Genomic DNA, 64,147 nt, shown 5'->3' on the forward strand with positions numbered 1-64,147 from the left:
CCGATAACCTTATCAACCTTATCAAGAGAAAACAAAAGGGTCTACATGAAATAATTTCTCAGAAATAATTAAGTAAGTACATAATTATAATAGAGGTACCTATTTCTTGCTAAGTTGGCGATTTTCGTGCCGTAGAGATAATGAAGTCTCACTATTGTGTTACCAGCCGACCTCCAGAACCCTTAGGAAACCGGGTTATGTAGAAGATGTTATCTCTCGACTGCTCGTTCTAATAAACGTTAACTTTTTGGCTACTGCTTAAACTTGTGTTTGTTAGAACGTTGTACATGTAAAATTACGAGTAAATGTTATGAAATTAATAAAGAAAATCATGGAGTTAATGTACTTGGTTTAGTGTAGTGAAAGTTTTATAAAAATTAAAGAGACGTAATTTGGTTTTATTTATTCGCACTTTTTTATTAGTAAAACTCATTATTAGAAAGTATCTATTGCAGACTAATATGATAATATTATAATTCTACATTGATGAAAATTATTCCTGGTTTTAGGAATAACATCCTAATTGTATTAGTTAGTTGAAATCCGTAAAAATACAAATAACAGAATGCTTGTCTTTTTATATACCCGGATCTTCTGTGTTAAAACTGCAACCAGATTCCGAAAGTATGTGTTGTGATGTGATATTTTCAAAATTTTCGTTGACCTTAACTGTGACTTAAAGCTATCTTCCAAACGTAGAGATTATGTCAGCAATCTGCCCCTAAGGGCAAGGTCTTTGTTCAGGCGAGGACGCCTTCGGGTTCATGTTTTTTTTTTGTAATAAAAATATTTATGAATAGAAAATTAGACGTAATTCACGGCGTAACACATAAAGATAATTAGGCATTATTGAATTTATTAGTATACATTTCAGTTTCCTTTTAAAAAGACCCGAAAATATCTCTCTTTGTTTGCGCCCTTAGATACAAAATGAGATTTCTGTGATGTTTGAAGGTACTGTTTAATTAATTTAATAAACGTCGTACCTAACGGCCCTGTTGAACATTCAATTAAGTTTTAAACTTAAATACTTAAATTGAATTAATACAATCGAATTACTCGTTGTTAAGGCACATATTCATCAAATACTTGTGTTACGCAGTATTTTGTGTTTTTAGATCAAATACATTTTTGATTAAGGATTTTTAAGTTTTTTCTTTTTTAGTGTATTTGGCGAAAGAGGAAAATATTTTAAGAGTAGTCATTCAGAAGAAATACTAGGAATTCTAAACCATAATCATAATTACCTTATCCGTCTAAGGGATTAAAGTCTATTTACGCGGTGGTTCTTCTCCGAAATTAAAATTTACCGCACGAACAGAAATATTCTGATGTATTCCCAAACAACATTAACTTCAATAAATCAGTAATAAACGTTGATTTACAATTCGTGGTACAAATGTGAATGCCAGATAAAAATACAACCATTACTCTTGTTTCATTTGGATGTTATTCCTCGAGTTATTAATAAAATATTATTAACTCCCGTATACATACAGTTGTATAACTAACAACGTAAACCACAATTTTTGTTCTATGAATTTTCTAAATTCACCTTGTTAGATCAAAAAATTGATTAAAAATTAAATTGTATCGTACATTGCGCTATATTTTGTTGTTGATGTTTTTTTTTTAAATTAAAACCTGATGAATTTTGAATAGCCAGAGAACAAAAGCTCATGGTAACACAGTATTGCGAGTTAGTAATGTTTAACCAATAACCCTGTATAAAATTATAACTAAACATTGTTCCACGAATAGCAAATAAAGCCTGAGGACTAAACAATAAAACAACAAATATTATTGTGCGTTTGAAATGCAATATCGAATTTATTCCGTTTGCTATCTAATTTAGAAACTATTATTGGTCGTTTGTGTTAAATATCAGATGTTATTGTCATCAACGTTATGTTGTTTCGCTGATTGGGTTATTGTCGGTTTTATGTACTTTAATCAACGTCATGAATAAGGTAGTAAGTACATTTTCTATAGTTAAAGCACTGCAAAATTATCAAATAAATATTTTTAAAATGTTTCATTACTGTCAAGAGACTTATGAAATTAATTAATTGATACTGCTTATTAACTATTTGTTCGTTGAGGTTCTTCGACAAGTATTAAAAGCACACTTTATTTTGAGAAGGGAAAATCATCCAATGACTTCTCCCGCCTTGGGTGAGGTGAGATGAAGAATCAGACTCTTAGTGACTATAAACCACCCCGTTCCAACTTCTTCGAGCCGGAGTCGCGGTAGCTCGCTAGGTAGTTCACAGCTCCTAGTCGGGCATTATCCTTACTGAACCCCATCTATGGCGGTCTGATGGCTAGGCACACTAGGGGTCTGTTCGAGGCCAGAGTAGATCATTATTTCTCATATTTTATCATGGTAATTTACATGTATAGAATGAAACTGATCTAGGTCAAACATAACACTATTACCATCTATTAAAGCATCGTCCTCGCTCAACCGCGTCATCGAGAAGTGGGGGCAACAGTGACGTAGTAGCGCAACGGCTCGACCGTAGGCGCCGAGTCCAGAGGTCAATTCGCTCCTACGCACCGATCGCGCTAACATCGTATCTTGCCTTTTTTATATTTTTAATTTAATAGTAATCAGTATTTCCTAAGTTCATTATACTGATCTAGGTCAAACATAACACTATTACCATCTATTAAGTAGTGTAACCATACCTTAAGCGGTACAAACACTCGATTACGGCGCGAACCTATTTTCGTAGGGTAAAACAGTTAGTGGATAATCCCGTTTTCTAGGCGCTCCGTCTAATTCGTTTGTAGAAGTTTACGTAGCACCGCCCGAGGCTTCGTAGGGATCAGGTGCTTCTTAAGGCCCAGTCTTGATCCTCTCGAGGCGGCCTCTGTCACGATTACTAGTCTCCTTATTGCTTCGCATATAAAATGGACTGCAGACAACTTAATGTAGCTAATTTTATGATTTTGCGGGAGATTTTTGTTGTGCGTATTTTTGGGTTGGTGTAATTGATGATCGGATCTTACTTTTTACTTCTTATCTCTTACATAATAAATGCGAAAGTTTGTGGGTATATTTGTTACTCAATCAGCCGAGAATTTTGGAACAGGGTAGATGATGGATTGGAATAAGTCGTGGGCAGAAGATAGTGTTATATGTATATAAAACAAAAATGTTAAGGCAGAGAACGACGGTTGAGCTAGGTGGCTTGATTATTGATTTTTTAGACTCCAAATAATAATTCTCAGTAATACCTAAGATGATTTCTAAGATTGTGATCACTGCACTGTGAGACAATTTACTCGTATTCTATAGAAGACTTCTTCAAATAACGCCCAATATTCTATTGTTGAGTTTTAATAAGATCTCTTTATTATTTTACCGAGAAAACTTAAATCGAAAGATTGAATCGTTAAAATAGTCTATAAAATAGTAGGTACAGTAAACAACTTAATATAATATCTGTTGCTCAGTTTTATGACAAGATATGTTAAGAAATTGAAAAGTAAACAAGTCAATAAAGTATGATTCGCTATCAAAGTATTTTATTGAATCATGAATATTCAATGTCGTTCTCGATAGTTTGATTGGTATCAATTTGAAGTGATCTTCTCTCAGATATATTTTACTTGAATTCATAAATTTTATATACACACACTACACAACAAAATGAAATACTTCTTTAGTTGGAAAAGGTTGTATTAGATTCTAAGTTGATGTTACCATGAATTTCCTCGTTCGTCTTTATCCGTAATAAGTAGAAACATGTATCAACTTCATACGAAACTGCTACATTTTAAAATAGTTATACAACTTCACGTTCAAAAAACTATTTTATTTCTCTTACACTGCTCCTGGAAACTTCAGTGGCGCTGTATACGAGCATTTTCTCAATTTCAGTTTGCAACAAAATCAGTTTATTTTCCAACTGACAAATTGCATTGAAGTAACAAAGTACAATTTTCCTTTGAGAATAACCTGACAAAGTTTGGGAGTACACAATAAATATGATCTGTGTGTGTAACTGAGGGTCGGTGATGTCCTTGGGGGTGCAGTTGGAAATTATTCGCGTAATAAGTATTTAAGTAAATTTCCGTTGCAGTTAATAGTTTTCCGTGCAGTAATTTAGCCGGGCTCGCCGGGTCGCGGTGTTTCAATTGCGGAGGCGGCTCGCCGGACGTCATTATTTCCTGCACATGCCGAACCCTATGCCAGCCACCACTGGCAAACATGCAGCTATTTCCTAATGGCTGCTCAGATTTTGGGCGCATAGTCATTGGCTCCTAACACCGTAGGTATTTCAGCAATCTCTCCGTTAAATTTCCCGTTATTTCTTGTTAGAAAATATCAAATTTCACTTAATACAAATGAGTAATAGGTAAACTTGTTTAATGTTTAAAATATTTCAAAAGTCGGATTACCTACTTAAAATATCCTGAAGTACTCGGCATTATCTTTTTCTAAGAAACTTTTCGTGAGTTTTAAATGTTTACGTGTTTTTCTTGAAAATAGTTTAAGCATAAAATTGGTGAAAATGAAGTTTTCCAAGTCACGTTTAAAATACGAAACCGTAAAAGCATTGGAAATAGGTAGCTACTTATTTATTCTTTTCATTCGTTCAAAATGTTTTAACATTTACAAACTTTTTGATACTTGGAGCAAGTGTTTGAAAAAGGAGTAAGTATTCCCTTTGTTTCGTAACAGTAATAATGTACCTACTAAAAATGAATCTACATTTCGCCCTGAAAACAACTAAAATACTTCAAACAATTAAAGTGGGTACTTTGGGGCGGAAAAATTAAAAATAAAACGACCGGCAAAGGCAGTGACGAGTCACTAGGTAAAATGCGCCGGCCCGTTCCAATTACAGAGCGGCAGTCATTATTTCCGGTGCCATGCGATGCCTCCTCCGGCGGCCCTCGGCGCTGCTTCGCTGACCTGCCGAAATTCACTGCCAAAATAACCATCATAACTAGAGCCCTCCGAGATAGCTACCCTCAAAAAGAACCTAGTGGCCCTCTCTAGCCACTAGAGCTCCTCACGATTTTGCATCTCTCGCTATATTCATACTATTGAATGTTATGTAATTTGTTGGATTTGAAGGAAATAGCTTTTATTATCAATTTTGCTTTAGTGTGAACGTGTATTTAAATTGACGGACTATTCACTTTTATTTTGGAAATATTTCGATGATGTGACAATAAATTGTGTTAGGTATTAAAAAAATAGTAAAGCAACACTAAAATGGTGCTCGCTTGTTAAGGTTATGTCGGCAAGCGAAGTATAAAGTTTTGCAATAAAAAATATACAAATGGTAAATGATTGATATTTTCTTCAGATACATTAATTTGTTTGTTTACTTGCCTATATCGAAAATTGTCCTAGGATTTAAAGTACCCAATGAATAGTACCAGAAATAATTTTTGTAACATTATCGAACAACTAACCAACCATCGGATATTAAAAAAAAAAATACACATATACAGGGTGTCCCTGAAGTCGACGTCCAACAGGCACCAGATGATCGGCAAGGTTCCAAATGTTATCAGAAAAATATAAAAAAAAATCTAAGTCCTACAGTTTTTAAATTACAGTGACTTATGTGTTATCCAAGAAAAAGTACACCCTGTGCCAGTCTTTTGACTCTCGTTGCTACAAGTCTTTATTTTTTCGTCTGCAGTCTTCCTTGCATTATCCTGAATAGTGCTCCAGTAACATGGATTCATAAATTCTTAGCCAACTGCTTTAGATTGGAAAACATTGTTAGTTTTAGAGGAACCAAATACTCTGAATAAAATTTTTACCTTACTTTAAGTGAGTGTACTGAATAAATTATGTATGGCACTAGTAGTGGCAAATTTCACCAAAGTTGGCGCATTTAATAAGGATTATAAAATGGTATAGCACTTTGCACATTATTTCTTAAATTCGACACAAAAAAAGATTTTTCAACGAAACTCCGTTTCGATGAATTTATTTGAACTTACTAAAAATTCTTCTAGTGTACTCAAATCATACGTTATAACCTCGTATGCACTAGACAGCACTTTGCACGCTATTTGTTATCATCATGTTGAAAATCAGCGAGGATCTCTTGTCAAACAACATTGTCTGTTTACCCGTGATTTCGCTTGCAGCATTCGTCGGCAATATTATCGCTAGACGAACTGGTGTTGTGCATCTCGAGCCATCGTACCCGGGCTTCGGCATTTTAGCTGAGCACTGGCTTTTTTGCGCCGTGTATTTTTTAATCTTTTTTTGCTTTACCTGCAATTCCTTGTAACGGTGCAAATAACTCTTTCTCGACAAACAAAAAAATATTTGATGCTTCATCTCGCATTTGATCACAAGGCATGAACACGTAACTTAATCGGAGGATCCACCCATTTTTTTTTTGTTGATGTGGATATGACGAGTAATTTTGCGTAAAGGCTCATGTACACCACACCACTACCGCGTCGATATGCTGTGTACATGAATCTGCCGCGTCCATTACTTTTGATTTTACTACACATTTGATAATGTGTTTGATGCACTATGAACATCATATTGCAATCATTCAATATTATTTAGTGAAACATGATACACAACATCAGTTCCTCTAGTAAGTCTAGTAATATTGCCGACGAAAGCTGCAAGCGAAATCATGAGTAGATAGACAATGTTGTTTGACAAGAGATCCTCGCTGATTTTCAACATGATGATAACAAATCGCGTGCAAAGTTTTGTCTAGTGCATACGAGGTTGTAACGTATGATTTGAGTACACTAGAAGAAATATTAGTAAGTTCAAATAAATTCATCGAAACGGAGTTTCGTTGAAAAATCTTTTTTTGTGTCGAATTTAAGAAATAATGTGCAAAGTGCTATACCATTTTATAATCCTTATTAAATGCGCCAATTTATAATGACGTCGCTTGGTTTAAAACAAAAGAATTTCATTGTACGAGCTCACACACGCCATTGTTTCTGCTTTTATTGAATTCAATGCTCATTAAAACTTTAATTTCGAATATTATGATTTTAACGGTTGCAGTGGCTGTCTCTTCCATTCAATGGCTGCAATGAATATAAGGCAATGCACTCCTACGTGAATGTTGCATCAATAATCAGCTACATGTCGTTATGGAAAATGAGTATAAAATTATGTCGACGACCACTAATTGTCGTAAAGTATGGACGTTAAATAATAATGGAATATTAAAAAATAAATTGAGTATTGGTAAGTTCGAATTTCAAAATGTAACTGTGTATTAAAATTCTTTGTTTAAGAAACAAAAGATAATTTTAAACTAGATTAACAAGATATAATTGCTGTGAATTACTGATGTGTTACTTTTAATCTTAACGTACGCTTGTATACAATGTAATATAAAAAAATAAATTAACAATAAACTAGGATTAAACAATGCAACTGTCACTGGCCAATTGTTAATTAAGATTAAAAAAGTATTTACAACGCATTCGAAAAAAGAAAAGCAGCGATCGCGTTTTGTTTCTTTTGTGACAAGATAAGCTCTACAAAGACGAATGTCGTTGTTTAAACGAGAGTCTGTTGTTTTAATCGAGATAATATTTTTATTATTGATTGTTTAAAATTAATTATTTAGCTATCCGACGACGAGATTATGATAATTCAATGGCCTTAAATAATAAATTCGTATGTGTCTACCAGATGACGTTTCAATAATGAGAAATCATTTAGATTTGTTTTTGATGATGAAAATTTATGGCAGTCAACTTGGCTTAGACTGCAGGATGTAGTTAACAATTCTGTTGTATTCCACACATTATATATTATCTAAACAGGTAAGTACAGGCCGTCACATACATTTAGTGGAGGTACGCGTGAGGTGGGCTCGTTATGCGGTCGTGAGCCACCATGAGCGGTGCACATCGACACTCGTTCCGCCCTCCGGCTGCTCCCCACGGCTCATTAAACAGACCGCAGCCCCAGATCCAAGAACATTTGACGTTGGTACAATAATGTCAACAAGTTACCCGTGAAATTGTGACCTTTGTACTTTATAAAAATAAATACCTAGGCCGAATTGTGAAATCCACCGTATGATTGCGCCAAATAGAAACCACGCCACCATATTTTATTCGATTCGCTTGTCATTGGAAACTAATTTGAGATACATTTGGTCCGTTGTTTTAGTTTAATACGATTTGTTTAGAATGAAATGTTATTGTTATGAACTCAAAATATCTATTTTGTATCCAGTTCATAATATATTAGCATTAATTAGTTACAATTTTGTATTTCCATAATCAAAACAAACAGTTATGTTAACACGTGTCTTCTGAAGTTCGGTAACAAAAATAGAACAACGTGAAAGTTTTGTAAAGCGGGGGCGTGGAGTCTTGCATCGCGGAGATTCCAGACGGGGATTATTAGGCGTTGCTCGTCGCCTCACAATATCAACCCCTGATGCGTCGCGCACTTCTCAAATACTTTGACGTGTTACGCCTACGTAATTAGAGCTCACTTCTTTTCAAACGTTCCGCTTTAAAAGTGCGCAAACGACGGCGTGTTGGGAAACTTTAGCTACTACCGTGTCAACGCGGCCGTAAAAGTCTATTCGATTTTATTTCTCTACGACACGATGCCTTGGTAACACTCTACACTTCACCTCAAATGGATTTACGGTAGTTTATAGTTTTTTATGTTAAACTCTGAACGTTTTCAAACAATTTATCTAAGAAGTTTTATTGTAAAAATGGTGTTAGTATTTCTTACGCATTTGAAAGTTAAGTTCAACTTAAGCCCGTCCGCTGATTTTATTTCTGTCTGGAAATTTTTGTTCGGAATTAAGATTCCTTTGGTGTGTTTTCGTATCGAGTCTTAAAGTCAGACTTCGTGAATTGATGGAAGATTGGGTTTTTTGTATATTGTAGCAGAATCTTTGTATAATTTCTCATTTTTCTGTTAAATTGCGAACTTAAAAACACATCAAATTAATTAAAGGTTGCAGCGTGCGTGTGTTTATTATTTCTCTTCTATTCGGAAAAGGACTGGCCTGACAGTATTTTTACCACCTAAACAAACAAGCAGTTTAAAACATACGACACATATATGGCAAACGTATGTTTAAGGAAAAGCTTTTCCACGTAGCCTGGGGGTGAAAAGGGCCGCTATGAGGGACAGACTAGATATAACATATATACAATTTTATTTGGTTTACTGCTCCGCCGTCAACAATAAAACAATGCATCATGAGAGCTAAATACGAGACACGATGCATCAATCTTTCAAAGGAATGAAATTTTAATAGGAAAACAGCATTTATGTTTGCTGCCGCAATGTGGTCCATTTCTGTTGCTAGCTCTTGTATAGTTAACAAAGTCAGAAACGCATAAAGGGGCGTTGAATTTAATGACGGCTTTGGGGAACGGTAGACATGTGCAGCTAAACACAGGGCAGGCTTTGTTCTTTGCGCTGCGCTCGTTAAATATTTTAGCTTTAAAACGTTACGCGGATGCGAGAGCTCTCTCCACTAACCACGGGAGGCACCGCTAGTTGATAGTTCATGTATTTTATAAATACACTGAAAATAATGGCCTTTCTCCGCCTTTTAGACAGCAACTTAACCAGCTGAGATGTTTATAACTTTGTTAATGTTCGTACTTGTATTCTCTTTTCGTCAATTACTGATTGTTGGAGCTGAAAGCACTCTCATTCCCTGTCTAATCTCTGCTCTTATCTCGTAATCAATAAAGGTACAATTTGTTATAATAGTACGGAGGTATAACAAAGTTTAGCCTGGACTCACCATATCTCTTCGTCGATCTTGTGAGGGGTGATTGTATCAGTATGGGACGCAGCTAGTCTGTGTTTCCTGAAAAATATTTGCAGCAAACATTGAATGTAGCCGACGTTAAACCTATTTGCAAAAGTGAAATATGCATTTATTAATACGTGGGTTCAAGGAAATATAAAAACGCAAATGAATCGAGTTTATATTCTCGTATTGACTTAAATACGTAAATATCGCTGAACTGTAAATTAAGTTAATTGAAATCGTATTTATTTTATAAACAGAAGCTGTGGTTACTTCAGATTGTTGTTTTAAGTTGTTTTACAAATAATAAAATGTTCAAGTTTGTTCGATAAAAATGTATTTTAAAATAGAATAGGTTGCATTGAACACGATATTTTGCGTTTTATTTGTAATATGGTCGTTTGTGTTTTAACCGCTTTAGAGTTTACATAAAATAATGTGGTTTAGATAGCAGCGCGCGGTTATATATCGAGCTCCCTACAGGCGGCATGCGGGCAGCGCGCTGGTGACGCCGGCACTGTCCTACTCAGCCCGCGACCGACAGATTATCTTTTTCATCTCTGTGGCATTTCGTTACCCTTAATGAAATCCAGCCAAAGGAAAGAAAGAATTTAATTTAAGACGAATCAGAAAATATTCAGCTGCCGCTCGCTAGTTATAAATCATTTGAATGCTAATAAATTCGACTAGCCCCCGAGCCCCAGGTGGGAACAGACTTTCTTCCTGCTCCATCTTTGTTTTCAGGAAAAATTGAATAATATTCTACTCCTTATTATTAAATTCTTTCATAAAGCCACCGACGGCTTTGGGGATTGTCTTTAATATCGTAATGGAATTTCATTTGTCTTGCGGTTGAAGCTCACGACAACGAACATAGTCATATTTCCATTTGTTCAAAGTTATTACCTTCATATCCCTCCATAATTGCATATCACCCTTATGTAAACGTATGACAGCCGTTCAAATTCCACAGGGAATCGATTCGGCATTTATCGAAAAAGCAAATCTGTTGACTTAAATAGTGAATGCACGAATCGTAAAATTGTTGCAACGACAGACGGAAATCGGATTTGTTAACATTCAGTAATCTGATTGCGCACCGATTGTTTATATCTTTATTCGTCATCTGTACATACAAAGGTCATAATTTTATTTTTATTGGAATTGAATTTCGAGTCCAATGATATCAACATATCAAATAAATTTGAATAATAGTAAGTAGTAATATTTATTGCGAATTCGAGTTAAATTGTAATGAAACATTTATTGGTGGAATAAATATTGTGTTCGAATACCCATTTTTACGATCAAATGAAATAAAACAAAGTGTCGCATCCATGATGGTGTTAGTAAGAATCAAAAAGGATATTAATCGCAGCGGGCTTGCATCCGGGCGCCTGACCGAGCGGTGCGGTGCAGCGGCCGCGCTCAGTTGTTCTCGGGACCTCGATACGCTCGCCCGTCTACGCGCTACGCGGGCTACGCCGTAGCGAGTACGCGGCTACGAGCCACACTAGTGTTTATTGAACTTACTACTAAACAAATAAGTGCTTCGACTGTTGCGTGAGTAATAAAAGTCTAAGTGCAAATAAAGTACTGAACAAGATTGTGCTTACGTACTATGTTTTTCTTTTATTGGATTATTTAAAAGTAAGGGTAAGTTTAATTTAAATTAATTCCTAATTACTTTTAAACTTGAACTACAATTATATTCCACGCTATTTTTAACTATAATAATTATCTGTATCCATTTCATTTTATTAAAAGTACCCGTATTGTTTAAACGAGCGGTCTTTCTACGAGCCCCAAATGGTATTATCATTTAAGGGGAAACGTAATCTAAACGTATTCGAGTAAAGTAAGCATAAGTTATTTTTATAAGCAGCCCTTTATTGTGTATTTAAATTTAAGAGGTGTCTATTACGCGGCCAAATTAAGCGGTATTGTTTAACAAAGATTGAAGGTCCACGCCGCAATATTTCTTTATTACTGTGCTGAAGAAAGTTGTGTGCTCGTTCATAATACAAATGGGGCTTGTTATGCTCTAAGTAATGTGGCCAAATGAATATGAAGTGCGGTATTTTGGTTGCTTATATACGCGAAAATAAGAAAAAGGAAGGTAATAATTTAAAATTCTTGACTACTCATAGCAAAATGGATTCAACATTTATTTAAAACAAATTATATTTATTTACATTTAATAAGTAAACATAAAATTAATTTAAATCAGGTTTTATTAATAAATAATAACCACACCACATTGTTCAACAAATAACGTGTGTAAATATTAGATAAAATTAATTGATATGTAGCACACACCGGTGGACGTTGCGGACATATTTCACATACTTTAACTAGCTACTACTAGTGTTGGGATGCCTAGTTCCATTAATTGGTACACACAACGGATAATCAAGTTAATGGTGGGGCCAAGTCAAGTTGAACCTTTCCTTTATTAAAAAAATACCAATAACGGGAATTAGGTTCTATTTTTGTGCCAGCGACTTCACTAGCGTTCCTGCGATAATCAGATTAGTATTCGCATACAAGCCGAGGAAATAATATTTCACATACTTTAGCTAGTGTTGGGATGCCTAGTTCCGTTAATTGGTACACACAATGGGTAATCAAGTTAATGGTGGGTGTAAGTCAAGTTCGTTCTTTCTTTTATTAAAAAAATACCAATAACGAGAATTAGGCTCTATTTTTCTGCCAGCGACTTCACTAGCGTTCCCGCGATAAAAAAGCACACCATGTAGTATTAGAGATTACAACCTATTTCTGTACCAAACATTATTCAAATCTATTCAGTAGATTTCTAGTGAAAGACCACATACATTTTCACAAAATTTATAATAATTAGAAGGATAATTATCAGATTTGTATCCGCATACAAGCCGAGGAAATATTTCACATACTTTAGCTAGTGTTGGGATGCATAGTTTCGTTAATTGGTACGCACAACAGGTAATCAAGTTAATGGTGGGTGTACGTCAAGTTGGACCTTTCCTTTCCTCCCCGGGACGTTCGCGGACTCGCCCACTATAACGCCCATTACTGGAGATAAAATTAGACCATTATTGTTCTTATTTGTTTGTAACTAATATAATGGAACTATAACTACTCTTGTATGTGTTTGTTATTTTCCGTTTCGATTCTTTATCGTAAGTAGGAAAATATAAGACTTTTACATCTTATATGTAAGTTAAGGAAACAAGCATACTATTATTTACATGTAATCTAATATTACTATTGTATAAAGTTAAAGTATTTGATTGTTTGTTTGAATGCGCTAATCTCTGGATTTAATTGTTCCACCTTAATTTTTTTTGTTGTATTGGATCGTCCATTAATCAAGAAAGGATAGCCTATGTATACATATGCTATAAAACATTACGCCATGAATAACAGGAGCCGAGCAGAGTGGGAAAATCCGCGCGAGAGTAGCTAGTTTATTTATAAAACTAAACACAACATTGCTGTGACTATGGAATTGAATCCAAGGCCCTTGTTAGATAGCTGCTAGCAACCAATCAACAAACATGGTAGGAAATACGTAGAAATGTATGTTACAGTAAACACATTTAGTAGAAATGTTATAATTATGTACATAATTATATTAATATTCATAATTATAATTATAATACGTATCAGTATTATCTAAGTACACTGTACGTACTACAGTGTACGAGTAACACGTAATGGTACGAGTAATAGTAGTAATGCGTAAGAGTAGTACGTAGTAAAATGTTACCAGTTGTATGGGAAGGCTTATTTTAACACGCTGACCACGATCTTCGAATCTCGAAAATGTGGTCAGTGTATTTAAAAGCTCAATACAATTGGTGAAAATTCTCTATATGTAGTAATCCAGCCAATACAGGTACATCTCTACTTAAGCCTTCCAAAAACAATAAGCATACTAATAATAACCTTTGCATTTACTCAAATAAAAGAAAACGTAACTTCTGTATTTATATTTGGGTTGAACATATTACTTTTAGCTCGTATTGACTGATTGATTGAATTAATCAAGGCTGAAAGAAAAGAGTATATAAGCTACCACATCAGCATTTTTTGAGGCAGAACGTAAAGATGTATTAAGTTGGGCGTTCCAGTTTCGTTCCAAACCAACCATTGTTTTATGGAATTCTTGTACTGAAAGATGGGGTGTCTTTGTTTCTATACAATGTGATAGGGGCGGGACTTCTAACCCGTTAAGGCTGAGTACTACATCTAATTTTATCGACAAAAAAAATAATATGGGGGTTTGAACCCCTAATTGAAAATATTGAAAAATAGTGATTTTTTCGGTAAAAATAATTCACAAATGTTTTTTTTCTCACCAAAACATTATCAAACATATTAAGAAAAAAGTAATGAATTAGTTAGCCAAGGTTATTAGCTACCGTTTGTCGTTTTTTTTTGTTTCTACGACGCATACAACTTTTGCTATCAAAAAAGTAAAAAAAATATTAAAATAGCCATAACTTTTAGGGGGAGGGGATTCGACCCCTTCGACCCCCGACTTTTGTCGATAAAATTAGATGTAGTACTCAGCCTTAACGGGTTAGAAGTCTCACCCCTATCACATTGTATATATATAACCGTATATATACGAGTATACAACTAATAATACAGATACGCTTGGAATACAGGTCAGAATTAGTTATGAAAAGAGGTTTCATTGTTTGTTTAAGAAAGACATTATTACTACTATCGACAAATAATATATTATAAATTAATAAATTAAAAATAAAAATATCGTTCGTTCGTCGTAACTTAATAATGTTTCAATACCGTAACGATTTGCGTTTAAATAAAAATAACAAAACAATAAAAAGCTACAATTTTTGTCTATCCAAACTCCTCAGACAAGCCGTGTCTTTGTTTATCCATCTTATCCTATCTTATGATCTTTTTATAGCCTGCGCTTTGAACAAACCAAACATTCTTTAATTAATTTGACTTAATGAAAACATTTGACACCGAGCGTCTGCCGTCAGTCCTTCATAAGCAAGCTAAACTTTCCTCACTTAATTATTATTTAAAATGCAATTTAAATTCTATGACACAGAGGTAGGGTCTTTTTTTGAATGGACATACGTAAACAGAGGTATGTTATTGTTCCTTCACATTTCAGCTTCCAATCCTATGCGATAGAGAACAGTTTCGTAGGAATGTATCGTATTCAATTCCGAACTACTGCCTGTTCCCGAAATGTTAAAAGGAAGGAAATGGCCCTCTTTGATTCCTTATCTGGTTTAGCCCTCAGAACTTTGTGCACTATCAGTTCTACGTAGTGTTGGTACTGTAATCCAACTATCTGGGTTTAGTTGATTTATTCTTAATGTTGGATGAAAGACGTTTTTCTCTCTTTTAGGATATATTAACGCATGTCAAAAACAAAACAATAGACTATAAAGATGTTAAGGTACTTTTCTATCAGAGAAGTGCTATGCTACGTTATTGTGGATGCGTTTGGTTTCCACCAATCATATTCATTGGTACACATAGCTTAGCGCTGATGGAAACGGACTCAAAATATGTTTTTTATGCGATTTGATGCAACTTATAAAGATGCGTGCTATGGATGTGTGCCATGCATGGCTTCCCTACTATAGATACTTCGCATACTTGACCTGCGCATCTTCCTCGCACAGCTACTTAGCGTACCGATTGAAACGGTCACATAGCTTCACAGCTTAACTATTACATCTTCGTAGCTTAGCTACATAGCACATATCTGGTGAAAAATCGCCCTTATGGTTAGGTAAATGGCATTCTGATGGGAGCAAAACGTCGTTTTAATGGTAATTTTATATTTTAAAACATCAAAATATTGTGGAATTATCTGCACACAACCTTATTCTTCCGTAATTACATAATTATTATTTGTATTTATTATTAATCTATGGAATGCAAGAGTTTCTGATATACCTTAATTTTATTGATACTAACTGGTCAGTACAATCGATCGATTTATTTTATTCTATTTGTTTATTTTATAAATGTAAATATTATGCTTAAATAAACGAAGCGGTATCGAAGCAATACCATTAAATATAAAAGTCAGGGACAAAGGATTAAACATAAGGTCAGGGTGGCATATTCCGTCTATGGGGCGTAACCGTCTACTTGAAATAACGCTCCTTACAGTCGAGTTACAGCGTTTGTAATACGGTCGGTAAAACAACATTACTTTTAACTATAAATAAAATTCATCAGATTGGCGTTAGGCGCTATAAAAACGGGTAAAACAGTCTACAAAGTTTCCTTACGTTTTTAAAGTGAAATGCAAGTGCCCTACGCTCCTGTATTTTTGAAGATAAGTTTAAAATTATGTTATTTACAGTGTCGAATGAATTCAATATATATAGTGTAAGGTCGTTTTTTATCTTCAGTGTATTTCTTTGCAAGATAACGCTACCAATGATCAGATTATTTAACGTAACAAATTTGAAACCTCGAAATGATTAAGTGCATAATTCCGTCTATTTTGAATGGGGCAAAATCATCATACGACGAATTTGCCCCATTACAGAGATCGTAAATCTTTTTTGTGTGTAACATTTACAGAATAATTGCCACCACAATATTGTTTTAAAATACCATTTGATTTTGATAGGTTTTAAGTTTTTGATTGAATTAAAACGTTTTGTGAATTAAAACGACCTTAACAAGACAATTACATATTTTTCTGTGTACGTTTATCTTAAGTTTAGTTTACTTCATCTGCGCCGTCTTCATCATTAATATGTTTATTTTACAAGAATATGTTACTTTGGGATGTTTTTAAATGTATATGTGTATATAAGTGTATACTCAAAAATCGAATCACCCAATGTTTTGTACTGTTGTATAAGGAGTAAAATCATAATTTTCGTAAATAGCGGTACTTATTTAACAAGTACCTATTTAACAAATGAGATGATAACGCTCCACTAAAATATGTTGACCACCCCTGTTGGCTTAAACATGCCGAAATAGCCCCTAAAAATGATTTTTACGTATTTAACCAGAACGAGACGTTATTTTAAAGATTGTGAAACACAGAATTCATTGTCACTTACAGAAGTATATTACAAATACGTATTTTATTAAAACAATTAAAGATTTCAATGAATTCTTCGATTATGACGGATTTTTCCGATTTTAGAAGGGAAAATCCGTCTACTGCTCAAATTTTAAAAACAGTTAATATCCTGGCACTGGCGACAATTTAATTAAAAAAGGTCCCGGCATTTCAAAGCTTAATAGATTCTCATTTCGATGAGACCATATCATTGATCATACATCAACACGTTCATCCGATACGGAGACTCAAATGTGAGTAAAAAAAAACTATGCCGGCATTAGCCCCCTGACCTTAAGTAAAAAAAAGAAAAAACATTTCATTGTATTATGTCAAAAGGAAATTATTTATGGAAAATATTTCACGGCGGGATTTCACCACGTAATCCTTTTGTATATTGAAACAAAAAAAAAAAAAAACATATTTTACAATTTCAACGTTCAAGACATAAATTGCAGCCATAAAGAAATTCACGAAAAATTATTATATAAGCTGTGACACACTGCGTTGGTTAACACGACTGCAGCTGCTTTCGCCAAAATAAAATATTTTTCTCAGTTACGAATGTTATTCGAACATACTTAAGAAATTATTTTTAATGAAATTATTTTTGCCAATTTATTACAAACCACCTTTAGGGTATTTTTTATTGCATAAGCCGGTAAACAAGCAGATGGATCAACTGATGGTAAGCAATCGCCGCCGCCCATGGACACCCGAAACACCAGAGACGTTATAAGTGCATTGCCTTTTGGGAGTTAGGAATTTAAGGGTTGTTGGGGAATCGCGTTTTGGGAAGATTGTGGGGAAGAGACTCACCGGAGGCTCAATTACCATTGAGAAAGCCGACGTGAAACAAGGCAAGCGTTGCAACCCACGTAGCAACCCACGTGAGGCAGTGGTATCATTCCGGTCGAGACGGCTCATTTGTGGTAAAGCATGGCTCTCTCCCACACTTAGCTTTTGGTTTGATTGCAATCACAAAGTCTAGTTTTACATTCGAAATTCATAGAAAAGTGAAAAAGTATTGAATTCGGCAAGTTACGCCTAAAAAAATCTGACGCGCTGCTATGGATCGTAGCAATTAATTTCTTCGGATTTTATTTTAACAATCCTGCACCTATATTTCTAATAAATAAAGCAACATATATCACCATGCCGATTTTTCACCAATTCTCGCAAACCCAACATTGTATATTATATATAAAATGGTTTATTCACATTGCAGGCAGGTAGACTAAAATTCCACCAAATATATTGAATATCCATCAATAACAGGGAATTAAAAATAAACACTTCGGAAACCGCGACAACAGTGGAGTCAAATGGCTTTTGTGTCAATAGTTGCATTCTGTTTACGGAGTAAGCTAATTGACAATCAAAATAAGCAATTTATTGCATTCAATTACATGATACGTTGTACATGGGGAAATAATTTACGCACGTATGTTAATAATTGTTATTATATAGTAATGTGATGCTGAAAATTATGCATATACAATTATATTTTATGTATGTATGTATATGTGTTTGTATATATTACACTCGACGCTGGCCAGTCAGTTTCTTTGCTTGAACTTTGCTTGACATGCTGCTGCGTGTCTAGATAATATGTCTTTTTATGAGTTACACGGTCAAGAAATTACATTTAAACTTCTATTCCATCAAACCAACAATTCATTAACTAAGTCAAACTTCGTGTGTCTTTGAACGAGTCAAAAGAAAGTGCTTAGAATATTTTTCTTGCCAACAAAACATTTTACATTTTAAGATTCACCTTCAAGATTATTTTGTACACAAATCTCTGCATAACTTCTTTATTGCCTATTCGCTGGAAATTCTTTTAAAAACGGGTAAAAGTAAGTAAGTATGTAATCACGTACGAAATAAATCAACGGCAGGCCGCTTGAAAGCAAATGGAGTAACAGCAATTTGATTACTGCACTCATATGGTTTCCCGTACGCACAACCAATGAGTTTTAATGTGCATGCATTTTACTCAAAGCCTTCGTAGTACGTACCTTAATAAAATCGGTTCACTGCCTCCCGCGATTAGCAACCGTGCCACAAAGACAGTGAGTAACGTTTATTTCTTTATATTCTTTACGTCTTTTGATCTCATCTCCCCATTTTGGTTACTTTTTATTTAGCCTGAACTTTGTGAAACATTAAATTGTCTGCGAGCCGATTTGGCGGTTTGACAGCTTTTGTACCTAAAAAAAATATGATAAACCGACATATTTATTTGCGAGATAAAAATTTCGTGTATTTGTAAAATGTCTCCATCGTTTTATTGTAACTTATTGTCTTATCTATACACGTAAATTGTAAGTGTATTTCTAACAGTTATTAAAATACTTTTGTGATTGTTCGAGGCAAGAAATAATTAGTGTGCGAATTCGTGTACGGTACCTAGAATTTCATATTATGAAATTCATAATGATTCATATGAAATTCATAATATGAAATTCTAGGTATTGGAATAGTGATGAACATAATATGTTCATCACTATTCTAATACCTAGAATTTCATAATTTCTGTACAAGTTTTATAACGATTTTAATATTTTATACTATGTGTTAGGCGTTATTCTACAATGTTAATGTTTCATCGTTTAAATTGATAACTTTAGCACAAAAGGCCTGTTGGAATTCGTGGAGAGAAGTTAAATTGATACGTGACTATTTTAGCAAACAAGCGCTTTAATCAGTAGATGGGAAATTCCAAGGTTTTCTATAAATAGCAATAGATTTTAATTTTGCTGGGTCAATATTCTGACGTTATCCGATAGTCTATCAATAAAGTTTGTGTTACCAGAATATTGAAGAGGTCATTGACATCTCTGTATACAATTGCGTTAGAAAACTGACTAGTCTACCCTATATATTCTGTATTCCGTCCTATATATAAACAAATACGTGAACGTTAGAGGTTGTTATTGTAGGCATAACTAGTGAGCATGAGGACCAGAATTAGTTTCCAAGGAAGTGTCGAGTAGTGTATTCTGGGATTTGACCTCGATATATGACAATCCAATCGCTTGAAATACATGGAACTCGTACCTTTCGAAAACTGACATCTGTATACCGATACAGACTTGTATGTATATAATACAAGCGTTCAAATAAAGAGATGATTAAATGGAATATCGATGTGATTTCTTCATTGGTCAAGTTGTCACAAGTGTGGCGGTTAAACTAAGTATGACTAGGATGTTATGGAATAAATTTTGAGAGTCTCGGATTATGACCGGTACCTATGTATATGGCAATAAGGTCATTCCTTGTTTGCCTTTTTTAATAAAGCGTTGCTCCTCTTTAGGATTTGCTCCTATGTCGTGGGTGCGTTTACAAACATACACACAAAAGTTCACATACTCATGACACCCAGATCGACAACAATTTGTGGATCACACAGAGTTGTTCCGAGCGAGAATCGAACCCACTACACGTTACGGTTGCCCAGTCACTGCGCCAACTGTGCAGTCAATTTCATGTTTCATGGTACTCATAACATAACTGGTGGAAACATGGTGTATAGGACGAAAAGAGGGTATTACATTGTATAAGTGAGCCATGGAAGGTATGTCAAGTTAATGTAACTCATTTTATCTTTAAAACCAGGCTATCAACATTCTTCTACCCTGCACAATCGTGGATTAAGTACGCTGTCTCTAACCATCTTCAATAGCTCTTAAATAATAGGGGATTGCAAGCTGTTCGCTTTTGTGATCTATTTTACTTAACTGATCCCTAAGTTTGTGGTATGATAAGCAGGTAATACGATCTATCTTTGCCCTGCACTTTCGGTTCAATAACTTGTTCTAAGGGAACAAGTTTATGTTGAAGTGAATCAGTAGTTCAACAGTAACGTGAACTCTTCGGTGTAATATGAATCGATGGTGCTTGAATGTTCAACAACATGCATAACGGTTTTAATATTTTAAATACATTTATATATGTAGATACCCTAGGTACCCTACACTGATTGACGGGTATTTATTTGAATAAAATTTATCCTGTAAAATTGGTTCTATTTTAATAATAAGTTTTGTTTGTAAAAAACACTAAGAAATAGTATTTAGAAACTTTCTAAATACTATTTCTTAGTGTTTTTTTCTAATAGAAAGGCATGAAAGAGACATCTTTAAATCTCGAGTTAATATGATGCTTATACCAATAGTGCCCAGCAATATTGCACAAACAATGGAAGAGTATTCAACAAGCACTAATGAATTCGTCATATTTCAGTGTGCAATAGTCCGAAAAAATTAAAAAGATATATAAAAAAGGATATTAAAACCGTCATTTCAAATTTCAGTTCTAATGGTTGAACACAATTTTCAATTGCGTGTGATCGCTTCCACAACCCATTTCGTTCCACGCGATATCCTTGATTTGGCCTCTGAATGCCCGTAACGAGTGTCATAGATGTTCGTTATCCTATGGACATGTAGCAATGCATATTGTGCAGTCTGTTAAACGGACACCTTCCGAAAATTGCACTCACTGTTATTGTCATTTCTTTACGAATTTTGTTGCTGTTGCTGTTTCATAGTCATCGTGTTTGGTTTTGTAAACTTTTTGTTCGAGGTTTAGACAGTATTTTGCTTCGGCCGACTCTACGGAGTCTCATGCTATTTGTTATAAGCAATCGAAAAGATTTATCACAGATTTAAAATAAAATTACTCTTACCTAAGAAAATGTAACTCCTTTTTATTTACTTTGATGCGTTTGCTCACGCTATTTTTTATTAGATTTAATTTAAAACTTAGTTATGTAATACTCATGTCGTATAATACTCCGTATATACTGCACACTTGCGATGCGCTTTACTCCTGTATTGCTCCTTCGACATTTGGGGTCACTACATGCCCCAGATACCCTTAATGGAGTTCGGATTTATCTACCTGATTAACTTAAACGCTTCACTGCTGTGCAAGCGATAAACTAGGATAAGGCATTATCGACCTAATAGACCACCAAATCCTGCAATATTTCTCAATGATCAAATGCCATTATTCCATGAACTATCTCTGTTATTATAGTTGCGATTTCATATCTGATATTGAGCGAAGTAAAAAAGATCATAGGCAGCTAGTTTTTTACGTGTGATTTTGTTTTTATTGTTTACTACACGTTTTTATCAGAATAACGACTGTGATTGAGAACCCATAAGTAAACAGCTGTTACAAAAACTATATTATCGTCTAAGCTGTGTAAATAAACAACATTAAATTTAACTCCTAGTACATTCCTAGTCTCAATTGTAACACAGTTCCAAAACACAATGCTAAACAAATAAATGCACATACAACAGTAGCGCAGTACCTAATAATCTAAACTGTAATGTAATAACGAGGTCTCAAGCTTATTTCGGGAGTCTGAAACTTGAGTTACGCGCCAGTATAAACTATCGTACACCAGAGACTAAGTGGACTTAGGAGCACCGTGCGAATACATTCCACTACTCTCGTGGATTTGCACAACTTTGAATACTGCATCAGTTTATTTGTTATGTCTTTGAATTCGTGTTTATTACTAAACGTGTTAACCATGTCAGAATAAGCAAGCTCTATTTTTTTCTATTAAATTATTAAAGCCATGTTATTTTTTTTTCGATATTTAATATTATTCTCCGCTAAGGGTCGAGGATTACATTTCCAGGAAGTACTTTTTAATTTCAAAATTCTCTGTAGAATGTCGGATTTATACAGTGTGTTTATTTCTTAATGAGAATTTGTGATGGGATATTAATTTTGCGAGCTTGACGAGTAGCTTGGAAAATGTTTTTCGAAAACGAATAACAAAAGTAAAGGAGAGAACGGAACAAGTGCTCATTTGTCACTGAACTGAGTATGTAGTCAGCTGACCGAAATGAGAACACTGACGTTGCAATCTTTAAACACCAATAACCAACGACCAATATGGATTACGTAAGTTGAACTACAAAGTATTTCCAGTGACAACGGTGTTATACTTCATACTAAAACATATGTAAAAATATAAAATTAATTTCGTCGTGAAGTTTGACACGTGCCTGTTTTATATTAAGCCACTTCATTAGTACAAGCTTTTAACATAATAAAGGCAGTTTCAAATATTTAACACCAAATATTTAGTTACAAAACACACACTTTACATAACCTACCTAGAAGCCTATAAATAAAATAAAATCCATTGAAAATACTGGTAAGTAGGTACGTAAACTATCAAAAGAGACCCTTACGGCTCCAGTATCGTTCTGTACGGGACGTATATATTTCAGACTTAATACTTAGAACTATTTAATAGGATTTATAGCTGTGACCGAGTACCTAGACTCCGTGTTGAGAACTCTTCAAGACACATTATAGGCATCTCTAACAACAACGATAGTTTTAGTTCAAGGAGTCTGCGGTGCTAGTTCTACGTTCAAGACTTAATGTTGGTAGTGATGAGCTATATTACTTTAGCTATAAAATAATATCGGTTTATAGTTTGGAAAATCGAAGGCTGCACGGTTGGTGCGGTGGCTGGGATACTGACTGCTGTGCAACGTGTAGCGGGTTCGATTCCCGCTCGGAATAACTCTGTATGATCCAAAAACTGTTGTTTCGGGTCTGGGTGTCATGTGTATGTGAACTTATATATTTGTAAACGCACCCACGACACAGGAGAAAATATTAGTAGGGAGCAACGTTTTTTTAAAGAAAATAAAATAATAAAAGAAAAAAATGAAAGGTAGCTAATATAACGCTTTATTTACTTATATAAACAGAGAAATGAAGCTCATATTTCTTTGTTCTGTGGTCGTCCAAATAGTAAATAAAACGGCCACTTCTATTAATAGTCTCGTTATGGTAATATGGATGAGGCCTAATTGCCTAGTCTAGCAGCTAGTACGATCCCAATTACTATTGAAATAATATCATAAATACAAGCAAGTTGATGTATTACATATTCATAGCCGACAGTCTTTTCCGAGAATGGAGTCGAGAGATTTTGTCTTATATCTATTTCTTGATTAATACGAAAGAACTTTATCGTATCTCGTTTCCAGAACGATGATCCATTTAATCTGTTAACAAATTATGTCAGCTGTCCAAATACTAATAACAAATCACGGTAGCGATGGAATTTGACAGCTACTTAGTCCATTTTTGGGTAGATCAGCGTTCGACGAACTGCGGGTTAGATGTATAGACAAGCTGTCACTCAGCGCGATGAGTGAGACCCGACGTGATGGCGCAGGATATACCGTGGAGTTTCATTTGTACTTTAAATTTTAATAAAATTGTCTAACTGGCTGTAGATATGGTATCTATTATTTTCACACTGCTTAAGATCTGTTTCCAGCTCATTCATTTGTTTGGTTGATTAAAGTTATATGTTTGTGGTCTATATGCGTTATTTAAACTCATCTAGTAAGTAAATAAAACCCATAACCTTGTACCCTGTAGGCCGTCTTACGGCCTCAAGATTAACTGATCGATCAATTAATAAAGATAATAAAGTATTTATGTTGGATACATTCTAAAACTCAATAGACGTGACAATATTTCATAATAAGACAGGTCTTCAGAGGTTACTGTCCCAATATTAGATTAAGTGTCTACCCGAATCTATTTGGACAAAAAATAAAGTATCAATTTGAAGTAAAAATATAGGCAATATAAAAGACGCTCTATTGAAACTGAAAATTGGTATGGCTCAAAAATTGCGATAGGTTTTTGCTCTATCACAGTGGGGCGTAACACTGTTACTGGTGTGCGGAAGGAACACAATACATATGTATGTGTATATAGTAGATAGTAGCAACGCGTATACATATACCAGTTTAGGTACTCGCGCGACTAAATTCACTGACCTTTTTAGTTTCGGAGCAGATGAAAGACTTTGCTCATGATTACAAAAAACAAAGGACGTGTTGTTGAAATTTTTTAGTAAGTTGCCTGTGCTTTGTAGTTTTAGACTCTTGTATGATGCATGTTATTCAATTCGATGGAGTATTAAGTAATTTACATTATCAGTAAGTAGATAGGAGGTAGGTATATTACTTTGAAAGACAAAAATATTCTGAAAATCTATATTGGTATTATATTTACATATGGAAATTTAATTAATAAACAAGTAATTAATTACTGATTACGAATTTTCTTGTGAATGATTTTTCACATTTTTTATTTTCTATTCACAATTCTAAGTCAGTTAATCGACGTTCATATAGGAAAGCCCAAGATTTTAGGCGGAGTTTTTTATCCGGAAACATTTTCATTTTGTATTGACAGCCGCGTTGAATCAACTTGTGGAAACATGTCCAACATGTTCAGAAGTTTCGAGAAACGTGGCAAGAAAGTCAAGATACGGCCAAGTTGTGTGAACTCGTAATAAAATAAAGTTAACCGCTGACGTCGATGCCGCGGCGTAGCAGTTTAGCGCCTTGACGCTCCACTACGGAATCTTATGAGCCACTGATGACTTGCTTTTTACCTGTAAATAACCTAGTTTGACAAGAGTACCCACTCTTACAACGGCGTAATCCTTTCAAAAGTTTTCCCTAACTAACACTAACTTCACAATTTATTTTATCTTTGTTTCCTCGGTCGCTCGGAGATCGAATAAGGCCTGCTTAAAACTTTCCGAATTCATCTCTTATCCGAACTCCGGTAGTCAGCGTGGAGATTAGGCTAGTTGGTATTGATTTTCGCAATTAAAGGGGTTGTCTTTTGACAAACATTGATGAATATTGGATTTAACAAAAGCGTATTTTATGAATTGTTAACAGTTATTTGCATTGATATAAATCATTCAGGTCAGCAAATTCATTGTTAAAATTATTTAGCATTTCAATAATGTTGATCACAATCGTTAAATACTTATACACAATGAAATAGAAACAGCAGTACTTATATTAATATCTAAAACTTAACATTAACTTCAAAGGAACTTTCATAGGAACGTTCGTTGAAATATCGAGGAGCTCTCACATTTTTCAAGACAATCATCTATTCAGTGAGCCATGAATGGACCAATAAAATGAAGTGTCAAAGAAAGGCGCAGTGTCTTGCTGACGTATCGGCGTCGAGTGAGGGGTCGCACTCCTAAGCTATTTCTCTAACACCGACAATCGAACTATTGCGACATACTACGGAAAAGGAGACCATTAATATTAGCCACTCATACCGCCGACGAACATTTTGTGATTTACTGCCTCCGAACTGAGCGGGCTAACACGGCTCACTGCTACAAGCACCGCTCGTTATTTTACATATTTATTCATGTTACTAAGTTAACAACACAACTTCCGTATACACTTGGTGTGTAAATCCCACAAAATATCCTGCAGGTAATCATTTTACACGAGGCATTATTAATTTATTTCCATTTATATAAAAAGTAAGTAAAAAGCAAAATAAATGTTAACATTGAAATAAAATAAATAGTAAAAAGTTCGAACAAAAAGTTAATGGAAGCTCAACTGGTTTTGAAAGCGGTGGGACAATTTAATTATAAAACTAAGTTAATTTTAAAACGAAACCAACTGTTTAATCGGAATTCCGACCTAGTAAGAGTGCCTAACAATAAAATTCAACAAAAGCTTGGTTTTATTTAAAACTTCTACAGCAGATTGAGTAAAACTTTGTGGGAAAAAGCTATAACAACGAACATCTGCACTTGTATTTTTTTATATTAAAGAGTTGTCCCACGATAGGATTACAGTATTTCGCGAATGTGTTTACAAACACAAGCTCTGCGGAACAAACCAGAAACAAAGTTGGCAATTTATACAAACATTTGTTCACTATGAGAATCGAATCAGAGTACAATGCACAAAGCTGCTAGTCAGTCATTGTACCGATTGTACAAACCATTTTATCGAATTCATAACGTCAGACTTATAAACTCGCGTTTGACATTCTCGCATTTGTTTGATCATTTATCTTTGGATACAATTACAATAGTACGAGGCAATACAAAGGAACATTTAATACTGGCTTCTTTTTACTCCGAGCTGCATTACTCACACGAGATATTCAAGAAAAACTTCCATTGTACTAGATTATACGGATAACGAAGAGATAGAAAGCTTCCAAGTCAGTCTCAAAAGACAACCAACGGTTTTTGCGAGGAATCTGAATCAAGTGTGCTTATTTATAAAGCCTATATTTTACAATAAATCGTGAGCGGTGTTAAAGCTAAAATAAAAGATGAAACACGAGAGTCATGCAACTAAAATACACACTTGTCTGAGATATATTTAACTACTTTACACACTTTACACAAGTTTGAAACGTTACCAACCTGGATCCCATAAACAACGGGGCGGAGTGGAGCGCCGGTAACGTGGCAATTAGTTAGACAGCTTGCCAAACAAGCCCGGGCTAGCAGCCTGCCGCTTGGATGTTTGCCTGCATCTCACACGCTCCCCGCAACCTATGAATCTAGGTGACTCGAATTGCACCCGTTTATAACTTCCCCTCCATTTAATATTATGTAAAGATAGAACAAAACGCTTTTTAAGAAGTTCACAGAAAGTTCTATCAAGATTGTTGGTAGGCAAGGGCCCTAGTTTCGAAGTTGGCTTTCATCTTCACATAATAATTGTAGCCTTCATACAATAAACATATCACAGAATCTTAGTGTAACATTCCTAAATAATACCCATATAAGTAAGTAGCTCTCACAAATTATTGGAGTCACGTGAATAATATATGAAGCATAATTAGAGTACTGGTATCTGCTATGTAGAGTAGAACAGTTACGTAATAATAATTGTATTCTAAATCCAGAATTTCTCTCAAACTTCAGCCAGAGAGCTTGGTAGACGTCAAATCTTGCATCTTACAATGTCGACTGTTTACATATTCAAATAAATGATAGGTACTCGTACATGTTTTCACATTTTAATTTATTCGAATGTCGTGAGTAGGTACCTTATCCTTTTTTGAGAGAGCAACCTCATTTTCATTTCACTTCAAATCATCTGAATGTCAAAGCCAACCATCTAAATTGTTGATCGACCAAAATCCAAGTATGTTGCTGGGTCTTTTTATTAAATTACATGTGGAATTGAAAACGAAAAAGAAAATATATTATGAGGGGAATAGATTAGGCATTTGGCGGCGCGCGAGCGAGTGCGGGCGGGCGCTGCCTCGCCGCCGCCGCCGCCGACGACGGGCGACGGGCGCACGCGGGCCGACCATTTATTGAAAGTCGGAGGGCAGCGCGTGAACCCATTAGTCCTCTACACGCCTGAAAAAGTGTCGCTTTCGCTGAAACATTGCGCCGGGGCGCGCTATTCAATTGGCGAATGTATTTTATTTCGAGCCAATCGATCTCTAGACAACAAAACGCATACCGTGAATGGAGTGTCTCGCGAGGCGATAAATCACCGTCGTCTTCGATACGTTTAATGAAAAGATCTTTCTGCTATCGCCCTGTTTTATTACTATTGAACGGCACTTTGTTCGTTTCTTAAGACATAAACGTACATATTATAGCGCCTGTAAGAGTGCCGATTCCGAGTCGTTGCAACTGTGAAACTTTTGCGTCGAACACACTGTTTGATTTGTAGCTGTGTCTTTTGTTTGAGTTCTAAAGAAAATATAGTTCAGATGTTGTAAAAAATCGTGACCCTAACTGACGTGGCAACCAATACTAAACTTTGATATGAGCAGATATCTTCTTTCTAGTCATCTCAACTGGAAATTCGTTATATTGTACCTAGATAATATAAGAAATTTTCTCTGTAATAAGTTCAAAAGAACATTATTTTGTTTCAGGACATTACATGGTAACTTGAAAGGATGAGCACTAGCTTAGTAACTACGGTTACTACGTTTCGTAGGTAACTCAATTAGCTTGTGACATCGAGAAGAGTACAATATTGGGACGTCAGTTCTAAAATGAAGGAGAATAAAGGGAAGACGCGCGAGAGCCATCGGGAGCCGGTGGTGACATGACGTGTGGGCGCGCCGCTCACTGCGACACCATGGCTGCACAGCTCACCGCCATCATACTGTGGCTCGGAGGAAGTGAGTATCAACCCTAGCGTTATTGTGCATAATAAGGTTAGTAGAACACATTCACATCCGCCCCTACGCATAAGTGGCCGCTACTCATTATACCATAAAATATGAGAGCAACGACACGTCCCTGTATATCGTAAAAGATATTTGGATCACGCTATTTCCACAAATACATTTGCTCCATAGCTTCGTCTATATTAAGTAAATTAAGGCATTCTTTGAAAACACGTTGACAGGATTAAATCCAAAAATTTCCCGAAACAATTTAATCTTGGTTATCGGTCCCAGAGTTTAAAATATTTAACTTTATAATTGAATCAGACAGACTTTTAACGAATTCTCGGGAAGTTTGCCGAGAATTTTAATTCACAATACGCGAAATGTTTACATGTCTTTATTTAAATCCACGTCAGTCACCAGCTTCTCACACTTAGAGATAATATCGCGAAGAGAGCGAGCATTTAATAATGAATTCTGAACGCGTGTATTGCAGTGAGGACGTGGATTGCGCCTCCCGCCACTAGATATGAAGCAAGCGTAATATGAATCGGATAATACGATTAAATACTTGGCTTATGTCGTCAGTATTGTGTAGTCCTTGCTTATGTTATGTGATGTCGTTTTGTTGGGATGTAATCAAAAGGATTACTTTTGTCTTTTTCGCAAGTAAAATGGTGTCAGTACGGAGTCTGAACTGAATTTGGCAGGACTATTTTAAGTGGAGCTAACTCCGAACGGGAACTGATATCGATTGATGTTTGTTGATTATTCTTCCAACCGGCCTATCAGAAAATCATTGGGAGAGGTCTATGTTCAGCAGTGGATGTCTTGTGGCTGATATGATGTTGTTGATGATTATTATTTTTGGATAGTCGAATCGTAAATCTATACATATAACAACATCAATGACTCCTTAATTTTATAGCAAACCTTCAGTTGAACCAAAACTAAGATCTTTCGATTCACAGTCGTGCACATAGTATCCACGAGGAAATAGGAACTTATAACTTAATGTGTTCTCTGACCAAGTTTTGATTACGGCGACCAGTGTTATAAGATTAGTTAACCGTTGAGATATTATACGATTTACTATCTATACTATCCAACGTTTTGTTAATTGAATCACACTGTATTTTGATGTTGCATTCCTTAAAGATTAGAGTTGTGCTGTTTTCTAAAGAAATGTATGAAGTATTGTGATTACTAGATAATATAATTTCCTATTTGAATCTCAATAGTGGTCAGGGCTGAAGAAAAAGCGTTTATAATTATTATCAATGTTGTAGAGTCATGCTTCGGCACGAATGAGCTGGCCCGGATGTAGTTATACCACGGCCTCACAGAAAACCGACGTGAAACAATGCTTGCATTGTCTTTCGCCATGTGAATGAGTTTATCGAAGACCCAATTACCGCTCCTCCCCAATCTCCCTAATCTCTGAATCCCCAACAATCCCCAGATTCCTAAGTTTCAAAAGATCGGCAACGTATTTGAAACGCCTCTGGTGTTTTGGTTGTCCATGTTCGGCGCCGATTGCCTACGATCAGGTGATACGTCTGCTCTTTTAAGGTTTATCCCATAAAACACAGGTTAAAAAAATAAAGTATAACTAAACCCGATAGCGAGTTCATTTCTATTGAACTCGACATTTGAGCTGTCACTTTTACTAAGAGAGATTTGTAAAATAACTGGAAAGTAAACAGTGGAATTGAAAAACGTGTTTCCGAGATAATACTCGTACATTTCGCAAAAACTATTTCCTTGTCTAGTGAAAAGAATATCCTTACTCCAGGAAGAGATTGTATCTCTGCGTGTTGCGGTTATTTATACAACAGTTGTATGTTAAAGTACAATTTTATTGTTGGATACAATTACAACAATTACTGCGTACATAACAGTGCGGGTAACATAGCCATCTTTATACAATTTAAGGTATTGTACAATTGTACACAATTCACAGTAATTCCTCCAATAAGCCATTGTCACGGCGGTCGTTTGACCTTGACAATACCCACTTTTCTTTTAGCGCCGCTTTTATTACTCAAGCCATTCTTTGGACTTATGAATTTCCTTGTCGTAAATATTATCGCTATTGCCAATACTTTTCCCTTGCTTCCTTTTATTCTCCCTTTATCCTTTACTGGGATAGTAATCTAATTAAAACCGGACTTTTTGTTTCCATGTTCAATTTCGCTAGTCGAGATGTTCGCATTAGATATGCAAAATATGATAAAAGTAAATTCATTCATTTCCTTCAATATTTCCGCATTCATCACAGTGAGTATATATGCGTTCCGTAAAATCTTTCATCTCCTAACATGGAATAACTGTATTGGGTGATGAATTATTAAAATCACTCCGATACAATCGAGTTTCGAATCCAATCCCTTAAGTAAAGCTGATTATCGGGATTCTCCCAAGACCGGACGATCCTCGAAAAATTCTTGAAAGTGCCAATCTCTCTGGGTTTAGAAGTTGGGTAAAATTATTGGTTCGGAACACGCAGTATTCATTTATTATGTTTATAGCGAAGAGAAGCGAGCGGGCCCGCCGGACGACACTAGCGCGTCACTAACGTATCTAACTTTCCTAAACTTTTAGTGAATTATTCACCTCCTTGACATTTATGGCCAACTAAGAGAAATGTATTTGGAAATTAAGTAACCAGATTACGACATGGGCATTGTTGATGAGACGGGAAGTTCCGCCACATAAACCTATTTTTTTGGATTAAATTTATGTAGATAGGGTTGGAATAAGAACTTTATAACTTCACCGCCAACACTTTATTATCATCACAATGAATTTGTTTATTCATGGCTATTGTAAAGAAAATAGGGCGAGTGCTTTTACAAAGAGTCTCCTCTTTATTTTACTTACATGTAGAGTAAAAATAGAGAGACGTTTGTCTAAACAAAACAGGGCGGCGACTGGCGACGCCGCTTTATTGTTTTGGTGTTGATGCATAATGCGGGCTTATACCAACATAAACCTTTATACACATGAAAACAATTAAATAAGTATGTAGATATGTTAGTAAATTAAAATGTATGATATTAATATACTTTATGCGTTTAAAGATACAACAATGCTTAAAAATTATCATAGATTAAACATTCGTATTTTGTTAAAATAAATTACGAGAATTTTTTGAACAAATAATCGACATTTATTGAATGGCATCGAATACTCTAAAATTATATATTCTGTAAAGTTTGAACACTGAGTCCGCGAGGATACTTATCATATTTTTTATTGAATAGGTATCTTTTTTTTTTGAGGGGGGACATCCCATATGGCTTCTCCCGCCTTGGGTGAGGCTGGAGTGTTAAACAACATTAATTTCAAACGGCTCTTACTGACTAAAAGCCACCCCGTTCCTTCTTCTAATACGTTGTCCGCAGCTCCGGATCGGGCATCAGCCCTACTGGGCCCCATTTGTGGTGGTCTGGCTCATTGAGGCGCACACGGAACGCGACACGCCGTACTCACGGGTCTGGTTCTGGTTGGGTGGCCAGCTACCCTTGCTCGTCGACCGCAGACCTGCACTTACGGTAGCCAGAGATCGTCACACGATACACGACACGCCCAGAGTGTCTTCTGCGGCGGCTGGGGCGGGAGGAGGATCGTTCCCTCACGAGCTCCGCCTCCTCCTTAGCTAGCATGACTGCTTCGTAGAAGGAGGACACGGCGTCCCATTCCCCCTCGCTCAGCACCATGGCCTGAACCAGAGCCGGACGCGAGAAGTCACCGTCGCTGATCACATCCCTAAGGACACGGCGGTGCTCAGCCCATGCAGGGCACACCGCTAGTATGTGCTCCACCGTGTCCGACAATAACGACACCCAGGCGTTTCCTCCCGCCGAATCCGAAACAGGTACCTACCGAAGCTTCCGTGTTCGGTAAGCACCTGCGTCAGGCGGTAGGTGGGGACGCCGTGGCGCCTCTCTAGCCACTCCTCAAAGAGGGGACTTACCGCTGCTTTAACAGCGAGCCTAATTAAATAAGTATCTTGCATCTAAGATAACATAACTGGTGGACAGTGAGTGTACTAAATATTTATTTACAAATGTCATATTAAAAGTTCGTTGAGTTTAAGTTCAAATTATTTCAAAATATAAGCAACTCATACAAAACAAATATAAATAAATAAACATACGACATTATTAAAAATTCAAAACATTAATTTCAAACGGTCTCCGTAAAAATATTTCAATATTTACCTCGCTCCACGTACGCGCAAATACTTATTTTAGATTTGTGAACAAACAAGCACAGTTTAACACACTCCAGTAAATCGAAAATTAAGCCCTTGTTTACCACAAAAACGTACGGGAACCAAACACTTAAACATACATTTTATTCTTATTTAAACAGAGGGCAACGTTGAAATAAATTCGTTTCAAATAAATATTAAACTCGCACCGAGATGAAATATTATGATGTGGCTGCTACCGTAAATTGAATTTGGTTACATTGTAATGAGTTCATGTCGACGGGAATTGTGTATTCGCTTGATCTTGAATTCGATCACGTAGCGTTCACTTGATTTATGTATTCCGACCACCTTTACTATAGCTGAAGGCCAAGATTTGATTACTTACGTCGAGCTGAAATTCTGCTCAGCGAACCGCTAACGGATCGACCGCAAACTTACCTACTTATAAGAAACAGGGACCGTGGAAATAAAATTGCTTTAAGGTGCACGTTTCACAAATAAATGGTTCCTTTCGTGCTGCAATTAATGACGTCGAGAAGGGTGAAATAAGGCTAGCTTCAAGCCTTTTTCTCAGCGCCTCTGTGTTTCCCACGTACTTCTTGAAATTAGTTTACTTTTGTAAAATACGAGTGTGTACAATGAACAAAATGTTATACGGAACCATTCATGGTAGGATTTGTAATAAACGTTTTATTGAAATTGACGATATAACAATAATTGCTGATCATCCTACCATAACGTGTAGTGATGCTATTAATAAAATGATGTGCATGCCAATATTGGCGTGCGTGATTTCATCTGTTGAAGCTGCGGTTTAATAAAAAATACTTATTGAATTTGGAATGATAAATAATAAATATGCAACAATTTTCAAAAAACAATAATACACGTCGAAAACATTGTCCTCATTCCCAGTGGATAACACAATATTGTCATTGAAAATGTTATCAAAGCTGACCACACGATTCATCCCGCATCTAACCGTCCCCTTACAGCTTTATCGGAGACTATGTTGGGGACTACACACTGATACCGCGCAGTATTATCGCTGGACGAAATACACGTGTGATCGTTATCCTACGTCAAACTGCGGTGGCTTTGATCGTTAAACTGCGACCTCTATAAGCTTGAGAGGTAAAAATAGTGGGGCGATGCATGACACGGTCGTTTAGATAGTATTTATCGATACTTAAGTAGCGTGCTACTTTCTCAAATGTTGGTCTTAAACGGCGGTTTAGGTATTAAAATAATACTGTTGAGTTTAATATTGTTTGGATTTACTGAGGTTTTAAATGCATGCCATTTAAAACCTCATGGTTGGCATGGCATGGTTAACTTTACTGAAAACGTAAACATATTTTAAATCATATTTTATATTATAAAACAATGTCATCCAATCCAATGTAAGTTTATGTGAATTGAAAAATAATAAATAGAAAAATCATAAGAAAAAGCTTATATATATTTTTCCAATTACATTTATAACAACAAAAACTACGCAAGTATATACAAAATGTTGTACTACATAATTTTCAGATAAACAAACCTATTTTATGTGACCACACACTTGTTAGTAGAACAAGTTTAATTAATAGCATTTGTTCCACAGATAAATCAATGAATGTATAAACAAAAGATAATTTGAATAACAATAGGATATTTGGTATCACATCGACCAAACTTCCAATCCTAATCGCGGTAATTGCATTATTGTTAGGCGCTCCTGGGAAATCCAGTTGGGTTATAAATTATGTCCTCGTTACTAAGACAAATATTTGAACATGTTCAATTAATTAGGCTTTATAAGAATATTAGGGAGATGTGATATGGAAATTTCATAATAGTTCTTTAATATTCTATGGAAAATACGTATTTGTACCTGTATAATTATTGAAATATTTACTCACAAGGAAATACCAAAAACACTGTTTTAATTTCCTTATTTGCTTATTAGGTAAAATTAAATATATAAAAAGGTTGTAATAATGTTCGGGTATATTGGTATTATTGGTATTATGTTTAAAGTATTAATTTAGTTATTTTATATACATACTATAAATTCACATGTTATCTTTAAAATATAATTTAAATAAGTTATTGATGAAGTTTTTAGACTACATGCCAACCATAATATACCAATATAATTATATAAAAAGGTTGAATTATTTTTTATACACTATCAAAATACACATCTTGTCGTTATTTAGAATATTATTAAAATAAGTTATTAATATAGTTTCCAGATTATATAACTACCATAACATATCTGTATAATCTTATCCATTAATACTGATATTTGATGAACAGGCGTGTTAGGTCTTCGCGACATCCAGCTGAGCGTGCCAGAGGCGGTGGGCGTGGGCTCGAGTGCAACGCTGGGCTGCCGGTGGGCGCTGGACGTCGGCGAGACGCTGTACACCGTGAAGTGGTACCACGGAGCCCAGGAGTTCTTCCGCTTCGTACCCAAGGAGCTGCCTAACACGAGGGTCTTTTCACAAACCGGCATCAGTGTTGATGTAAGTTGAAATCTCTTTTACTCTTACGAATTAAGTTTAGTGATATTTGGGTCGATACAACAATGAGATACTTGTCAGGTAAAATTTCAATATTAGCCAATTCATCTATAAAGGATGATGTTGTGACAATAGGCTTACAATTTTAAACGACGAATGAATCAAACAGTGAACGCTATGCTCAGCGTATCGGCCGAATAGAAGACCCGACTTTATTCCTAATATCCCCGAATTGGATGAATGCAAATTGAATTTAATTAATCAATCACATTGCCTGGATCAAGTCAAATTACAGCTCAAACGGATTACTAAATCGGACAAAGAGAAGAAGATTAAAGACACTGCTTTGTGCGATGACAAAATGCTCAGTCTAACAGTTAAATGCAGCTTACTTAGAATAAATTACGGACGTATAATCCAGTTAAAACAGTCACGAGATATAAAACGGTTACTTAAACGCATACTTACCTTTAAATTAAATCTATAAAGCAGGAACAAGGAAGACAATAACTCTTACTTACGGGGAAACTATAAACAACGTCATAACTGTGATTATATATGGGTCAATGGCTCTGCGACATCTTGCTAGTTCGTTAAACTGCTTCGTAAAGAGGGTTGAAAAAATCACTTAAGAATCTCGTAGAGCGGCCGCCACGTTAAACCTTTAGCGGCTGGCACGTCGCCATATCCGAACTATAACATTGTGCCAAAATAATACATTAAAAACCCTTTCACAGAATAATGTATACTTGGAGTTTGCATCAAGTTTCCATCGGGTATACGTCTTAACACTTGCGGCTCTGAACGCCACGCAGCCCTTCAAAATCGGGTCAGACGACTCTTAAGCGTGGGACGGGCATGATTTAGTTCGGCGGTTTCTCAAAGTGGACTTTCAGAAAGATGGATCGAAGCTTTTAGCTCTATTTGAGTTACTAGCAGCTGCGTACGGCAAAGTGCACACAACTCTTTGTAATACCATTACGCTGAATCACGTATAAATTACGCATGAGCACATTCCGGCGAACGCCACCTGAAATCAATGATACATTGCCTCGACCAAACTTTACCGTACGAACCGATCCTGTTCAGGAGGACCACACTGCGGACGCGTTAGGGTGTACTTTGCTAGCACTGTTTATGAACATAAAATATTATGCGGTCTCTATAATCCTTATCATAAAAGATGGCTTCAGTGTAAAAGCACACCTGCTTACGTATTAATGTAGGTTCCCGTATGTCCTTTGTTTAATCTTTATTACATTATTTCCAAGTTTATCAGTGTATTTATTTCAAAAACAAGAGAAGACTAATAAGATTCCACCGAAGAGTTTGCGCTTGTTTAAAAGCTTGCTAAAATAAGGAAATCGAAGTCCTGAAACTTTGTTAAGAGAGTGAAGTATCACAGGTTTATAAAACATTTTCCGCGACACAACACCCTCATCGTGAGCTTATTTGAAAACATCATATTCGTATCAGAGAGTGCTCACCTTTATTTTACCATATTCTTACGTCAGCGCTTAAAAAGAGCGAAAACAGATTTTTGAATAATTATATTATGTCAGCACAAGAATTTACTGAATTTGTAACGATAGAGTTATTATTATTATTTTATCAACGTATAAAATTCGGTTTGTGAACGAATTTATAAAAAGAGACTGTTTTTAACTTAAACAAAATGCCATTAATTGTGTTTTGAGAGGCTTGTAAAGTGAGTTTATTATTAAAATATTCTCTTTTATCTGGTTCAGGTGTCACGATCAGGCGCGCAGCAGGTGGTGTTGCGGGGCGTGTCGCGGGGCCTCAGCGGCCGCTACCGCTGCGAGGTGTCCGCCGACGCGCCCTTCTTTCACACCGTCTACAAGAGCGCAAACATGAGAGTTGTTGGTAAGCAAACATTTGTTATCTCCTCTATTGTGGACATAGGATATCACATACTGTTTTCTCCTGATTAACCTGGTATTCTATAAACGTAGCAAGTCTTGTGTTTGCTACGAACGCGTAGCAAGTGCTGCAGTAGCTACGCCGTAGCCACGCCGTGTAATAACTACAATGCGTTTAATATTTCAGCGAACTTATAATAATAACTTGTAAAATAAAATGATCTACCTGTAAATGCTTCAGTGGATCGGTTACCGGTTTAGGAAAACAGCTAAAATACAAAGTAAACACGAGTGTACTTTGGGTACAGCATGTAATCTAAACATAACGCAGGTAGGTGTAACGGGAAAGGGTGAGTAAAATATCGTAAAATTCAGGTAAATCTTTCAATTTAACGAGGGTTTCGATAAATATTTCTTACTTATGTGCTCAAATTCTAATTGGGTAAATTTGGGCCTACATCACCCGACATATCGACACCAGCAATTTATACTGCGCTAACTCAAAAAGCGTACTTTACAGTAGAGGCGTTTAAAGGGAAAAACGTGATAACTTTTACATTAATTAAGATACTTTTTTGAAATTTGGTATGCTTAATATTTAATTTATTCATTGTAATATCTCATATTTATATTTCCTTAATTATTTCTATTTTTTGATTTAGCGCAAGTTAGCCGTATATAAACGTAATTCATCAAAAAAAATTACATCTTATACACGTCTAACTTATGTTAGCGTAGTGTAGTACGGGACGTCGTAGTGCATGATCAATCATCTGATGCATATTTCAATATTAGAATAAAGAACAAGTACTTACTTACAAAAAGAATAGTCAACGTACCATTAATAAACTAATTAATACGTTAACACATAAGTATTTACTATGTAAAGGTCGCTAAGTCGTTCATTTTACAAACGAACAAGTATACACACGAACGCACAAAACTACGCTAACTATGAGTTAGTGCAGTGTTGCACGGACTTTGACCAAAGTGATCCTCGCGCACACTCCGCTAATAATAGTTGGCGTAATATAAATCGAGTGATTTCAAAAAGTACCTTTACTTAGCGTTTTATAAGATTTGTAACTTTCTTATTTTTGCATATTTCATCTCAATTTTTTATGACGTATGTAAACACACATTTTAAGCAACTTGGCATAAAAAAGTTTTTTCCAAATTTCGAGTTAGCGTAGTATAAATTGCTGGTGTCGATATGCGTAGGCTTTAGTATGATTACTAGAGTTTACATTTCACAACGTCACGCCTGTTAATCCTCAAAGGGATGGGTGACCCATTTTTATATATTATAAAAAATAACAAATACAATTTTAAACTCTAAACTAATCTAAAAATCTATACAATATTTGGCGCTACCACTAAAAGTAGGCTCGCTTATTTTATTCGCATTTAACTGTCGCTATACCCGGATATAGAGTACAATATTTAAATCAATTCATAGTTGAAGACGACCCTATCTTTTTAAGTACCCTCCAACATGATTGGGTAGCCAGAAAAGTAGCCCGACTACTGTTTATTTGAAGAGCCTTTTTGATAAAGAATTGAAGCAGGAAATACTTAAAAAGAAATCATAAAGCAAATGTTTCGAAGTAGAACTAATCCGTTTGATTATATTTAAACAAAAAAAAAATGTCGTGGTGGCCCGGAGGTTTAAGACGCTCGCTTCTCATGCATGAGGTCGCGGATTCGAAACCTACCCACGGCAAAGTACCATTGTGACTTTTTCCGAGTTATATAATATACTTTCTAAGATGATAGAATACCAATGACCAAACGGCGAAGGAAAGTATCGTGAGGAAACCTGGGCTTATAATTTCTGATTATAATGATTGATTCTCTGAATAGATTCTCTATACGAGAAGAAGCCTTTGGTCAACAGTGGCCACTTATAGGCTGATATTTGTACATATTCGGTCAATTTATTTTAGTCATAGTCACATTCAAATTAGAATGAAAAGCTTTTGACAGAGTATTTTAAATTGAGTTTGCAGTCAGTGTTGTGGCTATATATAATTAAATTTATTACAACCACCGCATACACGAATATTCTCTGGAAACCGGTGATTGAATGTGCACAACATTTTATTGAAAAATTGAAACCAGACCTGAGCTGTACTCGAACATTCAATTTTTTAAAACTAATTCATAATAGTTTTTACACTTTTGAATCAATTTAAATCCGATACTAAAATTAAATATAAAACATTAACTATGGTTAAAAATACACAATACTTTTCCCAGGAAATCGAATGTGAAACTACATACATACATTGACGGCAGTTATTGCCTATATTGTGACGTAGTCCGGTCAAAATAGACATTGAAGGTTACATTAATTCGCACCTTCCTAAAAATTGGCATGATTGTTGGGAACCCTATTATACACAATTTGTCAATTATCCACATCAATCCGGAGTGTGGAAAAAAAATATTCAAGGTCAAATGTTGCAAAAATCTGTTTTTTGAGATTTTCAGTTAAACGGTAAGTTTTATAATAAAAATAGGTGAGACAAAAAGATTCATCATGCAATTATCTATAAAAATTGTTTCTACACATTTTTCCTAAGAATCACCATTTCGAAAATACAGCGATGCAAAATGTTACCCCTATTTTTGATGCTAACTTGACCGGACTAGACGGTTAAAGAGAATCTTCAAGTATATTCGCATACTTCTTTCGTTTCTTCTCTATATTCGTCGATTGAGGATGTTATTAAGGAAGTTTAATTAAAATAAATATCGATCGTCTCTACTACTACCTCTCATTACTCAATACCTACTTAATTTAAATAGTACGAGTCAAGAAAGCCATAACCAATTCGTAATTTCCTTGCCCAAACTTGTTTTGACTGGTTCAGATATAAATAAACCAGGCTAATATTGAAATTACTTACGTTCACATTATTTTGGTTTCATTAATTTAAGATTGCTAATAATAAAATTGACGAATTCTACCATAATCTAGTACAAAAATACAGTGACTATTTATAAAAAAAGTAATTTTTAGTAAACCATTTTTTAAAAAACCGACTACAATCTCCTGTTTTTGAAGTTGGTTAATATACTAAAACATGTTCCTATGTATAACAAATACTTTTCTTACTATAATACTTACTATACTGAAATCCGCATCAAAATCAGCTCGGCCAATGGTGAGATAATTGCGATATATCGTGAGACAAATACATACATACATACAAACAGATTACACTGAAAATATTTATTTGAAGTCGGTTAAAAATTGATAAACCCGATAATATATCGTCCAATTCAGGGATTCGCTCGAGCCTCTAGATCCGCAGAGGTTTATCATTATTTTTTCCACAAATAAATTGCTCTTGTACCTGTATTTCATTTCACCAAGAGGAAATTCTAAGAATTGAACCTACGAACTTGGTATTTTATTTAACGTAAAGCCTTGTATAAATAATAAATAATACTGTAAAAGAATATTTGTTTTTTATATAAGAAATTATTTTCAGGTATTATTTAAACATACACGAATTATTTGAACATGATAATATTTTGTGGTTGATTAAGTAATTTACCATCATGGAGTTTATCATATAAATATATAACCATCAGCAAGTGGTCTACTGGTACAGCGTATAGACTTTCCCCAATGATTACCAGATTAGTTGGAAGTAACCTCAAATTAGTTTAAAAGATACACAAGTAGCTACATATTTCGCTGCGGACTACCTAGGGGGCTACCGAGGTCCCGGCTCGAAGAGCAGGAGTAGGAACGGGGTGATTTTAAGTCAGTAAGTTTCTGACGTTCCCTCTTGCTCCACCTTAGGAGAAATCTCATTCTTAGAAATTACATTCTTTCAAATAAAACACATAGGTACCTGTTTTTAGTAGGAACCCGTAAGTTATCCGTAAGTAACTCTTAATTAAGAAGTGGTTTATGGAATTAGCAACTATTCCTAGTAGTTGGTGAAAACGGCCCTAAGACAATTTGATGCTCTTTCGTTATTATTAGGGTTTCTTGTTTCTCGACCTTTATGATTTCCCAGAACAAGAAAACTCTCGACCACTAATTCCCGGGAAATCACGGGTTGTCGAGAAATACGGAAATTTAAAAAAAGTAGTTTAACAATAAAATTAAGATTGCTATACATAAAATTACAATATTAAACAACATATATTAATCATCAACGCTTATTTTAAGTTTAGTTAATATAACTTTTACTATAAAACTTAATTAAGCGAAATAACTTTTAGTAAGATCAGAGGAAGATTCTTCTAATCACAGAAATACAGTTAAAGACGCTGGCAAAAGCTAGCATGCCATTGTGACAAGTTATTGCACTTTTTAAATGGCTCATACTATGCAGTCAACCATCTTGGTTATTCCAAACAACGTCAAAACATGGTAGAGCTTTATACACTGCATAATTTTACTTTGATCATAACTTTTTGAATAGTTGTCCTATAAATCTGTAGTGGATAGTTGTAAAGTTAATTATTCTAGTTTTTCATGTTTAAAAATATCTTTTAGTTTCATAAAATGTATTAAGTAGATATAAGTTTTTAAACTGACATGGCCACTAACAATATCATTGGAACTTAAAAAGGGACATTTACCATGTTTTCAAGTAGACACTCATTGTATTAAATATATGACAAACGTGACTACGTAACCGCAATACCGACTGGACGCCTCCAATCATTTCGATAACAAATACGTATTTACTATGTTTGAAGGTTTTGTACATTAAGGGGGGAGGTTATATACAAAGACAGACAATGTTAAGAAATACGAATCAAAATAAATATCAGAAAAGATGCGAGAAAATGTTACTAAATTTACTACTAGTCACGTTTGGCCTACTCTAGGGGTACAATCTGTATTGCCATCTCGCATGGCAATTCTGGCAAGCACACATAGACACGTTTTAAGTAAAAAAACTTGTTTTGTTTGATAAATCTTCGCGGTTCGCAGTTCGTTGTGATAAAAAATGGTGTAATATAAACCAGTTACTATCTGAATGTTTGTCTTAGTAGCATAATATCTAAAATAGAGAAAAAGCTAGCTGCATACAGAATAAATAATGCTGCCGCCGACAGGTATTGAATATTACAGAGTATCTTACTTCATTTTACACCAGCATAAATAAAGCAAACAATCCCGGCGCGGCTTCGTGCAATCCTAAATCGTAAATCAGAACTATTGTTGGGCAATAAATGCGAGGAATCGAACACAAGGGATATTTGATTAAGGTTTATCTTGGTTAATTTACGGTTATTGAGGAGGCTCGCTGTACTCGAATGTGTATCTGTCTGAAGCTACAAAGATGAATCCCGAAGGCTCGTTACTCTTATATGGCTTTCTAGTTACGGTCAACTGTATTGTGTGAAGTTTTGAATTAGTGTGTTCAACCTTGACAGATGTTAAACAAGAATCTATACGGTATTATAATTTTAGTGAGACATGCTAAATTAATTCTGTCGCGGAATGCTGCTCATGCATGCTCTAGTATGTATTGAAACTAGTCGAGTTGTCAAATAATTATTTATCTACGTGAGTAAGTCGACAAAACATCATAATTAATTAAGAATAACTATGCTTTAAGCCTATATCATAAAGCAAAGTTTTGTACTGAGAATTCCATGGCGAACGACTACTAAAGTCATCACTACTAAGGTCAAATTTAAAAATATATTATACTCTGCTCACAATCAAAACCTAAATTACCAAAAATCTACCTAACGAGACAGTCTAAATAAAAATGTGTCCACAAAAACATTTTTACTACATTCCAAAATATTATTTTTTGTCTCAATTCCTAAAGCCTTGTATTCGAATAAACATTGTGTAGATCTAAAGAAATAAGAAATAGTTGTAATCAAAATATAATTCAATTCTTAGATTGAATAAATAATTCCTTGATTTTTGCTTCTTGTATACATAATCTCAGAATTTTTAGTCAGAATTATACGTACCTTTGATCAGAATACCTTTGATAAAATATTCGAAGGTTGTAGAATTCGTTTTAAATAAATAAAGCTTATCTGTCACCTTAACAAGCTTTGTGGCGTTCATAATAGAGCGGTGCCACAGGCTAAATAAATTTTACGGAAAAATAAAATAAACTTCATAAGATTCTTCCGTTGGTGTCGCTTTGTTACTTGGGTATAATAAATAAAAAAAAGGTAATTTAAAAAACTAAAAAACCCGACTGCGTTTATTTATAATATTAAAATGAAAAAACCCTAAAACAAGAAAGTCATCGTAAAATTTAAGCAGTCGGGACCCATTCTAAATATGGGTACATACGGCTGGCTTTGTAGAATGGGTCCCGACTGCTTAAATTTTACGATGACTTTCTTGTTTTAGGGTTTTTTCATTTTAATATTATAAATAAACGCAGTCGGGTTTTTTAGTTTTTTAAATTACCTTTTTTATTTAATTTTTTTTTAGTTTTATTATTTTTGTATTTTGATATATCTAGTGTCACTCTCACAGTCAATACGAATCAAACGACCCCTATCAAGCGGAAATCCATCCAGGCTAGAGAGTGAGAAATATTCGAATTTGGCGCCAAACATCCGCCATTTTGTTTTTTTATTATTTTGATATATTCAGTGTCACTCTCACAGTAAATATGAATCTAACGACACCTCTCAAGTTAAAATCCATCAAGTCGTTTAGGCTAGAGAGAGAAATATTCGAATTTGGCGCCAAAAATCCGCCATTTTGTTTTTTTATTATTTTGATATACCCAGTGTCACTCTCACAGTAAATACGAATCTAATGACACCTCTCAAGTCAAAATCCATCAAGCCGTTTAGGCTGTAGAGCGTGCCAAACAATTATACATACATACATACATACATACATACATACATACATACATACATACATACATACATACCTACATACATACATACACTCGAAAAACATAACCCTCCTTCTGGCGCAGTCGGGTAAAAAGAGGTTTAATTGCTTCCTTTTACTACATTAAAATTATGAATATGGTGACTATAAACATAATAATTTCCAACCCTACCATTCCCAATTCCAAATACTTAAAGGCCGGTAATGCACGTGTAACTAACTCCTCTGGTGGTGTGGGTGTCCATTGGCTAACCTCGGCATGTTGCCACTGCTACGACAATTGCCGTGTTCTGCGGTAAGGAAAAACCTTAAGAAAATTAATAAAAGATTGCAATGTTTTATTACTATACAAATTCAGTTATATAGTTAACTATACATTTAGTTTTTTCATTAACAATTTTACTTATGGTATATGACCGTATACGATACTACTACGTATACTGTATAGTTATCATCCTTTGTGTTTCAATATCTACGTGAAAAGTAATCAATATTTACCAGGAATCGAAACTAAAACTACGAAGCGATTCATCAACTTAGCCTGATGCTTGTAATAATTAATAATTAATAGTTCTAGGCACTACCGTCATAATTAAACGCTATTGTAGGTAACATTATGCTACTATTAATTGAAAGGTTATTATAGAGATATGCCTAATGTAATTACGATCAATTACCTATTGTATTTAATTTACTAAGTGGGGGAAAGCCATGCTTCAGCTCGAATGGGCCGGCTCGACCGGCGCGATACCACGACATCACAAAAATACTGACGTGAAATAACGTTTGTATTGTGTTTCGTTGTGTAGGTGAGGAATGAAACATATTTAACTCTCATTCGGCTCTGTTATTTTTTTGTCAAGTCATCCAATGACTTCTTCTGCCTTAGGCGTGCGAGAGGAAGTGTCAGACTCTTATTGACTAAAAATCACCCCGTTCCTACTCCTGCTTCTCTAGCTGGAGCCCCGGTAAACCTGTTTGTCCGCAGCTCCGGACTTAGTCTACTCTTACGACATGAATCCGTAGAAGGAAGGATAGATAAGACATGAAAGAAGAATACGAGTAGTGGCAAGTGGCAAATTTAATATACTTTACCACCACCTCGGGGCTTAAAATTAAAAGTTAAAACCCTTATTATAACTTATACTTAGGTACATCACGCTATCCTCACTTTAACTGAAAAACGAATCCGAGATCAATTATTCTGAAGTTCTGCTTCATCGCGATCCTACAACGGCTGAGGTACCTAGTCTAGTTAACTATTTACGTTGTATTAATAGGTTAAATGCAATCAAACGCCCACAAATTGAACCTTCGGGATAGATACTGGCGAACGTCATTCAATATGTATGTACAATACATACATGGATACGTGGTGAAACCGAGAGAGGTAATGTATAGGCATTTTTTAAATAGTATCGGTTTCATAATACATGTTTAATGAATTGGTAATATTTATCCACAAATTATGTTTTTATACACTCACACGCAACGTCACGCCTTTTTATTCCTGAAGGGGTAGGCAGAGGTGCACATTACGGCACGTAATGCCGCTATACAATGTACACCCACTTTTCACCAAGTCCCATGTAATAGGGGGTGAGCCTATTACCATATCCTGGACACAATTCCAGACTCCGTGCTACTACCGAGAAATTTTCGAAAATCCGAAAACAGCCCAGTAATACTTTGCCTGACCCGGATATCGAACCCGAGACCTCTTGTTTTTTTAACCCAATGGAAATCCACATGGACTATCCAAGTCGTGGAGACGAAAAGGGGTGTGCCGGACTCTAACCAGCTAAAACCACCGCGATGTTCCTCCACTAATTCCCTCTCCTCCTCTACCTATGACCGTGATCTAAGTTATCCTTGTGAAATCACCACACATCCACAAATAATGTGCATTCACATATATATGTATATGTAGGTACTTTACATAATTTTATTAATTGGTTTTGTCATCACTCATCTTAATATAAAAATAAATTATTATAATTGTACAAAACGTTACACAGAGTAAATGGTAGATAACTATAATTATTGTCTATTTATATCTGTCTCGTTTGGACAGTTTAATATTTCGTTCCTGTTATTAAAGTATTTTTGTAATTTCCAAGATAAATCTAAATCATGTCATGTCATGTCAGCATGTCAGTCTAGGAACTGACTTATATTTAATTATATTATAGCAATTCCACCCCCGTTTTGCCCAGGTGTTTTTTCCCAATATTTCAAGTTGACGTGAACATCTTCTCAAAGGAGTTTGTATATGGGGAAAAGCGCTTAACTATTATGTAGTTCAAACACACTAACAATAATAAAAATAGGTAGTTTTAGAAAAAGAACACGATATGTTTCTGCCCTTGTTATTTTGGATCTGACGTCATTTGTTAGCGTGTCATTTGTTTTTTCTTTGCATTAATCTAGAGGTGGCAATAGGTAATTTGGATTTGAAAAAGGAACGCGATATATTTCTAGTCTTGTCATTTTGAGCAAGACAACATTGACATCTCATTTGTTTTTATTTCCCACAAACTGATCTGTGGTATTGGTATATCGCATATTAACTTCCGTTTATGTTCAGAGTTAAATAATGCTATACATATAATTGTTCTATGTCAAATTATAATGGCACTCATAGAACAATTTCATTATTTCCTTGCAACATCTTCATAATATTTTCTCACCTTTTAAAACTTCGCTAAAGAGTAATTGGATTTAAATTAAACTTTATTTTTGTGTTTCGAAATTACACCACTGGCGTTAAAACCATACGAATAATGATCTCTACCAACCAAATGGCATATACATGAGCGCGAAAATGTTTTACAATCATGACACCACGAGCAAATTGAAACACAATTCGGCTAACTACTCTCCACGGTCCATTCTGAGAACAACAAATGTATGGAATACATTTCCCACGTACTCGGGGCTTGCATAAATAAACAATGGGATACAATACTGCTGACAAGTGTGAGTAAGCAATATGCGTGTTGATACATTTCCGATGTATTCGTCTGTCTCGAGTGGAGTTTGCATTCACTACGTCGAAATGAATGCAGTTATTACAGCTTACGCGTGTTTTAAGCATAATCTGCAATTCTGGACTTTATTATTGAGACGGAACAGTTTGTTTTTGTTTATCTTGCTGCGTATAATTTGGTTGTCTCATACCTCTACTTTATTGGTGCACACAGAGTGTGGTATTGTTTCGAGTTTAATTTCGATTGCCCTCTATGTGCTAAGTACATACGGCAATCAATCATTATGTAATCAAGGTGTTTTCATCAAGGTTTTGACTAATATTATACTAAACGTAGCAATGCGTGTCCTACCATAATATGCATTAAATAAGAATGATTTAAAAAGTAAGATTACCAAAGGGTTTTTTGTTCGTAAAGTCACAGTCGCGTGTTTGTTCTAATTATATTTTAGTTTATCAAACGGAACTTATAAAGTAAATGAGGTCTTACAATACTAGTGTTTGGTGAGTATAATAACAATGAATTTCAGTTAAAATAAATTGACGTAAAACATATAATGGGTGTTAACACGCGGTTAATGAAATTCAGGGATATTTTAAAATGCGTTTTTATGCCTGCCTTCAAAAAGGATAGAACGTCTCAATTATTTCATTAATATTATACTTACTACTTTAAAACAAACAGACTACCATTTAGCAAATATTTCATTATAAATAGTAAAGAAATAAATAAGAAAAATCCTGCAACAAAAAGTGTCACACAGCACAACACCCACTAACAAAGCTTAGACAATGAAAAACTTTTAATTAGAAGTACGAAACACATTTTTGCTTTTTTACGTATGTTAAAAGAAAAATCGAATACTGCACTCGAACAAAGTATTCGTTTTGTTTTTGTCTTCGTGGGTTAGTTGGCACGGCTTCGTAAATCTACGATTTAAGAATTTAGTACGTGCACACGTAGGATCGGATGCTGTCGCCTGTCGCTCCCCTGTAAGCCCTGGTGACATGTTCTTGGACAACAGCCACGTTTCAACTCATTGACTAATTCATTGTGATCTTTCATTCACTTGTCTATTTTAAATATTTTTACTTGAAACCGAATATACTATCAGAATTTCGAACAGACTGCTTGAAGTTATTTGTCTTATTTTTATTTCTCCACCCAGCCTTACATTTTGCTTGTTAAATTCAGGTTTTTGTTCAAGTTCCAACTTATATCCTAGTATCTATAATTTTTAACTGTAAGAACTACCTTCGGGATAGAAAACGAAGTCATAATACACATGAATACGAAACCAATATGAAGTGCCTCTTCTAGACTGAAGCGCTAAACTCTTACGCACCCCAAACTTTGGAGAACGGGTTATAAATACACCTCACCGCTTTTACTCCACCACACCTCAATATTGAAACATCCAATAACGCAGGAATTTGCTTATTCAATAAACTAGGTTAGCTTTTAGTGGGGTGCGGTGCCAAAAGACCTCCCCGTGGTGCACCCTGGGTACAGGTAATAGCCCCCCTAACGGGGGTGATAGGGTTGGAGTGGCTATTGCCTGTAGCGAACTTTTGGACGGGGCGGAAGAACCCGAGATGGGTTCTGGGGGCGGCGGGCTTTGTGATGACACATGGCCTGCGCCTCCGAGGGGGCGTCATTCCACCCGTCTCTCTGACTTAGCAGAGAGCGTGGCGGAGAGGCAAGGACGGTGCTCGTTGTGCACTCACCCTGCCAACGAGCAGCATCGGGGCACAAGTTGTTCCTGACTGCAACCGTTGATATCGTAATCCGGGAAGATGTCATGGTCATGTTTTATGACTCTGATCGGGACGAGGGTCTTGGCTTGGTCGCCCGGACCGCGAGGAAGATAACCTCTATAAAAAATTCCTCCAATACCAAGTTCTGGTGCGTGGCGAGGGTATGCGTGGCTGAGGAGTAGTGTCAGTCGCGAGCGCACCCCCAGCTAGGGGACCGGTGGACCCTCTAGTTGGGATACAAATATACACTTACCCAGGTACAGGGGCACTGCCTGGGTGGACTGGATATTTCCCCCATACTCGTGGGAACTTTATGAAGTCAACTGATAAAACAACACCACCAGATGAGGAGAGGGCAGGTGAGCTCAGCTCGCCTGCAGTAATCGTTTTTGAGAGCCCTAGTGGTTCTGGTGCCCGTGGGGAATCCCCCATACGAGCGCCAAGTCGGAGGGCTTCGGACTCGGAGTCTGACGCCCCACCCGTATCTGACGCGAGCGTTAGGTCAAAGCGCCTAACGCGAGCGTCATTTAAGCGTCCCAGATTGGAGGAGGACCAGGAGGGACTGGCGTTGTCCTCCAATACGCAGGAGGCCCCAGCCCCAAAAATCTCCACGGCCGCGCGGGGTAAGGGCAAGAGCAAGGGCTGCAAGAGGCCGGCAGCCACTGCCCGCACTGAGCCAGCCGATCGGCTCTCAGAGTCCTCCATAATGGAGGTGACTTGTGGCGAGGGCTCAGAGGCTGAGCACGACTCCGTTGGTCTCCGCCAGATCATCAAGGAGGAGCTTCGCAGGGTGGCTGGGAAGAAATCCCAGCCTGCCAGAAACGAGCAGATAAAGTCGGCGGAGACCACCATCATGACGGCGGTCTTTAAACTGTGTGGGATGCCCTCAGCCGAAAAAGTCCACACTGAGCTGGCCGTACTGCGGCGAGAAATGGCGCGGTTGTCGGCCTCTAATGCGGCTCTGGAGGCCGAGCTTCAGGCCACCAAAGCGGAGCTCGCCGCTTCCCGTGGAAGCCGACCCCAGCCCATGTCGGAGTCAGACATGCTCGGACTGATGCGGCGGGAGATGGCTGCTTTCCGGCAGCGTTTTGACATGCTGGAAAGTAAGGTCCTCCGTCCACCACTAGCAGCGAGTCAGACGGCCTCGCGCTCATATGCGGCTGTTGCGGCCAAGCCTTCGACCTCTTTAGGTCAGACTGGCCGCGGCACTCAACCGCCGACGAGGGCAAGAGCGACTCCTCCTGCGAGGGCCCCGGTGCCTCCACTAGTTTCGGTGGAGCCACCACCGAATGCGCCAATAGGGCGCAGAAATAAAAGAAGAGGGGGAGTAACGGCTCAGCAGGCCGTTGGCCCGGTCACAGTTATGCCTGTCCCGCCGGCAAGAGATCTCAGTGGTGGCGAGTGGCAACTAGTCGGCGACGCGAGGAGGGTCGCCAAAGAAGGCAGGAAGCGCCGCAAAAAGCGCAGCGGCAGCGGCGCCAGCAACAGCGCAAAGAGAAGCGCGCTGCGGCCTTGCTTCGCGCCCCTAAGACCGCGGCTGTAGTTCTAACACTACAGCCCGATGCCGTCCAAAGGGGCGTTACATATGGCGACGTCCTCGCCAAATTAAAGGGGGCGGTGACTCCCGCGGAGTTCGGGGCACCTGACGGGTTTGCAATCAAGGCAACTGCGACTGGAGCCCGTCTACTGGAGGTCCCCGGCGCGACTAGCGGTCCGTCCGCAGACGCCCTCGCTGAAAGGCTCCGGGCGTGTCTTAGTGCGGACGAGGTTCGCGTGTCCAGGCCCACAAAATGCTTGGATCTGCGAATAATGGGCCTGGACGACTCCGTGACGGAACAAGAGGTGGTGGCCGCTGTCGCCAGGACAGGAGGGTGCCCTGCTGAACAAGTCAAGGCAAGCACCATCCGTCCGGACAATTCGGGGTTGCGCACAGTCGTAGTGAGCTGCCCCGTCACAGCGGCCAAAAAAATTAAGGAGGGCAAAAGGCTCCTGGTGGGCTGGGTCTCGGCGCAGGTCAAGCTGCTCGAGGTCCGGCCTCTGAGGTGCTACCGCTGCCACGTGGGCCATCACGTGAGCGTTAAATGCACCTCGGAGGTTGACCGCAGCGACCGCTGCTTCCGCTGCGGTCAGCCCGGTCACAAGGCCGGTACGTGCACCGCCCCGCTGCACTGCGACGCATGTGCAGCGGCTGGCAAGCCGGCCAATCACCGGGTCGGGAGCAAGGCCTGCTCCCCGCCTACCAAACCCAGGGGCAAGGGCAGGCCCTCCGCCACCCCCGTCGTTTCCACCGCCGCCGCCGCCGCCGCCGCCGCCGCGGTCGCCACTACTACCGCCGCCGTAGCCACCGCCGGCTGTAATGCTGCCAGGGAGGAGGTCGTGATGGATTGCCAGTAATGAATCCATTCCGCCTCCTCCAGGCGAATATCAACCACTGCGCCGCCGCTCAGGACCTGTTGCTCCAGAGCATAGCGCAGTGGTCGATCAATGTTGCTGTGGTCTCCGAGCCGTATTTTGTCCCGCCCAGGGATCACTGGGTTGCGGATCTGGACGGCTCGGTGACCATCATCTCGTCGGCCGCCGCCGGTACCCCGACTCTCGAGAACGCTCAGAGAGGCCGGGGTTGTGTCGCAGCACGGTTCGGAGAGATCGCTGTGGTGGGCGTGTATTTCTCTCCGAACCGAACTCTCGCCGAGTTCCACAACTCCCTGAGGGAGTTGGTCGCCGTCGTCGTCGGGTTCCGTTCCCTCCCCGTACTTGTCCTCGGGGACTTCAATGCCAAAAACTTGGCTTGGGGTTCCCGGTTCACTGACGTTCGGGGTAGGATGGTGGAAGACTGGGCTCTGGAGACAGGCCTAGTCGTCCTGAACCGGGGTTCTGTCCCCACGTGTGTGCGGATGCAGGGTGAGTCGGTGGTGGATATCTCGTTCGCCAGCCCCGCTCTGTCACCCCGTGTTGTTGACTGGCGCGTTATGGAGGAGGTGGAGACGTTTTCTGACCACCGGTATATCCGGTTCAACGTCTCCGCCGAGTCCGCGGACCCGCCAGTCAGACAGGCCCCATGTGGCCCGCGTTGGGCGCTAAGACAGCTGGACCGGGAGCTTTTCCTGGAAGCCGCAATCGTGCAGGCCTGGGTGATACCACCGGACAGGCCTGCCGACATTGACGGGGAAGCAAGATGGCTCCAGGACGCCATGTCCAGAATATGTGACGTGGCGATGCCCCGGGTCCGGCCAGGTCAGCGCAAACGCCAGGTGTACTGGTGGTCGCAAGAGCTGGCTGCTCTGCGCAGTGCGTGCGTAGCTGCGCGCCGCCGGTACACTAGGCACCGCAGGCTCCGTATCCTCCCTCCAGACGCGGAGGTTAGAGAGGCGGAGTTGTACGAGGGATACAAGGCGACAAAGGCCGCCCTCAAAGCGGAGATCTGGCGGGCTAAGGAGGAAGCCCGTCGGGAGATGCTGGAGTCTCTGAACAGAGACCCGTGGGGGCGCCCCTATCGGATGGTGCGTGATAAACTCCGCACTTGGGCTCCCCCACTGACACAGAGTCTCCGGCCAGAGGTCGTGGAGGAAGTGGTCGGCGCCTTGTTCCCCCGACTACGGAGGGGCTTTACCCCTCCATCCATGACTCCGCCCCCTGCGGTGCCCAATGCGGGCCACAGCGACGACGACGACGACATCGTTCCGGAGGTGACCGAGGCAGAACTGAGAGCGGCGGTGCGCCGGATGGGCGCCAAGAACACCGCCCCAGGACCCGATGGCCTGCATGGCAAGGCGTGGGTCCTGGCCTCGGAGGCTCTCGGGCCTCGATTAATAGGTCTCTACAGCGCATGTTTGGAGAGGGGCCAGTTTCCACTTCAGTGGAAGACGGGAAAACTGGTCCTCGTGAAGAAACCAGGGCGCCCTGCGGACTCTCCGTCCGCGTACCGGCCCATTGTGCTGCTCGACGAGGTGGGAAAAGTCTTCGAAAGGATAATTTCGAACCGCCTCGTCGCGCACTTGTCCGAATTTGGGCCGGACCTCGCGGATGGCCAGTTCGGCTTCCGCAGAGGGCGCTCTACGGTGGACGCCATCATGCGCGTAAGGGACCTCACGACGGGGACTGCAGTGTCCAGGGGTAAGGTCGTCGTGGCGGTGTCTCTAGACATCGCCAACGCCTTTAACTCCCTACCCTGGATCTGCATACTAGGGGCACTTCGGTACCACCGGGTGCCTACCTACCTCCGTCGTGTAATCGAGGCCTACCTGTCAGACAGGTATGTTACGTTCCCCGGTCGCCAGGGCGAGTGGAACAGGCGAGAAATGTCGCGCGGTGTTCCACAGGGTTCGGTTTTGGGGCCGCTCCTGTGGAACATCGGTTACGACTGGGTGTTGCGCACCGACCTCCCGAACGGCGTCAGCGTAATCTGCTACGCCGACGACACGCTGGTGCTAGCGCACGGGAGGTCGCACCAGGCGGCGGCCAATTTAATGACGACAGCGGTTGCGATAGTCGTTGCAAGGATCCGGCAATTGGGACTCGAGGTGGCGCTCCACAAGTCCGAGGCCATGTGCTTTCATGGCCGCGGGAACGCGCCACCTCCAGGTGGGTCCCAAATAACGGCAGGAGGGGTTACCATCGGCGTCGAGACGACGATGAAGTACCTAGGACTCGTCCTCGACAGTCGATGGAACTTCGTGGAGCATTTCCGACGTTTGGCTCCTAAATTGGAACGGACGGGGGCTGCGCTTAAGCGGCTCCTGCCCAACCTCGGGGGCCAAATGCCTCCTGCCGGAGGTTGTATGCGGGGGTCGTGCGGTCCATGGCCCTCTACGGCGCCCCTGTGTGGGCGCCGAACCTGATGCGGCGGCCAACTCGGACGCTGCTCACGTCCCAGAGGGTCATGGCCATCCGAGTGATCCGTGGATATCGCACGATCTCCGGGGAGGCGGCGAACCTCCTTGCCGGATTACCGCCGTGGGATTTGGAGGCGAAAGTGCTCGCGCGCGTCTTTAGTCTGCGCGCCGACGCGCGTCGCCGGGGCGAAACTCCGCTGCCGCGCCAGATTAGTGCGTGGCGGGACGAGCTCCGGCGCGATCTCATGGCGGATTGGCAGCAACGACTGTCGCAACCGAGGGCTGGGCTCGCTGTCATTGCAGCGGTAAGTCCCCTCTTTGAGGAGTGGCTAGAGAGGCGCCATGGCGTCCTCACCTACCGCCTGACGCAGGTGCTTACCGGACATGGGAGTTTCGGTAGGTTCCTGTTTTTGATTGGGCGGGAGGAAACGCCCGGGTGTCATCACTGCGAAGACCGCCCGGAGGACACGGTGGAACACACGGTTGCGGTCTGCCCTGCGTGGGCTGAGCACCGCCGTGCCCTCAGGGAAGTGATCGGCGACGGCGACCTCTCGCGTCCGGCTTTGGTTCAGACCATGGTGCGGAGCGAGGGGGACTGGGATGCCGTCTCCTCCTTCTGCGAAGCAGTTATGCTAGCTAAGGAGGAGGCGGGACGCGTGAGGGAACGAACTTCCTCACGCCCTAGCCGACGCGAAAGACACTCCGGGCGTCGGGGATCGCGTGACGATCTCCGGCCACCGTAAGTGCGGGTCTGCGGACGGCGAGCAAGGGTAGCTCGCCGCCCGACCAGAACCAGACCCGTGCGTGCGGCGCGTTGCGTTCCGCGCGCGCCTCAAAGAGCCATCAGACCACCACAGATGGGGCCCAGTAGGGCTGATGCTTAATCCGGAGCTGCGGACTACCTAGCGGGTTTACCGGGGCTCCGGCTCGACAAGCAGGAGTAGGAACGGGGTGGTTTTTAGTCAGTAAGAGTCTGACACTCCCTCTCGCTTTGCCCTGGCGAGAGAAGTCATTGGATGATTTTCCACCCTGAAAAAAAAAAAAAAAAAAGGTTAGCTTTTAGTGAGATCTTGACGAATTAAATAAACACTAAAATATACCCACGGTGGCCAAATTAAACGAGGTGCTGGAAAACTCCCTGCGTTCCCATTAAGTAGAATTGGCAAAAAGCGACAGAACAGGAATGTAAACACTTAAAACTTTGCTCGGCGCGGAGTTCCACCGCTTCGTCGTAATAGAGGGCGCTGCTGGCAAACAAAAGCATGCCGAGTTTTAGTTTGAGCCGCCATTTTGTCTGTTCGGCGTTTTAACCGCTTTCTACGAAATTCGTGGGCAAAATGGAACCGCGTATGGAAGATGAATATGCAACGTTGACAGCGACGCGCATTGAAACGCGTGCTGCCGCGACCTGTGTGATTTATTGCCATCTATTTACGTTGCCTTCCCACTCGGCACTATCTTTGTTTACAAGTCTGGTTCAGCGAACAAACAATAATTCTGTTCAATTTTCATGTTGGACTGGCAATTTAATTAGTCTGCAGAGTCAGCTGCTACGTAAATCACCTTGTGCAGTCGCAGTACTCTCGGGATATACAGTAACAACCGGCAGGAGCTAAATTTGTGTGTGCCACTATACTGAGATGCATAAAGACAGCAAAAGCATTTATAATGAATTTTGGTGTACACAAAAGGAAAATAACATAACAAAATTTACAAATGCTGGCTCCCTCTTTCACCAGATATTGTTATTTTTAAAATTACAAGGAAATCTTGGTTCATTTTAGAATGCTGTTTAAATTGTAACTCTTGTGTAACTTGGATGAAGTTTTTTTTTAAATTAAACTTTTTTTTTAATTAACTTACCTATCTGACTGCTTTTCAATGATCGGAGTTTTTAATAATACCACAATTTAAAATTAACCTTTTCCGTCACGCTTCCTTTTAGATTACCGTTGTTTTTCAGATTTTTAAACACTCAAATACATATAATATAAAAGATCTTCACAAATATCTATTTTTTGGCTATATCTTGTTATAGATTAGAAACTTTTATGCAATAAGTCTTTGGGACTACATTTATCAACGTCATCGACTCGACACGACACTACAATTTACATACAACCTCATATCGTATTCAAAACGTTCTTTAGATAACTTTAAGCAGGACCACCCAATATACCTATCGTTTTCTTTTTCTTCTCCTCTAATAATATCTTCTGATTTATTTCGTTGTGGGATCCAAGACAGTAATTATGTCCTTGAGACTGTTGTTTCTACTGTGGATCCTGGCTTATAGGAGTTGCAGCGGTATGGGAGGTTGTGGCGGGCTTGTCCCATAAAAAAATACCTATTAGATACATACATACAAAACCTGCATAAGTACAACTTCTTGATATATGATATCCGTTTATTTTAAAGATACCTATTTACCAACGCAACCTCCACCTTCCAATCTGTAGTAGATTAGTTATCTATCCCGGCTTTTCTTTTTTTTTTTAATTTTAGATTTTCATAAACAAGCATTGTTCTGTCAATAACAATGCATAACAAAAAGTGAATTAATTAAAGAACACGGATTAATTGTGAATTGAAGTGATTGTAGTCACTCGTACGATATGAGAGAAAATCCTAAAATACAGTAGGGAATAATAATCAAAAATATAAGATCTAAATACGTATTTAATTATGAATTTCTAAATAAATTATAAACGAGCATGCATGCAAAGACTGATGACTGTTGATGAAGCGAAAGAGGTGTGTAAGATTCGAGGAATTGGCGTTCCATTGTCGAGACAGGCGTGAAGTTATGTATATTTTGTAAAGGCACATAATACTGCATTTTGCTTATAAGTAAACTTTTTCCAGAATTACCGGAGACCGGTCCTAGTGTGCGAGCACAGAAGAGCTGGTACTCCATCGGTGACATGCTTCGAGCCAATTGCACGTCGCCACCGGCCGACCCGCCGGCCAACCTCACGTGGCTACTTAATGGCCAAGAGGTAAGCCAATATTTTATTTTATTTTTAACCGTGATCGTCTCACTGCGGGGCAAAGGCCTCCCTACACTCTTTCCACTCCTCTCAGTGTCTGCACTACTGCTTTCTACGGTCAATACGTATCAAGTTATTCCCACAATCTCCTTCCAAATTATTTTAAGCCAATATGGTTTAAAATATTTTTTAAGTATTAAAAACATGCGCATGCGCATGCAAAAGTTTTTAAATTATCAATCCATTCTGACCTACGTGAATGTAGGTAACGTGCTAAACAATTGCCTGGTCATAATAATATTTGTATATTCGTAATTACTTTTACAGCTTAGCTTATGATATTATGATGGTGATGATATGAATTTAATAGCACCCTGTATATTTTTACTGTAGGTAGAGTTGTATAACAGATATCTTAAGTCAAAGGCCGGTTTATATCCGCTACCGGGCAATATATAAGTACTATTTTATATTTTAAAGTATTTTTTGATAATATAAAGTAGTAAAGACCCTACATAAAAATATGTATGTCCAAAAATACCTTAATAGAGTCTACTTTCACCAATTTGTTATGAGTCCCATAATTGGAAGTGAGCCGTTGACTCTAGACTGGGCATTACATTCCAGACCTCATACTACTACTGAGAGTTTCCGAAAATCGAAAAAGTCCAATAAAACTTTGTCTGTCCTGGGAATATCCGAGGAATCAACCAAAAAGGTAATGTTGTAACAGATATTTTATCGCAGGTGAAAGGTCTGGATATACCGCTGCACGACACATCATACGCGCGAAGAAAACCTGTGATAACCGACACGTCGCTCGAAGATGCAAATAGAATTATATTCAGTCCGTGGGACGCAATCTCGGGTTACGAGGAACCCGTGACCGACAATGTAATAGACATTCCAGGCAATATCGACGGCGTAGTGGGCATTCCCCACGCTGATAGCAATCGGAAAAACAAGGAGGAAAGCACCACCCGCCTCGCACCCAGGCTAGAGCAAATAGCAAATAAATTGAACATTAGTATTGAAGAAGAGAAATCCAATAAATCATCTTCGTTCAGCCAGCTTGTTATAAGAGTACAGTCAGTACACTTTCGCAAAGTAAGTACACTCTTTATACATCTGTTATCTTTCTTTTTATAATAACTATCGTGAGACATGCTAAATTAACTAAAAATCACGGTTTACTTACGTAAATTAATGGAGAAAAGCTCTACTAGTTTCAAGTCACATAGGACTAGTAGGAGCTAGTAGAGTTTTGCTTCATTAATTTCTGTAAGTAAACCATGATTTTTGTTATCATTCTGTTCGTAAGTGTTTGATGGATATTAGTTTGATGGCGATTATTTTAGGAGTAGAAGTTTTATTCAGAGATTACTGATACTAAGGCAGATTTCATCTTTATTTGTATTTCCTTCTTAAAATCTAAAATGTGGATGCAGTAAATGGTTTCAATGCTAGAAACGATTATTGCACTTTGGAACGACCACCTTCACTGACAGACATACTGACGGAAAATTCAATTTGACGACTTTGAGTTTGAATTAATGAATAAAATGCATTTTCATTAAAATGCACATGTCATATAGTTATGTCATTTAGTTTTAGGAGGTATCGTATATTGCAAACAGATGCACAACAATTATTGTTAAATTTAATCTCCTACTAGAATATGTCACAAACTGTTAGATTTTATTGTAGAGAATATTGAACATCAAACGATAAAAAATCTATTGCAATGAATTCAATCCGGACAGCAAATAAAAACTCACCGCTGTTTTCCTTTGAAATAAACAGATTACTCAATGGAGTCAGATGAGATTTTATTTTTCTAATACACCCATGTAGAGTGGTATTAAAACGTTTCAAAGGTTTTCTAATACATTCGTAATGCATCTTTAAAATGGACTTTACTTTCTTTGAAATACGTCTCAATATCAATATTGCTCAGCTTTTAATTGCAGTTTCAAAGTTAATATCATAAAAGAAACACCATCTAAACTTGCGGCTAGACCGCCTTTTGGCAATAAAGCTGTTAAAAGTAAGGTGTTTGGTTGGGCCGTTAGTGGGCAGTATTGCACAATAATGGCGGCTGGTAATTAGCGTTGTTTGTCACAGGGGCGGGTGAACGTGACGTGTGTGGCACACGTGCTGTCGGTGTGGTCGAATAGTGGCGTGCTCATCCTAGACGAGGAGCGGCCACAGATTGCACCTGTTATGGGCAGCCGGGACTCAAATTCAGGTACGTTACTCTGTAGGTTTTATGGTAAAATTTAACTTAAACTTATGATTTAAGTCACGGTCTACCTGTGTACTTAAGTACTGTCAAGCCAGCAAATTCGGTAAGGAAGTAAAAAAAAGATTGACTGAATACGGAGACAGTGGCTATTGTTACACTACATTATTTTGTTTTTAACAAAGTCATCTGAGTATATGTTTTAACGAAGTTACTGCTTCTGGACTGAATCAATACATAATACGATAGTAGGTATGTTCTGTCCACGTACCCATGGAGTAAAGGGTTTTTAGGCGCCTTGATTAACGTTTTCTCATTAAACCGATAGAATAGGTTTTGTTGTAAGCTAAAATTAAAAAGTATTAATTTCCGTGGCCAATGAAATAAATACTTTTGAATTTGTGGTTATTGGTAATTTGAACCAATCAAATTGTTTACATTTTTGTCTAAATAAAACGTTGACGCGGTTTGTAAACACCGTCTCAGTTTGGGAGAAGATTAATTAATGTTAACAAGATTGTTGGGATTCTGATAGTATTTATTTCTTAGAGTTTTGAACTGTGGGGCCGAGACACTTGGGCAAAAGGGCAATGTCCATTTCGTATTCAGGAAAAACGCCCATAGACTTGCGAACTTCATGTGGTAAAGGGTTATTAAAAGTATTTATAGATATAACTTTTGTATGTTATGTACGTGAACAGTTTATATATACTACATTTTCAGTAGATGTAAGTTAAACTTGTTTAGTAAAGATGATAAAATATTTCTATTCTATTCTTTTCAAAGAACATCAACTGTATCTGATATCATTCAATAGAGACTGTTAACGGATTGTAAGAAAATCAGGTGAGATAGACGTAAGCATTAGATAAACTACATAGTTGTTCGGCGTTAGAGTTCAAAGTCGCACATAAAAACACCGATAAGGGTATCAGAGTCGCAGGGTTGACACGACCTTCGTGACTTTGGGACCTTTATCAGGATCTTTCGGTATTTGGAGACTAGTACTTATCGAAATGTATTTTAAGAACTTTTTTTTAAGAAACGTCGTTCTTCATTTTGTTTTTTCTGGTGTGGACTTGTAAAACAGATAAAAGTTTGTTATTGTTCATTTTAGAAGGATTATTTAACAAAACAATGTTTGAATGTTTATTGACAATTTTAAATAGTAACAATACCAATATGTCGTCACTCCGATGTCAATGCATAGTAATTCTAATTAATTTGATTAAAAAACAAACTTGCATTGCAATTCCATTGTGACTGTTAATTGTTACATGGACAAAAGATCGAAAACATTTTATTAATTGGCTGGACAACGATGTAGTTCTTGCCAAATATATGACAAAAATTCGATAAAAAATTACAGAACATAAAAATGACAAATACCTCTAATTTTAGACTCAATAAGTATACAGTACCTTTAGTATGAGTTTACTTTATGCTTAAAATAATCGAAACGAGAGCGGTTTATTGGAGCCGGCCAATCAGAGCACCGATCGCGTTCACGCTCGCGCTTCGAAACTCGTACTAAAGGTTGATTACGTTTGTTCGAGAACCTCAAAATATAAAGAACTCCTAAAAATTTCAATCTGGCACTAGCGGAACCACAGTTGAACTCTCACTTACCACAATTTTCCACTATATTAGTAGTGCAATGGTACTTCGCATGAGGTTTCACATTAATTCCACTAAAATACATTAAACGCAGGCTGCGTTACTCTCGTTGTTAGATTTAATTGTTTCACATGTGGCCTCCATGCAGCGAGATGAAATACAGATTCATTTAACTGCACATACGATACTATTCATGCCTCTTCATGGCTCTTACAATTTATGGAGCCGTTTGCAGCCGTATATCACGGTGATGCAGCAAAGTATTGCAATCGGTTCGTCATACCACCACTTTTAGAGAAGTGTGTTGCAATATCAATTGTTTGTAGGTACACCTCTATTTCCAAGCGTTAAGGGTGATTTTTGAAGGTGTTAAATCAAATAGTAGGTACTTATACATAATACATACATACAAATAAGTATAATGTATTCAAATCAAACAGTAAATAACTTTAGGCGTGGGAAAGCCATGCTTCGGCACGAACGGGCCGGCTCGACCGAAGATACCACGGTTTCACAGAAAACGCATGTGAAACAACGCTTGTGTTGTGTTTCGTTGTGAGAGTGAGGTTACCGGAGGCCCTTTAACCTCCCTTCCCAATCAGGCCGGCAACCCCCAAACGCACTTGTAACGCCTTTGGTGTTTCGGGTATCCATGGGCGTTGGCGATTGCTTACCATCAGGCGATACGTCAACACGTTTGCTAGCTTATACCATAAAAAACTTAAAAAAAAATACGGTAAAAGTATCTTGAAAACAAGAAAACTAACTATCACCAAGTTAACGACTTTTGATATGAATTAATTTACATACGTGCTTAAATCATTTGAAGAACGGAACCAAAATCCGCGGTAAAGAGATAAATCGATGAAATCCGACCAACGAATGAATATTCATTTCACGTACTCTGTATGAGCAACGACAGCGGAGAGGAATCGTACTTATGTGCTTAGTGATTTAGCTTCCATTATCGTTATGAATCATTTTCCACAAAAACGGTGACACGAACTTTCTAGCTATACTTAACATAACATCACGTTTTCTATTTCGCGACTTTTAGCCTTTTTATAAGAATTTGTATATGTATACTATAAATGATATTTATTTTTGGAAATTGGTTACAAGCTAACACTTTTACACGTCAATTTCTAAAATAATTAGATGTGGTCAGTATATTTTATCGGATTACTCTAAGAAAAAATGCCGAAACAAACTCAGAGATCATAGTTTCTTTTATTTAAAGTCCATGTCTCTTTTAAAGTCCAACTACTGCTGCGAAAAATCTAAGGATATTTTTCATGATTGGTATTTTTTATTTATTAAGTTTGGCGAAAAGCGCATATTATCTACAATGCGACTAATATACTAACAATCGTACGCAAAGATTAGTCAATTCGTCACAGAATAATAGGTATTACGTTATTTAAGTATACAATCGATAACTCTATGTAACAAACGTACGAGAAAATAGCTCATTCCATAACCTTAGCATACACGAACGAAAACTTGCTCACTTCCCCGTACCTACTTCAAGTATCTACATATGTGCTGATTTAATGGCTGTTTTCAAGTTTGTGGGTCATAAACTGGGCTTATGTATGTAAGTAGACTGTCGTCATACCGTAGGCCAACGTAACATTCGTTTAAGCAAGCTTTAGAAGGAACATTTTTTTGATAGACGAATTTGAATTTTATTTTATGATGCTACTATAGGCTATTTTTGAGTGTACGCACTACAACACCTACATAACAATGTAATTATCTTTCAAACAATAGCGAATAATTTTAGTTAAATGGCGACCTTTCTGCTTCTGGTATCATCATCTAATTCTCTAAATAAAATAGAAACACAAAGAGGGTTATTACAAGGGTACTTGTGTAAACAAACTGGAAAACGTTGTAACGATAATTAAGTTAGAACTCCCCTCTGTGTTTATTTGGTTACCGTCATGGTCATCGTTAACCCATTGCCTTCGACCATCGTCTCCCCTTGTTGACTTACCAAAGTTACGCAACTTGATAGACAACCATTACTTACTTTTGTTTTATTTTTGTTAAGACACTGTTATAATTGTTATGTTTTCTAGTAAACAGCGGTTAACAACAATTTCAAATTAAATTTAAGCCCTTAATCGAATTAAATTAAATGACTGTAATGAAATTGTCGATATACTAGCGGGCACCGCAAACTTTGATTCACCCTAGAGATTTTTTTTAACTGCCGGGTCTCAACGGTGCTTGAGTTATTTTCCTTTCTAGCATAGTACCATGCATGAACACACACGCCATTTATGTATTGTACCCTTTGTGCGATAGGACCGCTAATTGTGTACTGTTATTGTTTGTATGTTTTTCCTGTTGTATTTCAAACATTATTAACCAAAATATTAGTTATCTTATCGTACTGGGCCAACCCTAATATTACATACTGCTAAGTACGACTACAAAATAAAAAAGTATTTCTGCAAGAGAAATCACTTCACGCCCAAAAGTGTAATACTTCCAACAAAACATTTTCATTAAATACCTTTTTTTAGTTTTTTGGACACTAGAATTATAAGAGCGTAGCAATAAAGCCGAGCTTATTGCTTACTCTGACATTTTCATAGAGATTCTTCAGAATATTCGTCACAGCACAGTAACAATGTTTCTTATAAATAGGGTAATATTTTGTCGAGATGTTAAGGCTCGATATAAACTTGAGACTCATAGCAATAGGATTGAATGGCTCCGAAAAAGCGTATAGAACCAATAAAAAGATATCTGCAATGAATAAATATAAGGACATGTTACGAACAGTCGTTTAAATGAAATAAAAATTGAATAGAAATTCAACCATTTCAAAGGGTTTCAGCGATGACTAAACGTTTAGGATGTTCCACGTCCCACGCTCAACTGTCAGACCTAAAGATGTCACAAGTCGCCACCGGCAACTATCCAAAAGAAAATTATAATGAATAATATAAATCTTGTACATGGCACTAAAATCCCGGGGTTTCATTAAAACAAGAAGTCACGGGAATTATGCTTACTTATTGTAACATTTTCCTCGTGCCCACAGGTTAAAATGTGCCTCTGCATATATAAAGTAAAACAAATAATAGTTCACCTGTACTTTTAAGTTTGTTTTTTCATAGATATATATTATTTAAGGTAGCAGCTTGCAGTATACTGTGCAGTTTTAACTGTACAGTTGAACTGCACAGTTAAATCGTAAGGTGTTTAGCATGTATAACAGAATAAGCCTGATAGGTACAATTCGAAACCCAGTTCACTAAAAGTTTACCCGACCCGGACATGATACCTGAGATTCTCTGCTCGGCAGTGCTGGGCAGTCACGCCTGAGGTGAAAAAGATATCACAACTGTTTATTAGTTCCATATTAGGT

The 64,147-nt window shown here is 37.8% G+C and overlaps 1 protein-coding gene across 1 annotated transcript; it reads left to right on the plus strand.

The window, feature by feature from the left end:
• Positions 1–11,191: 11,191 nt before the first annotated feature.
• Positions 11,192–59,151, plus strand: LOC118261891 (uncharacterized; the record flags this gene model as incomplete). The annotated part of the gene is given in 7 exon segments (XM_050707672.1): positions 11,192–11,429; positions 28,615–28,866; positions 35,387–35,595; positions 37,341–37,476; positions 56,779–56,912; positions 57,651–58,010; positions 59,028–59,151. Coding segments are annotated over 6 exon segments (1,039 nt in total), but the record flags the coding sequence as incomplete, so codon positions are not given.
• Positions 59,152–64,147: the final 4,996 nt, after the last annotated feature.

Source organism: Spodoptera frugiperda, unplaced genomic scaffold (assembly GCF_023101765.2).
Source record: "Spodoptera frugiperda isolate SF20-4 unplaced genomic scaffold, AGI-APGP_CSIRO_Sfru_2.0 tig00001378_1, whole genome shotgun sequence".
Taxonomy (NCBI): Eukaryota; Metazoa; Arthropoda; class Insecta; order Lepidoptera; family Noctuidae; genus Spodoptera; species Spodoptera frugiperda.